General features: G+C 38.7%; 2 protein-coding genes and 2 long non-coding RNA genes across 4 annotated transcripts in view; 1 reads left to right on the top strand and 3 right to left on the bottom strand.

Annotated features, from left to right (window-relative positions):
- Window positions 1–992, top strand: part of LOC140324935 (uncharacterized) — a 2,755-nt gene extending 1,763 nt beyond the window's left edge. Inside the window, exon 2 of the long non-coding RNA XR_011919596.1 lies at window positions 639–992. This is a non-coding gene — a long non-coding RNA (uncharacterized lncRNA). The remainder of the gene's footprint in view (window positions 1–638) is intronic.
- A 7,385-nt stretch (window positions 993–8,377) lies between these two features.
- Window positions 8,378–21,816, bottom strand: LOC140324936 (uncharacterized). The gene is made up of 3 exons (XR_011919597.1): window positions 21,758–21,816; window positions 11,396–11,486; window positions 8,378–8,774 (listed from the first exon to the last, which is right to left on the bottom strand). It is a non-coding gene; the product is annotated as an uncharacterized lncRNA (long non-coding RNA).
- A 23,977-nt stretch (window positions 21,817–45,793) lies between these two features.
- On the bottom strand, window positions 45,794–71,772 carry LOC140322938 (protein KRI1 homolog). Its single transcript, XM_072399601.1, has 17 exons — window positions 71,638–71,772; window positions 70,376–70,446; window positions 68,236–68,341; window positions 68,069–68,159; window positions 67,916–67,970; window positions 66,788–66,837; window positions 66,321–66,414; window positions 66,001–66,078; window positions 65,569–65,684; window positions 64,578–64,704; window positions 63,467–63,562; window positions 63,199–63,369; window positions 62,925–63,000; window positions 62,712–62,827; window positions 61,258–61,408; window positions 47,210–47,340; window positions 45,794–46,158 (listed from the first exon to the last, which is right to left on the bottom strand). The coding sequence occupies exons 1-17, from the start codon at window positions 71,711–71,713 to the stop codon at window positions 46,090–46,092; spliced, it is 1,674 nt and encodes a 557-aa protein (XP_072255702.1). The 5' UTR covers window positions 71,714–71,772; the 3' UTR covers window positions 45,794–46,089.
- LOC140324843 (uncharacterized) lies at window positions 56,823–60,017 on the bottom strand. Its single transcript, XM_072402969.1, has 3 exons — window positions 60,000–60,017; window positions 59,467–59,687; window positions 56,823–58,776 (listed from the first exon to the last, which is right to left on the bottom strand). Exons 1-3 carry the CDS (start codon window positions 60,015–60,017, stop codon window positions 58,044–58,046), a joined length of 972 nt encoding a protein of 323 aa, XP_072259070.1. The 3' UTR covers window positions 56,823–58,043.
- Window positions 71,773–72,089: the final 317 nt, after the last annotated feature.

Genomic DNA, 72,089 nt, shown 5'->3' with positions numbered 1-72,089 from the left:
TTTCCCCCCTCTAACATTCCTCCACACTGAAAGCTTCTAAAACATCACAAAGAATCAGAATGAAACCAGAGAAAGGAGAAAGAATTAACCTCTGACGGGCCAGCCCTGGAATATATAGAAAGGCCTTCTATAGGCATCAATGGCCTTGTGTAGCCATGGACTCTTCTTCTAGTGCGAGTGGTGCACATCTCCGGAAACTGCTGGAATAAAGCACTGCTTAGCTGTCATATATACCTAAATATAACGGAACAAAACAATAAAAAAAAAAAAAATAAAAATATATATATAAAAAAATATATATATATATTCTTAAGGTGTAAGGATGTGCAATTTTTGATTTTGAGTTTTGTTTTTTCTAAAAAATGTTTGCAGGTTTTCCTAAAATTTGTCATAATGCATTGGAGTAAATGGGGAATATAACATGTAACTTTAATATGGTTTTTGGTGAAAATTTCTCACCAGCAAAATTAGTATTTTGGTAAAATTGGTAGTTTTTGTAGGACAAAAATATTCAAAAATACTATCTTTTATATTATTATAAAAATATATAGTTATTATTTATTTGTGAATTTATAACATTTTATTTCTTTATAAAAGCTTTACATTTTTGATTGCTCTTTTTGTATCTTATTCTAAAGGGCCTGTGTTTGCACCATTATGCTTGCTTCCTGTTTAAAATCTATGTGAAGGGAAATCCTGCTTGAAGCAAGTCAACTGCGGGTCAGAAAGAAGGCAGCTGCAAGTCAAATGCATTAGCCAGTGTGTTTTGAATCATCACAAAAGCATCTAAAATAAATTGTAAATTGGAGCTACTGACAGTTAAAAACCCAAAGAAATATACAATATATATGTGTATTATTGCCATTGAAAATATTAGGGTTTCTAAATATTGGTGTTGTAGCACTCAACAACATTGTTCTTTCTAGTTAAAGAGAATCTGTTGTCATTGTTAGCAAAGGCCATTTAAAATAAATATATATAATTAAAACATGGTACTGTTCTCTTTTTTTTTTTTTTAATAGAAACATTGAGAGGATATAATTTCTGCAAGTATGCAAAATTTTATATATGTGTGTGTGTGTCTGTTTAACACATCTCGGCAATGCATGCACATTTCACCTAGCTTTCTGTCATTAAAGACACTGCAAATACAAAAGAATACCAAAAGTTGATTATGCTCCTAACTTCCTTTTGGAGTTGCCAACTTTGTTTCTGCTGCACTGAAATCCCAACCAGCGTTGTCAGCTCTACCTTTGTACTCATCTGATAGACTGCAAAACTCTTCTGTAACATAAGAGGGAAGCTATTTTATGTACAGCGCTGTATATTATGTTAGTGCTAACATGTTAGTGCTATATAAATACTGTTTATTAATAAAAATAATAATAATATTAATAATAATGATAATACTAATAAAGCGTTTGTGGTGTAGAAAATAGAACTTAGTAATGCAAGTCTAGGCTGATGTGGTGACACTCCCTCAATGGCTATATCCATGATGGCCTGGGCTTGCAAAAAGTAGGTTGAATGACACTTAATGGACTGGCGGGTAATGGCGCAGTGGAGAGATGCATGTTTTTTTTTTTTTTTATTTGTCTCTTTACATTTGAATCCAAATTAGAAATCTGCTTTTAACATTTGGTTTAATTGAACTTTAGTCACATACAAAAGCATCATTTATTACAGTCATGTCTCTGACTTAATATTACCCTGCTGGCATTACTTGCACAGAAGTACAGAGACTGGAATAAAGGGGCAAGCCAGACCTTGCAGCATGCAGATACGCAGACAGGGATCATGCTGACAGGAGGAAAATGCAGAGTAAGCAAATATGATGACTTTTAACTCTGTGGTCATTATCCTATCCACAGGTTGCAGGCAGGAAGGTGACACCATTGTCTTCCTGATCTCTAACAAGTAACATGTTGTCACCCCTCCTGCCTGGCAGAGGTTTGTAAATTACATAGGAGTCTAGACAGATTTACATATTATTACAATTATCTATTAAGCTGTTTGGGATTGTTCATCTTTAACATTTACTCTTTTTATAACAATGAAAGTGTTTTAGAAATGTTTACAAAATTACTCTAAGAAACTTTTTTTTCAGTCCATGGGTATCATTAAATATGGGATGGAAGACTTTCCTGCCAGCATTTACAATTACGCATCAGATGTATATCTGTCCCACACCCACTCCGGCTGGCACAGAGCCGCGTCTTTTACTCTCCATCACCCTGACATGTCATGTAAACAGTCTGATGGAAGTGAGCACTCCAGGGTCAGACTAGATATAGCTCTACAGAATGATGTGAGCGTAGGAGAATATTATAATTATTTCATTTTAATACATACTTCTTGTTTGATATCATCTATATGAGGATGGATCATCTCATTTTGCAGCGGGGATGATGGAGCAATGCAGTGAATAGTGTTGTCACTTGTAGCAAGTCTCAGTAGATATAAAAGTCATAAAATGTTGTTGCCATTGAAATGTAGAATTAGAAATAAACAGAAAGGGTTTTTACTTGGTTAAAACTTAATTTATGGAATTATTAGCAATAATTATATATAATATTCGATACTTCTAACGTGTATGTATTATGAGTGGATTTTACCTCCATTTTTGTGTAACAACGGTAATATCACAAATAATTTCTTTTTCATTGAAAGTATGACTGTATATGAAAAAATTCTTCTGATTATGTTGGATATATTGTTTATTTCATTGTATTATATTACAATTATTTATATATGAGAAATTACATGCTAAATTAGACTGATATTTTCCCACTATATAAACACACCAAGACCGCATGCAAAAAAGTACACAGCTACCCCTGAGGAAGCCCACAAAGGCCGAAACGCGTCGGCTATTCAGGCTGTTTGGAACCAAAAAAATCAACTGCTACTACAGATTTTTGCATTGGCCTTGAGCTGTTTTGCCATCTTTTGCTGTTAATAAGCAAGTAGGTAATCTATGTCTAGAATACATTTATAATAATCAAACAATAAGATCATGAAAACTATAGTCCTGTTGTAATAGTTTTGCACACTGAGCATTGTACTATTACACTACTTTGTAATTGTATGAAATATACATAAAAAATGTGCCTAAAAAAACGTTTCTGTTTATTTCTTATTCTAATTTCTCTACAAAATTAAGGTTGGCAAGTATCCTATTTTAGATAAATTTCATGCTCTATACATATACCACTCCACTATCATTCTCCTTATCCTCATTTTAATTGTCATTGCAATATGCAGCATGTAATCAGTTAATAGTAGGGACTTGATAATATATTAGGATTATCAGGGACTTGCCCTGATAATAGCTTCTTGGAGCCCCAGTACGGAAGGCATAAAGTGTGAAGAAATGAACAAATCCAACCAGTACATGTGATGATAGAAAGCCTGCAAATAGGAAGAAAAATGATGCAGAATGTCCTGGACTCAAAGGAAGTGGATTTAATGATACTGGCCATCAGAGTGAGGACATCTAGTGGAAAGAAAATTTATTGCACCAAAAGCTTTTTTTTATGGTCCTAATTTTGCTCCAGTTCTGCTTTAACCATAAGTCCTGTGCACATTAGATTTCTGTTGCTGGAAAGAATCTTTTGTGATCGCTTCCATTGACAGGAGAACAAATGAGCACTATACAGACAGCATTCTTCAGAGAGGGAAGGATGAGTGAAGGGCACCCCACTGTGTCCTCCTCTATAGGAAAGTACAGCAGTCATCTCACGTTTATTGTTCATTGATCCCCCAGGGAGAATTGAAGGATGTTGTACACATGCTAGATTTTTACCCAAGAGAGTCATGATCGTTTGGCCCTAGTGACAATAATCTAGGATCTGTAAGTAGCTTTACTTTATCCAAGAATAAAAAAACTTTGACAATGTCTTTCCTTCCAAATAAAACCCATTAACTTTACATTTGTTCCTGGCCAGCATACCGGTAATGATTATTACAGCCTCTGCCAAATGTTCAGGTTTTACCACGCTTGGACAACCTTGGAGTTTATTCACCATGACCTTACAAACATGACCTGCGCCAATCAAGGGGTTAAGTGACAACTTTTGAATCAAAAGCCCATCCGGAAACTGGGCCCACACACACCTAATCCACTTAATTAAACACGCATGGTCTGTGAACCAGGGAAACAATTTCTCCTGTGTCCTGGGATGGCAGGGATGCTGCAGATGAACCCAACTTTCCCTCCCTGGCTGATCTTACAGATTGCTGTATTGTGCTTGCCTGACTGCTAACTTGAATCCAGTGTCTGCTATTTACGCTTGTTTTGGAAGGAATAATGTTTAGAAAACATTTTTAGGCAGCAAGTTTATTTGGTGCCCTTCAAATTTGCTGAAGTCATCGGACAACTCATAGACATCAGACACGGTCCTGGAGAAACTCTCAATTTTCGTAGCACTTTACAAGTCCATAGTCATACTAATTACTGTCCCTATAAGGGGTTCACAATATTATGTCGCTACCATGCTCCAATAAATAAAATCCTGGTGTTTGTGTGCAAAACACAAAAAAAATGCACTAGGGTGCTAAAGGTCCTCATGTCCTTGACTTCCCCCCAGGGCATAATGCTTTGGACTGGGCACTGGGTCATCTTGACCTACCTGGCCAAAGCCAAGGGGATTCTTTTCTTCTTGGGCTAGCCATGACCAACCCACTGGGTTGGGAGATCCCCTAAAACAATAATGGGGCACAACCAAACTTAAGGCCAGGTAGCTCTCAAAGAACATAAGAGCTGGCCCTGAAGGTACCAACACTCCCAATTCAAATGTGCAAAAACACACTAGTGATAAACAACACACATCATAGTCATAAGTCAATACCTCAATCTAAGGCCAATTTCTGAAAGGGAGCCAATGACCCTAACTGCATGTTTTTGGAATGTGGTAGGAACAACAAAGGGAAAAGCTACAAACTCCATATAGATAGTGTCCTGACTAAGATTCGAAAGTTGGACCCCAGTGCTACAAAGCCACTGAGCCACCGTGCAAGCCAAACATTTGCTTGTACCAACACCCCCAAAAACATGCAGTTAGGTTATTTGCCCCCCCCCCCCCCCCCAAATTGACCTTAGACTGTATTATTGACATATGACTATGATAGGGACATTATATTGTGAGCCCCTTTGGGGGACAGCTAGTGATATGACTGTGGACTTTGTAAAGTGCTGTGTAATATGTCAACACTATTTAAATACAAGATAATAATAACAATAATTATTGATTATAAAAGATTTTTTAATTGATGGACTGAAGGTTGCAACTACTTTTGAGAAGTGCAGCATAAAGCCGTAGCAGGAACACTCCATCGTTCTTGCAGTAAAGTAAAATCAAGTTAGGTACGGCTTTACATTACCTTCCAGACCACCTTCAAACCCCACACAAGCAGCACAACCATTACTAAAGCTCTTTTAGTCTGCACGAGCCAGAAATAATCCACATCCCTAAAGACAGCACCACCCTTGTAGAGTCCATCCAGATCCCATCAGTGACAGGAGTGTGATAAAGAACAGAGCTGTACTCCATCCCAGGCACTCTGCAAATACACAAATTTCAAGCAAGGCTTTATATGGAGCTTTAAAGATTTCATGGACTCACAAGGTGTTGTTCACCCTGTGCAGCACTCCTGAGATTGCTGATAGACACCCAACGTGAGGTCTGCAATGAGCCTGTAGTGGCCTTCATTGCAAGTTTGATTTTTTCCCAGGCCACAGTCGGGAATTGTCATAATTTGCGTGACGGCAGCCTGCTGTCCTCTGTGACCTCTTCTAAAAAGATCTCCAGGGACCGTACGACAACCAGACAGATATCACGTTGTCACCACCTGCTTCTGAATCTAGTACAGTGAAGACTGAGGACAGGATAAAAATATGTTAGAACACCCTTCATATGTCACCTTATGTAGGGAAGGACAGACTGCATGTCACATCGCTCTTCCTGCCTGTATGCCTCCCATCTGTCCCTAATTTAAGGGACCTCTTTTTCAAGCCTAAATCCCGTCGTCCTCCTAAATTGTTCCTCTTTTTGGGTGGATATTTACATTACATCTCTATGACAAACATATCAATAAACTTTTAAAAAATGTTATTTTACATTAAATCTTAATTTAACCTCTAAATGATTTACTCTACCCTAACTTCTAAAATTGGAAGGTTTATGTCTCTGTCATCCTCTGGTAACAGGAAAAGACTCCAAGTCACATTCTCCCTCTTGTCTGTGTCACCCTGTGCTGGAAGGGACTAACTCCATGTAACATAGCTCCTCCTGTTATATCACCCTGTGCTAGGAGGGACTGACTTCATGTAACATAGCTCCTCTTGTCTATATCATCCTGTGCTAGGAGGGACAGACTCCATTTCCCCCACCTCCTAGATTGTAAGCCCTTTGGGGCGGGGTCCTCTACTCCTCCTGTGCCACTATCTGTATTCGTATGTTTTTTGCAACCTCTATTTAATGTACAGCGCTGCGTAATATGTTGGCGCTATATAAATCCTGCTTAATAATATTATTAATAATAAAAATGTAACATAGCTCCTCCTTTCTCTGTTACCCTGTGCTAGTAGGAACAGACTGCATGTAACAAATACCCTCTATATGTGTCACCTTGTGCTAGGAAGGACAGACTCCATGTAATAGCTCCTCTTGTCTGTGTCACCCTGTGCTAGGAAGGACAGACTCCAAGTAACATAGCTCTTCTTGTCTATGTCACCCTGTGCTAGGTGGGACAGACTCCATGTAACATAGCTCTTCTTGTCTATGTCACCCTGTGCTAGGTGGGACAGACTCCATGTAACATAGCTCTTCTTGTCTATGTCACCCTGTGCTAGGAAGGACAGATTCCATGTAACATAGCTCTTCCTGTATATGTTACCCTGTGCTAGGAGGGACAGACTCCATGTAACATAGCTCTTCCTGTATATGTTACCCTGTGCGACTCCATGTAACATAGCTCTTCTTGTTTATGTCACCCTGTGCTAGGATGGACAGACTCCATGTATCATAACTCTTCTTGTCTATGTCACCCTGTTCAAGGAAGGACAGACTCCATGTAACATAGCTCTTCTTGTTTATGTCACCCTGTGCTAGGATGAACAGACTCCATGTAACATAGCTCCTCCTATATGTGCCATCCTGATGTGGAAGGGACAGATTCCATGTTACGTAGCTCCTCCAGCCTTTGTTCATGTTCATAATAAGATCTAATATATCAATAGATTGGGCCTGATTTATCAAAGCTCTCCAAGGCTGGGGAAAATACACTATCATCAGTGAACCAGGGTGATCCAGTAAACCTGGAATAAATCTCATCCAGGATTGAAAACATTTGCTAACAAATAGCAATATATACGGTGATTTTAGAGCTCTCAGGTTGATATTGCTGTATGTGCTCCTTCTGGAAGAATTCATCCTCTTTATTTGTCCTGTGAACCATTTTGACCAGTAAGAGATTTATAGTCTCTACTGTGTATAGCGGTCCCCCAACATCACCCCCCTCCCCTCTCTAAAGCAAAGAACAGCGCTCTGTGTCCAGTGCTCATTTGTTCAACAGGAAAGATTGTTTCCAGTGACAATAATCTGACATCTATCCAATGTCTGTACAGGGATTAAGTTTAAACTTTTTATCATATTCTATTACAGACATGTTTAATTAACTCATCTCAGAATATTATGTTATTTGTGTGATTTTTAATGCACCTAAAACACTTTGGTATTCCTGGTTTTCAGTAAATTGCTTACTACAATTTTGCATATGGAAAATATTAAGTTTTTAAACATGGGTTATCTACATGCCTTAAAGATGAACTCTATATTTTAATCACATATACAGAGTTTCCAGTGCTGAAATTATTGAGTCTCATTTGCCTTCTAATTTCTGGTCTACATGAATCATCAAGCCCTCTCTTCCCAAGCCTCACTGTCCTCAGACCACCCCTATCATCTATTGGAAGTGAGTTATGTAATGCCAGCCTCATGTGTGGATGATATCATGCTTGGTTTTCATTCTAATGTGCTCTTTCCAGGAACCTCCATTCCTCTTCCTTGAAATGCTGCTATAGTTTTGGTGTGACTACCACCGCATCATTTTTATTTGGTAATGTAGGTTCTGGTACAAAGGCATGCAACGCCTGTTCACATCCTTTCACAGACACGCAAAAAGACTATAGTGTAAAGATGTGGTTAAATAAATCGTCATAAAAGAAAGATAATTACTCAGAAATTAAGAATTTACTTTAGCAATTATTATATATATAATAACATATATATTAGAATGGGGATATGGAATTGAGAGGGGGCATGATACCGGGAACTGGAATTCAGCTTTGAATCAATGAGAAAGGAAATCTCTACGATGAGACACAGACTGCAGAAAAAAATGCCAATGGTTTTAACCACTGTCTACCCCATCCAAAAAGAAAAAAACACAAATTTTGGCTTAGGATAAATTCATTAGCATAACAAAGAACATGGCATATTTCCCTTAAGTGAAGTATGACTGTATCATGGTGTTTTCATCTAGTGCATGAATCTCACGCAGTGATTAATCTCTGATAATGGGGACACTCAGTATTTCTGTTTCCTGTGTGATGTGTGTAAATCCCGGCAGATTTGTGATCTGAAATGTGAGGATGCCGGGTCACATTCTCAGGCCTCTCTATTCACCCTCTGCATAGAAAACCAAAACTTCCCATTCGGCATATTTCTGAATCATTCTCTGGCTGTTCAGTTGTTTCAGCGGCTTGAATAGTTCTGTGAATCAACAATGAAATCCTAATTTGTAATACAGACTTTATACAACTGGCCTACATTTATGTATCCCTTAAAACATATTTTGGCAAAGTTCCATTTTTTTTCCATTCCATAGATGAATTAGTACAAATCATGTCTGGGATATATATACACTTGCGGCATGCCCTGAATATAAATGGTGTAGCTCTCTACATGACCTGGTAAGAATGCTTCTCTTGTTGTTTGTTACCAGTGCTCTATTAATGCATGGGCAGGGAAGTAAATATGAAGTAGTGGAGTTTTTAACTTTTGCAAGTGTGAAAAAGTAAGCACTTTATATATTTACATAGGTAAACTGGGTGTTCTTGTGTAATTTTCAGTTTCTGATGATGTTCTACAGAATATCTCCCATCATGTTCTTCCATGTGAGCATGCACTTTGATATATGTGTACACTTGCATACATTTTGGAACATAGCTTATCTTTTAGACTGCTATGTGGGTTTATTGGAAGGATATTCCTGCTGGGCACCTGTTGTCAAATGTAACCTGGTGTCATCTTTTATGTGCCTGCGACTAATCTTGACCTTAAACATGATCTTTAATTTTCTTCTTTCACTCTTTCAGATCAATGTTAAACTTCGGAAAATGGGACCAAACCAAAACATCTCTTTATTCTTCAGGAATGCACATGTAAGGTTGGCAGGTAGGCCAACACTTCTGCCGGCATCATTAAGGTTAAAAGGTGGAACCAGTGAGTGCTGCTGGGTACAAGGAGATCAACCCTCATGAAAATACTGTTTTTCTTTTGACCTTCACATGAAGACCTCTAGTGAATGTAATGAAAGTTAGAAGGTCCAAGCAGTGGAAAGTCAAAGATTCACAATCTACTGTTAAATCTATGTCTATTGATAATATAATCTATTTCAGTGGTTCACTGTTTGCTTAAACTTGTCTTTGCAATGAGAAGGACATGTCTAAGGGAAGGTAAAACTATATGTGGAGCATTCCAGCAAAGAGATCCCTATGGCACATAAAGCCTGCCAGGGATAAGCTGTAGGGAATACAAATGCTCTTATGACATCAATGATGGGCCCCTATTCTTCCCAGCCATCTCCATTGATTAAACTTTGTTCCTTCATCTAAAACCATCAATGGGGCTTCATTTTTCCCACCTACAATAATAATGAAGGTTCATTCATCCATTGATACCAATGATGAGAGACCAATCCTTGATGCAGAGGCATTTATTACATTGACCTGACCTAGGTGGCATTTTTTTTCTCCACCAGCTGCAGTCCTCACAGGTATAGCATCATTGCAAAAAAAAAAAAAAAAAAAAAAAATTATTTTATTCCAAAACCATCCTATAAATCTTTCCCCATATGGAGACCCTGTGGATTCAGCAGTATAGACAACATACACACTAAATATATGTCACATAACAAGTTGTATCCGCTGCTCTTCCCAATATATAAAAGAGAAACTGGGTTTCCTTTATATTGAATCACACAGCCTGCAGACCTCCTGTAGTGTCAGTAGTAAATACCGACCCAATGCACAGGTTCTATGTGTCCTTTGGGACAAACAGCGTGTGACCCCATAGCAGTAGGTCAGGGGGCCGCTGCAGGATCAGCTTGTAAAAGCTGTGCATTAGCTGTTAATTGAATATTCAGAAGTAACAATCATAGATTCCATTTTTTGTGTGTGTAGGAATGTAACCTTACCACTTAGCAAATGGCAAAGCTGTATAATTGTTTTGCAGGCCAGATTAATGCCTCTCTTGCTATTCTAATATATACACATAAAAGCTAAGTTTGGAGTCAAAGTGTCTGCTATGTAAGCTGATGTTAAAGTGTATGTCCAAGCATTACCTACTTTTACCCACCCAAAACAGCTTTTATTACTCCCTTCATCTTCATTAGGCTTGTAAAATTCTTACAAAGCAAGTAGATCTTATTGACTTATTCACACACCCTCCCCAGAACTACATTTCCCAAGAGCTATTTCCCTACACCTGGTATGTGAATAAACTTTGAGAAACAAGACAGCACTGTATGGCTGCTAAAAAAACAATGATGTATATCGAATGAGAAAGAGAAGAGTAGAGGGGATAGGCAAGACAACGCTGACGAACGCTTGTCAGGATGTCAGCACTGTGTTGTCAGCTCAAACAGTAGGTTAGGGGCATAGTATATTTCTAGAAGACTGAAGCCTATTAAAGGGATAAAACATGGGTAAATGTGCACATATTGGAGATAAGTACTAAATATGTATTTGATATTTTGCATTACCATACACATTGACCAACTGTGCAATAAGTGGGTCAGCAGCATAGGGGTTTCAGAATTGTCTTACTTTTGCTTTTGTGCATTTATATTCACAGCAGGATTAAATCAGTCACAGGAGTAAAAATAGAAATAATATTAAAGTAAAGAGAGGGATCAGGGTGAACCCATGTATTGTTTTATGTAATTAGAAGAGAAAACTAAAGCCCATGGCATTGCTGTTGCCTATATTTATTCACAGCTTATGGTGGTGGTAGATTTTACTCTGACTTTTGTAGATTTAGTACATTTCCCGAAGAACATTGGCCACTGGTATTATGAGGAGCTGATCACATTAAAAATATGACCCATTTACCTTTAACATGCTGCAGGGTAGCCATTGTTTGAAGTGGTGATAGTTCACATCTCGTTCACAAGACTGCCAATGCCCCTCTCAACTCCAAAACCTAGAATGAATTTCGGGAAGGTTTGTTCTTTAGCCCAAACTATCATTTGAAAAATACATAATCATCAAAATAACACAGACAAAACTAACAAAAAAGTATTTCAAGTAGGCAACATGAGATAAGTAGGATTTGGCTTGTTTGGATGATAATCTGTGGTTTTATTAATTACGATGATTGTTTATGTTTTCAGTTTAATCTTGCTTTGTTATTATTCTCCTCTTTTTTTTTTAGTGAGCGCATATGTTTCCGTTTATTCATCAAAGTCCAGAATCTGGCCCCAAATCCCAGAGCCCAAGGCAAACTGTCCACAACTTCTACCGACATGCCTAAATTCTTTCTCATGATTTTTTAATCGTGTGTCCTTTCTGTTTCCTTATTATTTGTAAAGCTGTCCACTGAATTGGGTTAATAGGTCGTTCATTACAAACACGCTCTGTTAGTGTTTACAAATAGATTAGAATGCTGAACTTTATCATTAGAATCTGAAATGGTCCCTTAGCCAGGAAGTTTTTGATGTTAGACAATATTTTTATGCTCCAAAGAGCTCTTTATATCTGCCAATTTTTAGGATCACATCCTGCTAGACTTAGCAGTGGCAGCAATACATCAAACCAATTCATCGGGGAGGAGTGTCAGGAGTAGACTGAGGACATTTTAATGCTAGGATCAGGAGAAAGTGGGTGGGAAATTTGTACTTTTTTCTAGGTGTAAAAGTTGAACTTTTCCTTCTACTTTGCAGCATTGTACAGGTTCTTCTCCTATACTAAAATTAGTGACTTTGATTACACTATATGCTATAAGCTCTCACAGTCATAAGAAGCAGCAGCAAGTTAGAAAGCTCCCCTTGTTTCCCGGCTAGAGGACATCTAGCTTCATCTAAGTCTTTTCTCGCCATCCTGATGCTCCCTGACCTGCCTTTTTTATTCATTGGATTTCACTTCTTTCTGGCTACCTGCTTTGAGGATCAGTTTGTTTGATTATTACTTTGGACTGAGGCTAGGTTTAGTCACTTACACCACAGTGCTGGTTCTTAAAGAACCAGCATCTGGAGATTTGATAGCAGGCCACAGGCAGCAGTACTTTACCCCTCATTGTTCCCCTGTTCATTCTCTATGGGGCTCCCACAGGTAGAAGAAATTTGTAGCGTCTTCCCAAGGCAACAATTCACTGGTATGAGGAAGTGATAACTGCACTGCAACCTCAATGTTTCAACGTAGCCATCTCACAAAAAATAAATACAAATAAAAGTCCATATCCTAGGATTCTACCCCACTATATATAATAGCATCCTACCTTATGATTATAGCTGTCTTTTCCTTTTTAAAAGACATGTTGATAGTAGGGTGACATGATTGCACAGATTGCTCAGCACTATTGTCTTTGCAGCACTAGGTCCCAGGTTCAAATCTCAGCCACGCCACTATCTGCATGGAGTTTGCATGTTCTCCCTGTATTTCTGTGGGTTTTCTACCATATTCCAAATACATGCAGTTAAGATGATTTTCTGCCTCTAGTAATTGTCTTTTTACTGTGTTAATGGCATTATAGTAGGGCCATTAGATCGTAAGCCCCTTAGAAGGACAGTAAAGGTGCGTACACACTTCCAATTTTTATCGTTCAAAACGAACGACGAACGATCGATTGGGCAAAAAATCGTTCGTAAAAAAGTAACCAACGACGCCGACGAACGAGGAAAGTAGTTGGAAACGAACGACCGGACCGGCGGATCGGATTGGACGACGATCGTTGAACATCGTTCGTGTGTACGGTCGTTCGTTGATCGTCCATGATCTGAGCATGCGTAATGAACGAATGTTCGTTCACTTTCCTGTCGTGCACATAATTCCTCTATCGCTCAAACGATCGTATCTATTGTGTGTACAATATCTACGAACGATCGTGTCGTTATCTCTATGTGCAGGATCGGTGCTATACGATCGTTCGTAGATATCGTGCAGGATCGTTCGTCATTCGTTTTCCAATGATAATAATTGGAAGTGTGTACATAGCTTTAGTGACATGACTATGGATGGAAATTGCTGCTTAATTTGTTGGTGGTCTTCCATGGCTCACTCCTACCTTCTATTCATTTAAAGGCCTATCTTTTCAAACTTACCTACCTGTCTTCTTTTGTCCCTTAAACCCTCACTACTTACCCATCATTCCTTATCCCCCTTCCTAGTGTGTGGTATTTTCCCCACCTCCTAGATTGTAAGCTCTTCTGGGCAGGATCCCCACCTCTTCTTGTGTCGCTGTCTGTAAATGTCGGTCATTTGAAACCACTATTTAATGTACAGCGCTGCATAATATGTTGGCGCTATATAAATATTGTTTAATAATACTATTCATATTGGTGCTATAAAAATACAGGACAATGAATGGTATTCACTTATCTATGAGTAGGTTATCCCTGTGACGATAGGCAAAATAAAAATGGCTTACCAAGTCAACTCCCCTCCTAACCCCATTGATTGGACAATAAAAGATCAGCAGTGCTGTGATAAAGTCAACTCTGTGTTTTTTTTGTAGGGAAGGTTAATTTTTACTGCTATTTGCTGCTACTCTCTGATTGCTAATGAATGGGTAAGCATGAAAGCAAATATGCAGACAGATTTAGATATCTATACTGGATATTGGAAATGTATACAAAATATCAAACGTTTATATCTTACATGTTAAAATATATTATATATTGAAAATAAATTTGGATTATGTTAGTTTTATTTATAACTAATACAAGTATATGTTTTTAAATATTTCATTGTGCCTCTTTGTATCTAGAATTAGTAGTCCTATATAAGGGTATTTACCCAGCTGATGTACTTATTTGGGTAATAAAAATAGAAGAAAAACATAAATTAATGAACATAAAGGACTTTACTATTAACAAGAGACATTTGGCAACTTTTTTCTGAACATTGCTGAGCTGACACATTCGTCAGATCTCTTCTATCTCCTCTCGCCTCGCGCAAGCCATTCTTGCTAAGGTCAAGAAACGACTTAATGGCACAAGTGATTATAAAAGCAGACATTGGACTAAACAATCCAGGGTACTTCATACAAGAATGGAGACAGTTGTATCTACAAGGACGGATTTAGCCTTTATGGCGCCTTCAACCACCTTCTGAACCTTTCTGAGTTATGTTGTAGAAATTTCTATTGCAGAATCCCTTTAGCCCAATATTTTGAATTTAAAGGTATCTATTCTTTTCACTTTAGGATGTCATATAAAAATATATCAAATCCTATTAAAGTCTCATAAAAGATTTTAACATGTTATCTCAAAACTGTATCTCAATCTTTTTTTAAATATAAAGTTTGGAATAAATAATATCAGACAATCAATGAACGTCTTATGCCATAAAAGTCCTTTATCAGCTGCTTCCTTGTTATGTTATGAAGTTGCAAAAAAAGCAATAACTGTCTCTACTCCAGTAGACAATATTACATCAATCTGTTGGGGGTAGGAAGTCCATTTCCTCAGTCTCCTCTCCTCTAGTAATCAGACTGAAACACTGTAACAAGGTGAGAGGTTGCAGAAGAGACTGATCTGTGCCTGAAATTTGTGAACAATGCCAAGAACTACCCAGAATGTCATAATTGTGTCATCTCTGAGCAGCCCACTTGGTGCCGAAAGCAAATGCTGGAAAGTTGGCTCCAATCTCCAGGAGAGAAAAGCAGAGAAAGGCATTGTCAGGGAAGTAGTATGGTCTCTGTTGAAAGTAATAAATACCTGATCTAACATTTAGGTACATTTTAAGGTAACCAAATAACATTGAAATCTTCTAATAACCATGTTTTGATAAAAAGGTAAGAGTACTGACGGTGAGGTTGTGGTGCAGTTATTGCTTCTGCACATCCCTGAACTCCTTCCTCAGGTGAGACACTACATGTAACCACTCATACATGACAGCCAATTCAAAATCAAGATGGGAAACATTGAACAGTTCACTATTCGGCTTTGCCCACTGTAAAATGTGCAAATGCTGGTAGAGCAGTGTGGCCAACCAAGAGGCTGGCAAGGTGCCAGCTGGTAAGAGCTGCATGGGAGCATGTTCTGGAGCAAATTTAAACATATCCTTAGGTATGCCCTCACATTACATGCAGTAGTTTTGCTAAAACTTAAGGCATTTGTGCAGAGATTGTACACTGTATAGTCAGATGTACATTTTTTTGTACCTGACATTGGTTGCACAATTAGAAATTTCACAAAATGACCTGATTGTAGACATTTCCTGTTTTAGAAGCAACAACATGAATTATTCTTCATGTTTATTTTTTGAAGGGGATTTTAATCTTGTTAACACAGTTTGACTTCAATCTGATTGAAAACAGAGCTTCAGATGTGGACACACTGAATAATTTGTTGGCCTTTTCAGAGAGCCCAGGGGTCACTGACCCCCTTGTCCTGTCCTAATCTGTACATACAAAACCTATCACACATTCATCATGTATCTGAACCACCACAGCTGCGTTGCACTTCACCTGAAAATCAGTCTGTCTGGATATACACAGCCAGATTGATGTCCATGCTCCCTATTTACTTACTCTGACTTTGGTGCCTTTGAACTTTGTGGTGGTAGTGCATTTATTACTTTACATGAAGGAGCCTATGTATAGAAGGATTCAGAATGCTCTTCTCCTGAAACCCTAGGTTTAGGTGTAATGTAGTTTTAGAAGTAGGCATGAAAAGTTAGATTTGTATTGATGAACTTTTGTGTTTTTATAAGCCACTTAGAGACTTAAGTGTAGAGTCCAGTTGAAAAATAAATATCCACATTGTCATCTGCCACAAAGACCTCAGCTTTCGATTGCTACTAAAATTTTTCACTTTGATTGACCACTCATCCTATACCCCAAATGTGGCTTTTAGTATCTTTTACTTATTCCCCACATTGGAACAACACCTACATGAAAAGAGTTTTGATTGTGATACTATATTAATAGTTAAATAGATGAGGTGGAAAAATGGGGCCTGATTTAATATTCTCCAAGACTATACTTCCGCTCAGTTAAGTTGCTATTGTATTGATTTTAGTAAGAACCCATGTATTCTTGTTTGTATCCCCCATTATTCTATTCTTATTTCTTTTTTTACACATATTTTTATATTTGTTAAATAAAAATACAATTTCAAAAAAAGTTCTCCAAGACTGGAGAAGATGGACTAGCATTGGAGAATCCGTTATGGAGGGATTCAGAATGCCCTGACCCCCTTTGAAACATAGTAGGAACATGAGACATTTTCATCAAATATAATTCACATTGATTGACCACTCACTCTTTGCTCCAAACCCGTCCTTCAGTTTCTTCAGTCTACCTATTCCCCAAATTGGAACAACACCTACAGGGCAAGTTTTGATTCTGATTTTATAGTGGTAGATGAGTTGGAGATATGGTTACAGGATTAGTCAGTATGCAATGATACGTTGAATTAACCTACAACTGCAAACAGTTTTGAAGACATACAGAGTGGGGAAAGATTATAAATGTAAAGGCTCATTTTGATTAGCACTGTTTTCCTGTGTTTGACATACATGTGGAATGCTCAAATACAGGCCAGCAAAATCATGTAAACTTGACCTGGTCCGTACATACAGCAGTTTAAAGGCTGTGTTTGACCTGCTTTGTGTTGTGATTATCTGTTTTATTTTTTGAGTCGACCTGCCCTTTTGGGGTGCATTGACCTGCAAGGAAAGAAGGTCAAGTGCAGCCTTTTCTTATCAAACATCATGTTTGCAATTCAAAACTATGCATTTGCATTTGAGTGGCTAACACCACTCTAGAAAATAACACCCATCCACATGAGCCTAAAGGTTTTTATTGTTTATTCGTACACCAACCACATTGTCAACAAGACAAGAAAGTCGGGTGTACGGGATCTTTGCAGGCCATGATCTGTTTGCTTGGGCTGGTCATTGTCACTCAGCATCTTATCTGTTTATAGGTACATTTTAGATTGAGATTTTAGGTTTTTCATTTCCTGTATGCTACTTAACACCCTATAATTTACTAATATATAAACCCCTTAAATTCATGTGGGGGCACTGGGTTTTCCCCTGACAAAGGTTCGTGGCAGGATGTGAGGTATTTACGAGCCACAGTTTCTGTCTTGTTTTTTGCAGAGGTTGATGCATACTCCTCCTCTGTCACCACAGGAAAAGACTGGCACGAGCAGCTGCCCTTAACTCTAATGGTGCAATTATAAAAAAAGGTATCTGATTCTCGCTAAGAATAACAACAACCTCATTGTCTGTGGTCTTATTTCAGAATATTTATTTACTCTCAAGCAACTAACTTCTGTCTTCACATAGGTCTTGATATTGGGGTTGTGACAAAATATCTCCTCTTCACAACATGAACCCAGCTAGAACATCACATGAACAATGACAGATTGTTGAGGGTGGCGATCTGAGGAAGAGGGCAGACTTGTGAGGAGTTGTTTAACAATCACTCCAGAACAGCCTTAAAGTTGTGATTTGTGAATGACATCTAATTTTTAAAAATGTTACACCTGTCTCTACATTTACCTTTTAATTGGCACACCCTAGAAAAAAATCATGGTGCTATGAAGGATAAATTTACATTTGGGGATGCATTTAAAATTATGCCTCCTGGTAGTTCCTGGTATGGCCTAGTTTTCTTCTGTGTGGTTGGTTCTCAAGGGTGTTTGTTTAAACAAGAAAGATTTTCCCAACCATTTTGTGTTGTTTTCTTCTAAAATTTTCAATACCCAAGTGGTCCTTTCACCATAAACCAAATGTGTACATTTGCAAAATGGAAATGTGCATGTTTGTAAAACCATCTACAGTACATCTATCTTTTTCATGTAGTGTTGCTTGAATATGCCTTTGTTTACGAGGGGGTGCTCAGAAGTTCCTGGCTTTGCCCAGAAAGAAGAGAGCCAGAGTTATGAAGTAACACATTTATTCAACATTTTTCCCCCTAAGACTGATGCACTTGGTACAGCGCAGTTGCAGCTTTTTTAGACTTTTCAAATAAAAGTAATTTGGTTGGGCCGCAAACCAGCTCTCAGCAGCATCTTTGACGCCAGAAATGTCCTCAAAACGTTACCCATTCAGGTGTTTCTCCAAATTCCGGAAGAGATAATAGTCCGAAGGGGCCAGGTCAGGTGAGGAGGGGGGATGGTGGACCAATTGGAAACCCAGGGTGTTCAATTTGGCAGCTACAAAGTTGGACGTGTGCACAGGTGCATTGTCCTGCAAAAAAAGGATCCCTTTGGTCAACTTTCCATGGTGTTTCGTCTTAATTGCCTCCTTCAGCTGGTCCAGGAGGTTAGCATAATACTGTCCGGTGATACTAGAGCCCTGAGGTAGGTAGTTCACTGTGATTGTGTCCATGACTGACTATGACGCCGATTTCTGGGTATGGAATATCTTCGGTCGCGAGGACCCGCTGTGGCGCCATTCCTTTGACTGTTCTTTAGTTTCAGGATCATAGATGTGGAGCCAGGTTTCATCTCCAGTCACTAACCTAGCCAAAAAGTACTGTGCAGCTTCAAAATGGGCCAAAACGGCTTTGGATGCTTCAACTCGTTCTTCTGAATACTGTTCTGAAAGGGTGGAGGTGATAACAAACCTAACACGCTCCTATGAGATGTCAAGTATCTGGGGTATCTTTTTGCGGGTATTTGCTGGTCCTGAATAACTAGCTGATGGACAGCATTGCAGGTTGCCGGGTCAGTTGAGGTTGGGGGTGCCCACTGTGGGGCTCATCTTCAAAAGTGAAATGGCCAGTCTTGAAACAAGATATCCGGGTTTTGACAGTGCTGTAGGAAGGACACTTTTCCCCCAGTGTTTGTGACATCTCAGTGTGAATGTCCTTTGTTGACTTTCCCTGGAGAAACAAAAACGTCATGACGGCCCGTAACTCCAACAACGTGAAACTTGCTTGTGCCTCTGCTATCACAGCTTCTCACTAAAAGAAAAAAGAGTTTTAAGAATTGCAAAGACCTGATATTCGCACAGTTACATACTAAGATATTAGGCTGTCATATGCCCCCACACTCATTTTTCTATTTCATCTGGAAGGGGGCAAAGCCAGGAACTTCTCAGCACCCCCTCGTAGTTCAAGCAAAATTTGGCAGAGGTAAACTTTTGGCCTCAGTCGAAGCCAAACTAAATTGTTTGCATTGAAAGCCCTTAAAAATACACAGAAGGTATAGATTAGCAAATGTGCCTTAAAGGTTTTCCCAATAGATTAAGCAGTCCAAAATAAACTTTTTATTTACAAGACTGATTAACCAAAAATACTGGATATAAAGTGTAGTGTCAAAGATTTTTGATTGGTCAGGTCAGAAGTTTTCCCTCAATCATACAAGTATTTAATGGTACAAGTCTGAGATTTTTCCCTACATTTCTGTTTGATTAAAATTTTGAGCACATGTACACAGGCATATGTTTATTAACTGAGAAATAGATCAAGTAAAAATCTTGTGATTTCCATTGATTACAAAAAAATTATGGTAAACACTCTGTTGTGCAAAGGTTGAAGTAAACGTATATCAAACCTCATATTGATCTCAGTTCAGGTTAAGCTAGCTTTAAATCGACACTAAGAAGATGTTATTGTCATCTGTTGTACCGGATGCATGTGAGGTTAACACTTTTCCATCAAGGTGTTATTCAGGACACAATAAGGTTTTTCAATGAACTTACCAACCTTAACTGGAAAATGAAAATGAAGAATGCAAAGTCTAAACTTGACCTGTGACTTTGAGACAACCTTACCTGGGTGATCTTTTGGTTCTTCCAACTTCTTGTGAGGAAGGCATACATATATAAGATTCTTGCTCAATCTCTCCAATAGTGGTGATTGTAGACCATTATTCACTTATGCCTAGAGTAATTTTTAGAAAAAACATGTAAATCCACTTTTCCCAATCCCATGAAAAGTGGGAAAATCCAATGGAAATGAAATCTCATTGTTGCTATTGAGTTCATGTACCAAGTTTACTATGGTGGTCTCCTAAATGACATAGCTCTTAAGTAACAATAATGTTCCTCTAGTAGCAGAAAGTACTCTATGGTAACTATAATGCACAAATGTGTTAGACCAGTTGAAGATGCATTAACTTACATTGATATTTTACAGTTTTCTTTTACATAATAAAAAATTCATACCCTTTCATGCCAATTTAAAGTATGCTTGTCATAAACTGGGCAATTCAAGATAGTTTATGCACATGTGACTGTAACTTTCAGTGAAAACATACATGAAAATTATGTGTAGATGCAGAGTTGAAGGACATTTTACAATTGTATTTTAATATGTAAGAACCAGTAGATTTTTTTAACACTCATCTCCAGCCAAAACATGTTTTTATGGTTAGAATAGACAAGTCCTATGGACAAACTGATAGCATTTTTTTTCTGACCCCACTGAGAAGTTTACCTTCATTTCCTCTCCATTACTTCTACTAATATCATGACTGCTTTGGGTCTTTTATAAACTGCAAATCTAAAAACTTTCAACATCACCTTCTTTTTTGTCTTCGTTTTGTCTGACATAATAGTTGCCTACAATTTCCCGTATGTCCCTCATCCGCAATGTTCTCCTTCTCCCTGTCCCTTTCTTCAACTTTCTCCATTCTGCAATGTTATCATCACAAGTCTTTCTTTCAAAAAGACATGACATGCAATATTCTCCTCAACATTAATTCTAAAAAACTTGATTTTGCTTCATTGACTCTTTGGAACATCTCTTAATTTGTCCATCCACTTGATTTTTCACATCATACCTAAAAATAAAAGAAGTTGTAACACTTCTGGTGTAACCCTTCTCCGTTTTATTTAAAACAGAAAAACATGTGGTTGGCCTTTATATTTTTTGCACACCTAAATCTTTATTGGGTTTAAGTAACAAATGTAACAAGAAAATTCACAGTTGACATACTCAAATTGTCAATAAATATTAACAAAATTGTTAAAAAGAAACACATAAAGTGGACAAACAAAAAGAAAATAAAACAAAACTGAATACATTTGCAGTAGCATGACCAAGTCATCTGCTACACAATACACATACTTCCTGCCATAACAGAATAAGGCTAATATCACACTGGTACACACTGGGGGCTACATGTAGTGTCTCCCTGCGGTGACTCATGGAGAATGAATAGGGGCCACACAGAGAGGTACTAGTACCACTCACTGCTGCCAGCTGTCACATGTGCAGATGCCGGTTCTTTTTGAATAAGTGCTGTTATGCAAGTGTGTAAAGCAGAAGTAAACTGAAAAAAAAAAACTCACTCGGTTGATTCCTCTGGAGGTTCCCTGGTTCAGGTCCAGAGCTTGCACTGATATTACACTGTGCAGGCACATGATCGGGTGACGTAGATGGGGAAAAAAAAAGCATGCCAATCTCACTGCGTGTGTCTGCGTGCCCGGTGACAGGCATGCCCGGTAACAGGCATGCTCAGAAGGTGCAGTCAGAAGCCTCCTGGGATCCATGATGTATGTATCCTGGGAGGCTCTGCATTTCCATTCTGTGGGGGGGCTTTACCCCTTTTCTTTTTCAAAAGAAAAGTTTTTAAACAGCTTCGCCCAAAAAAGAAGGTACTCTTTACCTTATATAAAATGGTTCTCTACCTTTTTATGTGGGTTAAAAATTTAGCTTAGGTCTGCTTTAGGCGCCTGGCAAAGTGCCAGCCATGGGGAGCTGTGGGAAATCAGAGGCAGGTGTGAACCTGCTCTAAACCTTGATAATAGATAAAAAGGAAAATAAAAGGGAAACACAGAAAACTAGCCAGTAAAGTTAACCTGTAAAGCAGATTCCCAGGCCCTCTTAGACCACATACAACCTGTAGAGCGCAGTGACTTATGTCTTTAATATTTATTTTTTCATAAGTAATTCATATCTTTTATATCATTTTTTGATGAAAGAGATTATTATATATTTTTCTTTATTCTATTTTTTTCTAAAGAAAAAGCAATAAAGAAGTTTAAAAAACAAACAATAAAATAGTGAATTGTTATGAAAAAAATCTCCCATCACATCTACAGTGAGCACCTGTGCGACCATTTTGCCACAATACCCAAGACAAGCATCTTTTTATAATCATTGTTTGTATGATTGGAAAGCAAAGAAGGTATTGTACTTGTGCTGAATTCAGTAGCAAGACTGTATTATGCCCGTGAACAATGTATTCTTCTATAACTGTTTTGTATGAAAAGTTTTACCTCCTTCTATTGCTTTGTTGGGTTATGTGTGTTGATTGAGATTTAGGTATAAATATAGCTTTAGGATTGCTTGCTGTATCACCAGACTGTAGCATCCAGGTTAAGGTGAATCTTAGTAAATTCCAACCTTTTCAAAATAAACACTACCTAAGGCCTTGTTCCCATTGTGTGTTCCCAGCCCTTCAAAAAGTTTATCACAAGGACATCAGATATTGCATAGAGAACAATGTCTGAAGTTCCCACAATATTGGTCTGCAGTGCATTTTGTCAATGCACTGCTGCATGCATCTCTGTCCATGTTTGTTTGCTGCTTCATTCAGGCCAAGGGACAGCCATTATACAGTATATTGTTCTGTGTTGCAGTATAACACACGATAAAGCACTTATAGTGGTAACAAACACAAATTTGTGATTATCTTGAGTGATTAGGATCAGTATTCATGTTCAACAATGTTGAACACGTCACCTAAAGTGGAACTGAAGCTGGTTTTCTGCTATCTTCTGCTATAGGGTACATAGCTGCATAATATGTTGGCGCTATATAAATCCAGTTTAATAATAATAATGGGGTAATGTACCATGAACGCCAGAGTTCATTCAGTCCCAGCAGCCCAGCATTTTTTTTTTTAAAGAGGACAGCAGACGGGCAGATTATTATTATACAGTTTTTATATAGTGCCATCATTTTACGCAGCGCTGTACAAAGTTCATAGTCGTGTCACTAAAGCTACGTACACACTTCCAATTATTATCGTTGGTAAACGAACGACGAACGATCCTGCACGATATCTGCGAACGATCGTATAGCACCGATCCTGTACATACAGATAACGACACGATCGTTCGTAGATATTGTACACACAATAGATGCGATCGTTTGAACGATACAGGAAGTTACGTGCACCGCAGGAACGTTCGTTCATCGCGCATGCTCAGACCATGGACGATCAATGAACGATCGTACACACGAACGATGGTCAACGATCGTCGTCCAATCCGATCCGCCGGTCCGGTCATTCATTTCCCACGACTTTCCTCATTCGTCGGCGTCGTTGGTTACTTTTTTTACAAACGATTTTTGCCCAATCGATCGTTCATCGTTCGTTCGTCGTTCATTTTGAACGTTAAAAATTGGAAGTGTGTACGCAGCTTAACTGTCCCTCAAAGGAGCTCACAATCTAATGTCCCTACTATAGTCATCTATAAGTATGTTTTATTGCAGAAGGGATGCCAGATCACTAATTTGCAAAGCAGGTTTGCTGTATAGTTTTATTTCTAATAGAGACTGCTAAGGGACTACTGTAATGCATGCAGTGGGTCATTTGCCACTTGCCTTCCCTTTTCCATTAAATGGAACAGGCTGCTCAGCTGTAGCTGCAAATTTAGATGCCCCACTAACAAAATAAAAACAAATCAGTAGAGCAGGGGTGTCAAACTCAAATACACAGAGGACCAAAACTAAACATTTAGACAAAGTCGCAGGCCAACCTTGAAATGTATTGAAAAAATTGTGGACATTTTTACTTCTCATTAGATATAAAGCCTTTTCATATGGAAACAAAGAGGTTTTGCTTCACATTCAATCTAGAACAAGCTTTAATAGAGAAGGAGGCCTTCTGAGTTAAATTTCAATGGTATCCTTTTTGCACAGGCTAACAATAATAACAACAATATTCTTCTATGAAAAGCCAACCTTTCAGGTCCATGCCTTGGAGTAGCAAGGAAAAGTACAGCGGAGGGGGAGTGCTGGAAATGCCAGACAATGCAGAGCTAAATCTTATGAGTGGCCCGCCGCTGAAACTCCCTCCTTATTGAATTAGTGCCGCTACTAAAATTCCCGGCATTATTTGCGTCTATAAAACAGTGCAATGCTGGGCCACGCATAGTCAGAGAGTCTGCTGGTTTAAAGACACGAGTGATGCCGGGAATTGTAGTAGCAGCGCTATTTCAATGCAGTGGCAGGCCAGCTGCAGTTCATATTTGGGATTCCTTTGGGGGCCAAAAAAAGGATGTTGGGGGCCAGAGTTTGACACCTCTGCAGTGGAGAGTACAGAAAAGGCTTTTCTAAATGTATCAGCAGACATCTTGTGATGTCTACTCTTAAGCTACGTACACACGGCAGATTTTTATCGCCCGATAATCGGCATCGGCCAATTATCGGGCGAAAATCTTCCGTGTGTACAGTCGGTGTCGTCCATCGTCCGGACGACCGACCTGCCGGATCCACGGACGATGGACGACAGCCGATCGTAATGAAAGGGAAGGGGAGAGCGCGCAGCAGGGTGCCGCTCCGTCGCTCTCCCCCCTCCCCTCTCCATAGAGCATGAACGGTGCTGTATGTACAGCATCGTTCATGCATCTTGCAGCACCTTGTCGTTGGAAAGGATCGTGAAAGATCCTTTCCAACGACAAAAATTGCAAGTGTGTACGCAGCTTTAGGCAGCAATTTACTTTTAAACTTTATTATCTAGCAGTCACATCATTGATCTAAAAATCTAATGCCAATGGGACAAAAAATACTGTATACACATACCTGACCATGTGGGCAGCTGTTTTCCTTGTATATATTTAAATGTTTATTTTATTGAAGTATGAAGTAAAATAACATTCTGTGGTCGAAAACTGATTTAAAGTCCCTGCCAGTGTCATAAATGGGACTAATTCCAAGGAGCTGTCCCCTCCTATATTTCTCTTTAAACAAAACTTCAAGCACTTTTGTCAGAGATCATGTTAAAAATATCTTTGGCACGAATGAATTTAGCTCTTTACAGCGCTTTAGAGCTAAAGGTAAAAATTCCTAGTATGAGTTCTTCTTTCTTTCCATTTATGGACTATAATATAATGATTAGTACAAATTAGGTCTAAAATGACCAAATTTGTTCATACTTTATCCATTCATAGCTAGATTCAGTTCTTGGAATCTGAACCCTAAAAATTTACAAGTAGAAACCAACTTAGCCAGCTTCTTGTGGTCTGCATTAGGTTTCCCCTAATTTAAAACCCCTATTTTAAAATATAATTATATGAGGAACTAAAAGTATAACCAAAAATTTGTTCTGGTTTTATTAATCACATTCGTATCAAACATTATCTATAAATATTTGGTATTTGTTTCCAAGCTGTGGAGCTATAGGCTTTATTTCAATGTACAGCCCTGCGTAATATGTTGGCACTATATAAATCCTGTTTATTATTATTGTTATTAATAATAATGATATTAGTAATAATAATATTTCAAAAGTTTTACTGTCTTCCCCTACCTACTATGCTGAAAAGAACACTCAAGTTTAAATCAATATACACACCTGCATAAATCATTACTTTTTTCCTCTTTCTGGCTGACATGTCTAGGTGGCTCCCTACGTAGTTTTGAAAAAGAGAGTCTAAAGGCAAACAGCTCCTGATGAGCTCTCACTTTAAAATTGGTTATGGTTTACCCAGTAAATCTTTATCAGTGTGTACAGGTATATGTAAAATAAGACAAAAAAAACAGGGAAATGTATACATTTAAAAAAAAATGATATATAAGCACTTCAACATTCACCCTATGGCTGCCAGCCACACAGTGGCTTGCAGTAGGTACTCAGTTTTGGCAACTGCAACTTTAAGCACTGCAGATGTAGGGCAGAGTGACTTCTGAATGTGACAGTTCTGTGGTCAGTATAATCATGCATTTGTTACCTTAAGTAAGGCCTCATTTAACATAACCTCAAAAGTGTTTTTCAAAGATGGTGATGAAGTTCACAAGAACATGGGAGCTGGAGAAGGTGACAAAGCCACAGTGCATTTTCTGGTAAAACCAACTTTAATAGGCATGCATATATATAATATATGTCATGTATATGAGAAACAGTGTCATGAATGCACGCAAAGGACATACATGGATAACTACAATTGATGATGGCAACTCCTTTTAAAATAATAAATCTTTCAATTCTTTTTTTTTCCCGTCGTTAGTTTAAAACATTTTTTTTTAAAAAAAGCTTAACTAAAAAGCTTGTTAAGAATAAAGTTTATATTTACCAACCACCCATGCTGCAGGTCAGCACCAAAAAAAAAAACAACAGTGCCTGAAAAATCATCTGCCATTATTCAAGAGAATCAGATGCCTGGTCGTCTGCTGTGCTCTGCGATTCCATGCCATGAACATAAACACATTTTGGACATACGAGCTAGTACATGGAACCACAGGGCAAAGAGGAGGACCAGGCAGAAGTGTCAGGATATTTCTCAGCCATTGTAGCTTTTTCAAGGTTTTTTTCCCTTTTTTTCCCCCTGATATTCATAAATGTAATGATTTTAGTTTATCTAGGTCAAAGTATAGCTAGTAGTAGTTAGTAACCTTTAACCAGACTTTCTTTCATGTTGAACACTCATTTTACTGGTTTCGTCAGGTAAAATCAATTCTGTAAAGACCGTTGAATCAGTGTTGAAACATTTTCAATATTACAGAACAAATCCAGCTGATCTTGACTGTTACCAGCTACATCGTACCAGCTGCATATTTTTACAAAGATTATTTAAAGTGAAACTGTGCTCTGACTATGTAAAAAAAGGAAAAGATTGACTTAAATCTTACCAACCTATGTAACCTGCTGATCATTTTAACTTTTCTCCCTGCCACCCTATTTGCTGCTGTAGACTAAGAGCAATGCCTGGTACTTGTGGGTAACCTGGGACTCTTCTTTCTACCCTGGGCCAGTGCAAATATTTTGTGACTGGCCCAGTTACCCACTACCCAGATCTTCCAAATGAAGGTGCCAAGAAAGTCCTCAACTCTCCAACTTGGATTAATTTGGACATTAGATACATATTTCTTTTTTTTACAGCTGGTAAAGAGCAGTGGGCAAGCAAAGAGAAGATACTGGTGCCCAGCCTGGGCATCTTTGGCACTTTTTGTGCAGCACATGGCGCCCCCACTGACAATAGTGTCTAGTCTTTAGTTTTACTTAACTAGCTGCTTACTCAAGCTAGTAAATAAACGTATTCTTTAGACTGGGCTCTAGGTGAATGGTTTAATTTTATTTAGTGCTGGTAATCCCCTTTCTCTTGTTCTTGACCCAACACTGAGAACATGTAATTTTAAAGGTATAGGGACCACAAATGAGGAAATACCAATTTTTAAATGGTCTGTGGTGGTGATCTCTAGCAGTCTAATGTAATATGTCTATGAGTGTCTCCTGCAATGATTGTCTCCCAAAGCCAGTCCCCAATCTCCAACAACTCCTAAAGCATGTTAACAGTCTCTTACCATCATCTTTAGCATATCTAAAGTCTCTAATCATGCGTCATGCCTTTGGTCATCACCAGTTGCACGTCTTTAGCCCATGTCATGGGTGCATTTGAGCCCTCTTACATCAAGAATGTTGACCAATACCGGAATAAACTGCCGCAGTGGTAATGTAATGTAACTGCCCTATGTAATGATAGTTGTAGCCACTAAAAAATGTTTGGGCTTGCAGCCACACTGAATTGGTTTCCTTTTTTCTACACTCTTCTGGAGAGATAAAGCTTGTATAATATTTTTATGGTCTGGTATTGGCATATTGCATACATATGCATAAAAAGCATAAGGAAGAGTCCACAGTTTGCTAATATGAGATGTCCAAGTGCCTTGTCCTGCCATCCCTGTCAAGTCTTCCTGTGTCTTTTCTCATTTATTGTCCTTTTCCTTCTCTCCTGTGCCTTGTTACAATCTTATCTTTGTTTCCTGTCATGGCATCTTCCTGTGTCCTTGTTCCTGACATCATTTCTTGCCTAATCCTACCGTAGTCACACATCATTCCTTACAGCGTCAGGGTCTTTCAAGTAAACAATGATGCAAAACAGCCTAGGATTTTCTTTACAAGGGCACTTCAATGGCCCACAAATACACGTATCCCATAACCCTCCGTCCTCATTCATCTTCCCTTAGTGAAATTACAGGGTTTGGGGTTGCAGCAGAAATCCAAAGTGTTCTTTGAAACTTCAAAAACTGTTTAGACTTCAAAAAACCACAACATTGTAATAAACCCTTTTCTATACATTCTGGAGCTCATTACTGCATTGTGCCCTTGTCATTGAGATGACTTTAATAAGACAGTTGTAGTGATGCTAAAAGCTGCAAATTTGACACTTGAACATTGTCTCCTTATCACTGAGATTAATTTGCTATTTTCAAAGGGATTTATTACTGTCATTCCTTTTCTGGAAACCCTTGAAAAGCATTTTCTGCATTGTGTGTAACACATTTCATTAAAACCATAATTTGTGTGTTTGGTAAATGACAGTTAACAGCACTATACAAATCCATACATGTGTAAGTTGTTATGGCCACATACCCTACCATTCAATATCCCCCATCCTATTGTGTGTTGCTTCCACTATCTCTTAAATTGTAAGCTCTTCTGGGCAGGGTCCTCTCCTCCTCCTGTGTCACTGTCTGTATCTGTCTGTCATTTGCAACCCCCTATTTATTGTACAGAGCTGCAAAGTATGTTGGCACGATATGAATACTGTTTAATAATAATATTAATACTAATAATAAATATTATTATTATTAATATAATAATGTTAATATTAATAATAATAATACGAAGAATAATTTATGTTCTTATTGTAAGTCAGTGTTTCTCAATGTTTTTACCATGGGGGAACCCTTAAAAACTGTCAGGTTTAAACCTCCTCATGTGACCTAAAGCCTGGGGAACCTAGATCGCATGATCTCCAGCTAACGATCTTCTTCGTAAAGAGACGATTGTTTATAACCAGCACATGAAAGTCTAAAAATAGTATACTATTAATATAATCTAATATAATAATATTAATGTTTTAATAATATTTAATAAAATATAATTGAAAAATATTTTTAACATAAAAATGTTTCTTTTAATGGAACTTATTAACAGAAAATATTAGGAAAAGAAACACATTCTCCCCATTGAACAAATGGCACGTAACTTAAAGTGAATAGAGCAGTTCCTTTACGTGAATGTCAAGACATTGGTTTAACCAGACAGAATACGAGGAAAAATCAGCAGGGAAAATCTTACAGGGGTTCCAGCCTTCTCCCATTACACTAAAAGGAAAATACATTTTGATGATGAAGCACAAGATAGCATAAAACCTCGCAGGGGTTCTTTAATTTATCTAATAGACATTTAGGTTGACTTACACATTTACATACATTTACATGATCTTCACATTTCACATTTAATATATTATTCCTGGCTACAAGAACCAGGGTCATTCTTCATGTTGCTGCCGTGTAAAGTGAAAAGGCAAAAAGAAAGAACTAACTGATACAGCTCTGGATCTGCAGCCCCCCACACCTCAAAGTGCTACTGTCAAGACCTGGTTGGTGGAATAAGGTGAGTATATCTTTTCTCACCAGATAAGGAGGACTTTACAACATGCAATATAGATTAGAGCCAGTTGGTACACAGTTTTGCCTGGAGATAGGCTTTGAAAGATGTGGAGATCCTGACATTGTGGTACTTGCAATCCAGGATACTGGTGCTTTGTGAACTCTACTATACAAAGGAGAAAACAGTATCATTTCGCAAATCAGTGTGTAGGACTCATGGAAGTGGCCTTTTAAACCACTTTAAACATTGCAGTCATTAGATCACTCTGCACATAACGTGTTACCGTGTGTCTCTGCTCCATCATCTACGTCACTGTCATTAGTCTTCAGTCTCATCGTGTTATCGGTAGGGAAGTCAACTGCTTGGACTCTACACAGTCACATCCTACAATTGTTCCATAGCAGGGCTGGGCCATCTTCCTAAACCCAAACACACAAACTTTCAAGGGGAGTAAAAACAGCTGGATTAACCCTATAAATGTATTTAGAGGACTCTCCCAGAGAAAAGGAGTATTGGGTCCCTGAAATACAATGCATTATCAAATTTTGTATAGATTTGTCACTTAATTTTAAATCTCACAGCATAGTACTACTTTCTCACAGTGCTTGAGATCTGGTATTGTTTTGACTGCAGAGTAGGTTTTATTGACTTGAAATACACAATAGGAATTGTATTGGATCCTGGAACCCTGCTGGGTTCACACTCTGCTATGTTACTAGGAGGAACTGATCTGAGATAATTCTCAACTGTAGAAGTGACAATCCAAAGGTTCCATGTGTAGGAGAGAAAGTTTGCTCTCAACATTTAAGGCTGATTGATTTCTGCTTGGACATTGAACAGCCTGGATAGAATTGTTATCTAAGGGCACATCCATATCTGTATTTTCAATGTCATCCAAATCATATGGGAAGTACTCACCCACCTTGTCCTTCACATCTAAAAAATTTGGCTGTCATCGTGGGAGCACAAATGTATTTGTAAATATGTCAGTTTATCAAGGAAAGTCCTGGAAAGCTCAAGATTTGAGAATTTTAAAGCAGATCTGTCTGCCACCTAAGATGCATAAAAAATTACATTATTAATAAATTACACTTAATAATTAAAATAATTAATTAGTAAAATTGTTGAGCTGACCCCTGTGATCTAGTTCAAATCCACACTGGTAGTAATTGTATAAACCACAGTGGCGCCAACTACTGTCTACCTAAAAAGTTAAGATGTAGACAAGAGGTTGTGCTTATTATGGCAGGGGTCATGCAGAGGCATTTTATACCTGTGATGCCGGTAACCTCAATTTGGGTTTGCCTTACCCCTGGCCACCGGAAGCTCAAACTCCTATCTACTTCTTTGGAATGGTTGTGCATGATCTGACCTTGCATATAAAATTTTATCCATGCAGGTACCTGAAATAATCCATATATTAGCTTCTATTCCTGAAGCTAATATATGGACTCAATAGAACTGATAGATGCAACACTTGGTTCCCACCAGGGACTGATGTCTAACACTGTAATTATACTACCAGGAGGGGAAGCACAGGGATAAGTGTAATGCTGGTTGTATTAATAGGCCAGGGATTGTCCTAGACCAATCTTTGATAGTTTTGGTGGCTTGCTGGCTATGTTGTCAGATAAGCCTCTTGGAATCACAACCTGACTGACATCACAAATCTTTTTCTTTATGTCAGGTCAAATTATAGAACTTACACTCTGGCAAAAGCATTTTTTCAGGCGGTGGGTTCAATAGACAAGCAACTGCAAGACACTGCAAGTACCAATAGAGAGATTTACCATGAATAGGATTGAGCGCAAATTGGTTTGCAGGCGGTACAACTTTAAACGCTTGCTAACTATCAGTTTGATCAAGCACTTAAAAATCAGGTTAGAAAACCTGTTCCCATCACTATTGTTCTTAGATGATAAGCTGCCTCCTTCTTCACCTCTTCATCCTCTGGAAGGTGCCTTTTACCTTGGGCGAGGCTTCAAGTATATACATTGCCTTGCAGCACTCTTGTGACAACCTGGCCTGGAGGTGGTCAGGTCCAGAAAATTGACTACTGTCTGATGTCTCTGACAGTTTACCTTATCTTCTATTGTAATTGATAAAATAGTCACCACACCTCTATAAATTAAACAGTTATGGTATACCAACTGAACAAAAGAACCAAGAGAAGTTTCAGCTAAACACAACGGTACTAGAGACAGGTACTGAAGATCAGGCTTTGTCAGGTGTGCTGGTGTTTTATGATTTAGAAATCAGGGGGCACGGCATCATATTGCTTGCTGCATCATAGGAAGCAGCAAAATAGCAATGTTTGTGTTAAGGTTAAGATTTGTAAAGAAGAAGTCAAGATAGAGTATGTAGGAATAGATAAAGGGTTTTCATTTTCAGCACTGAGAAGATCAAATTTATCTGCTGAGGGTTAAATTGATACTGTGTCCTGTAGGTTGGAAGAACCACAGTGCCCAGCATGGGACATGCTAGTCAAAGCACCTGGAAATGTAGAATGGTGGCCCTTTGTATCTCTGATAAGTACGTGAAGACTATGGACTAGCTGCCCACAAGAAAGTTAGGCATTTAACATGTATTACAGCAGACTGCTGGCTGCATTGTATGACTATGGAGATATGGTTACTTTAAGGTTTGCTTTTTTTGGTTTAAAGTTAAAAAAAACATGGTTGAGTGCTATTCAACAAGACAGTTAATACAATTTTTCAATATAAAACCTTATTCATACACAGTAACTTCCTCATTAGGTTCCTGTGATTCTGTTGACAAAGCAGGCAGATCATGGCTGGTAGAAGGGCTGATGGGGCGCCTTAACATTAACATGAGGCTTATGAGTGGAAAAACTAAAATCCAGGTAAGAGCTATGGACAGCTGGGGAGACATATTGGACATAAAGCTGGGAAAGAAAAGTCTAAAGGGTATTGGGTGTACCAGGAAATGAGTTGGATTCTTTCTGACTTTGCTGCAGCTTCTAGTGACCCCTGTGAGAAGCTCAGGACATGCAGTGAAATCAGAGTAAGCTATCTCAATTGAGAGAAAGCAGATGTTCAACTGTGCAAAACTAAAACTCTAGTCAAAAGCTTTACTTTAAATATAGCCTTTATTGCAATTATTTATCATCCACAGTCATTGTTACATTAAAAAGTGAAACATCCTTATAATAATTTTGCTGCAGAAGGAAAGATTTATTTTCCCTATACCCTCTGTAAAATGCAATTTAAGTGGCCCAGTTTTTATTCTCACAATAATTTAAATATGAACGCAGAATACACATGATACAAGGGAAAAATCTCAGCTGCAGAAATAAGCAACAGAGATAATTCACTTTTCTTATTATCTTATCTGGCCTGGCTCTGTGTGAGGGCATCTGGCCCAGTATCACATCCTGCACATGGCAGGTTATCACTTAGTCTGTAAAAGAAACACAAAATATTTTCCCAGACCTGTTCTCATATCACTTCAAAGAGAACCGCACAGGTTTATATGGATCATCTGCGCTCCCTGTGGGTCTAAGTCTGTTCCGAGATCAATGAGAGCAATCAAACGTATTGCTATGGGTGGCAGATCCATGGACAGGATCATTTGGAAAACAGGAACTAGCTGTTTAACTTCAGAGGTGTGCTAGAATGTGCTTATGGATCAGAGCATGTGCAATATACAATAGAAGTTTCCACTTTCCCATATATTCTATTATTAAGGAAGCACTCATTGCATGAACCACCATATTTCAGTTATTTGTTAAATTGCTTGAAGCCTGAATTTTTTTTTGGTCTCTTTTTTTACTTTGCCTGCAGCCTTTTTTTATGATTCACTTGCACCTTCTTCATGTGTTTGATTAATTCTATCTATTCAATATGGATGGCAAGCTTAGGTCTAGGCACTGTCATACCGCCTAACCTTCTAAGAAAGAGGGACAACTTTTATCGCAGAATATTTAGGCAAGTGACATACCCCTGGCACACTCCCTGATTATGCACACCAAGATCACTTGCAATGTTCTGTTGATCTTGATAAAATTGTGCACTACAGGTAATTTCCTGGCACAACCCCCTATCTACTTGCATTTCATAGCCATCTCCTTTAAGGGTTGCCTAATTATCTTTAAAGCCTTTTTCACGCCCTTGATTTTTTTTTACCATTGGTTGGCAGCTAACTTAAACATACTTCACGTTTACATACCAATGGCTGTTAATATAATTGTTGCTCCTACAATAACAGAATATTGTAACAAAAGGATTTGATTTGACAGAATAAGTGGGAGAAATCAGTATTTATTTTTCTTTAATTCTTTGAACAGAAAGTAGGTAGACATGGAATGGAACCAAGGAATTTGCAAACATTCACGTCACTGACCAAATATCGCTGGAGTTGTTCCATGTGCAACACTTGCTTTGTTTTAGAGCTGGACGGCAGATTAAAAAATGCCTGTGTGCAGAAACCCTTAATCTCTGCCATGCCAAAGGAATGTTAGGAAACACATGTCCCTGGAAATTTGAATAGTATTAAAGTGACCTGTCCATAAAGTTCAAAAATAGTTAATTTGCTTTTTATTCATTTTCCCCTACTTTGCCACATGACCTAATAAAAAAGAATTGCACAAAGGGTTGAGATTGCCTTTTTGGACCAGAAAGCCTCCATATTTATAAAGCTATGAAACATAAAACTAGGTGAAACAAGCCACTAGTTTTCTAAGTGCAGTTTTGATTAAGTGACAAGGTGTGCATGTCTGCCTATTGTATGTTGTTTGGGGTGCTTACAGGAATGGGTTAGGAAATGTTACAGCATAGAATCATATGATAAGAATTTGGCGTCCCACCTAGCCAATTACAAAGATTTCGTGGCACAATCCTAAAAAAGTATAGTTAGTATTAAGGCATGGGCTGTAAATTGTTTATGTATTCCTTAGAGTAAAACATCTTTAAAACTCACTGACCTTTCTAGCTGCTTGCACTGTGAATTAATTCATTCTCAAAGATCATCACAATAGCTAGGTGATTTGTAAGAGTTTAGGAACACCTGCTGTGAGTTTACAGAGGGCTGCTAAGACACTGCTGTTCACTGAAATTATTAAGAAAAATTTTTTTTTAAGATTATATAGATTATTATGCTGACTTTGAAGACTAATTTGTCCACAATGGTAAGAGATACAGAGGCGAATATAGGATTGTATTATGTTCTTTTAGTGTTCATTCAAAATATATACTGTATTTATTAATAGCTGCAGGTCCTGAGACAGTTTGTTTCTCAATACATTGTGAGCAAGCCAATGGTGGTCTTCACTTAGAAAAGTGAATTATGTGAGAGTATACATGCAGAAAACTAAGTCCCATGTAACATGGTAATTATTCTACCAAAAGAACCAGATCAATGAAATGTGTAACTGCTACAAAATTACTTGTGCAAAATGGTCCTTAAACCTACCATACCACAAGGTAACAAACTGACTGTACAACATTTTTACAATCTCAGCTGCATTTACCAAAGCTACATAATATGATGACTTACCTAAACCATGCACTGAAATATAAAACTGACAGCATCCCATATGAAATCTCTGGTTTTGGAGATAAGTAGTTCCCACTCAACCCAAAACGAATAAAACCTTTGGCCTTAGATAGACTTTAAATGGAGGTAGAGGGCAGCAGCCTGGGATATGAATGTCACCATTGCAGAATAAAACACTTTTAAGCATCCCAAATGATTTAGAGGATCCTCTAAATTCCGAAGAGCATTTCTTTCATCTTTTCTCCATATAGCAACGTAAACTGATCTGTAAAGGGAAGAATGCAGAACCTGATGATCAGAGGCAGCTGGGGATGTGCGCGAGGATCAAGGGGCGTCAGTTGGGGACAGTGATAGGATCAATAAAAGAAAGTGAAGGATAAAGAACACATATTTTTCAGTCACTGGCTGTAAAAAATCGACTATGAAACTGATTAATTCTATGAGCTATATATCATTACTGACTGTTTTTCTTTATTCTGTTTAATTTTGTTGTCTTCATATCCAATTGGATTTTATATAGTGTCTAATGAAAGTTCACTATTAATTAGAGCAAAGTGTCTGTGCAAAGTCTACACCCCATCTCACAGTGAATTGCCTCTCCAGTAGTCACATAATGCTTCTTCCTTTGTTGCAATCACCAAGGGACTCTCCTTGACATTTTATTGTTACCAAAATTTGCTTGAGGAGGGAAGAGACATGGAGCCCTGTAGAAGAGTTCTGAATCTTTAGCATGCACACTATAACATGTGTGGTCAATGAACACTCTAAAAAGTCAACTTGTTGCCAAAATTTCTTTTAGGTCAATGGTTCTGTGTTAAACATCACATGTCTTTATTACAATGTGCGATTGTAGTTCGGGGGAGGAGTTCCACTTTGACAGTATCTTTTTTTAGCTTGACTAAGTACCTGAGTTCTATCTGTTTTTAGCCTTCCTGTTGTCTCTTACACAGGGCTTGGACTGGGAGAAGAAAAGTTTTTAATCTGAGATGGCCATGGCGTTTTTGCCTTGTATGGTGCTATAGAAGAGAAGAGCATAACGATAACATAATTAGTTCTATGTTGTATCTTCTTTGTCTAATCAGCAGCCTGGGGGTTATGTTTTTAAAGGCTAGAGGCCAGCTTTAAATTAAAACTAGAGGTTAAAGAGGTCCTTTTCTTCTTCTTATGGCTTTTCAAGCTGGCCCAATCCAGGCTTTATATGACTTGATGTCATGTAGATTAATGTGGTTGTTGTTTTACACACACACATATATATATATATATATATATATATATATATATATATATATATATGTAGACAGTAAGCAGCATTGGATCTGGTTGTATATAAAAGTATAGAGCAGGATCATTATGGTCTGTGTTGAAAGGCTTTCAGCTTGTGCTACCAGTTTACACATCAGTTGAAGACCCTTTGGGATGAATTAGAATTTATAGAAGTACATCATTGACTTGCAGTTGACCTCCTAATTAGACCTGCTTCACATGGGCTTTGCATTTTTATGGACTTATGGGAACGAAAAACTGTAAAGTGGCCAAAAGCTCATTGACACAGGTCCATACATCAACATGATACCTGAAAAAAAACCTCCCAGCACTCTACATAACTTCCGCTAGACTTCCTCTACAAAGCAGTCCAGTTAGAAACCTTCTCCTAAAAATAGTGACCCCTTCAAGATCATTGTTAAAGTAGTTAAAAAAACTAAGCTAAATATCTCAAATAATCACCTAAAACAATGGTCAGATGATGTACAGGGCCCCCCATCATCTCTGAACTGGACTGCAAAATGGAAAAGTCTTTATTCAGCACTCCACATTGCTTCCTAACTACATGAACACTCCTCATTGGCTGTCCATTCATTGGGTCCTGAAGACTCCAGCATTGACCGAATTATGAGCAGCACGAACAAAGACTATTTGGAGGTGGGTCAGGACTAATGTAATGAATTGTATTTTATTTGCCGAATAGTCATATAATTATGCATTCAGGTAAGCATTTAGAAAAACCTTGTAAAAGGATAAGATGGTGCTGGGCAGAATTGATGAGAAGAGTTGTAGAAGGGCCAAATTCGATCAGAGATGGGATTAAGGAAAATATTCTCTTTCAAAGCTCCTAAATCTAGGCTGTACTTACAGGAATTTCTATTGTAAGAGCAAGTTTTAATTCCAGTTCTGGTGGGCATGCTGTATAAATAAATAAGGAAAGGTGAAATAACATTCTGTAGCAGCTGCGGAGCTTGTGATCCAGCTCAAATGGTTATTTTTCTAACCGTCACACCCCACTACAGACATCCACAACAAGGCCAGCACAGAGAGCTGTGGTGAAAAGGAAGCCACATGCTTTGTCTGCCCTATCATCCTTTGTGGTCAAGTGTGACTGTTGAAAGATGGGGCCACTCCACATGAAACCTGCAGCTTTTTCCCTTCAGGGAGGAGGGAAGGGGACCACATATGGTGTTGCTTGGTCTGTATACCTATTATTCCACACAACTGTCCCATTCATTAAAAGGCTTGGACAAGAAGACAGAGTTGTGAAGAGCCATGTACAGTAACATCTATCAACCAACCAGAGATCATTTTTTTATTATTATAACTGCTCTGAACTGATGAAAGGTCACGTCTGAATAGTTATGGGTTACAGCCCATCATTGTTTGTAGGCCTTTTGCATACAAGTCCATATGTCAGACTTTCTTTTATTGTTCCAGTACATTAAATATAATGTAGCTAAAATGCATTAAAAAAAAAACAAAACAAAAAAACACCAAAAATCAACGGAATTCTGTTTTGCAGGATGGGAGACTTTATTTGTATCAGTTGTACCTCTATGACATTTACTGGTCATTTTTTTTTCATTTCTTGTTTTTTTCAACCTGTGACTGGACAGTGAAGGGAATCCGCCAACCACAGTCACTCTGATCTCTTCCTTATCAGCATACTCCTTGTTAACACATGGGCATTGCAGCACAACTAATGTGCTTTAACCTTCTGGGCGGTTCATTTCTGTCTGGATTTATATGTCTAAAAGCAGTACATTGTTTTTCATGAAAATTTATTTTACAATATAATAGTTTAGTATGAGTATAATAAAGTCTGAAACACAGAATCATAAATTAAAAAAAAATTAATAATAAACTTTGACATGATTTTGTGTTTCAAATTTGATATAATTATACTATTATATTATACTGTAAAAATACATTTTCACCAAAGACAATGTACTGCTCTTAGATATATAAATGCATTCCATACAGTGTATTGCATTCCATACAGTTATTTTGTATTGAATGCAATACAAAATAATTGGAAATTCCCACCGCACCCCTAGCCACGGCCGCTTGCACTGACGTTACTGGGAACTACCGAGGAAACTTGCCTTGCTTGTCTCAGGTTAAAATCTTACATGTGATCCCCCAATATTGTTAATCAATCCACCATGATAAATTGATGAATGACCAATTAGGAATAAATACTGTGCACTCCTATGGAGGGGATCAGGTATCACTTGTATCATTTTCTCCCCCCTTTGCATTCCTTTTCCTGTTACTGGTAACATTCACTAAAGTTTATTTCCAACAACAATCATTTGGCATCTGTACAGGGAATTATATTAGAATCTATCTGCCTATGTAGAGATCTTTTCTCATCCTTAATTGGGGACACAACAAAAAGAGCATTCATATTTTCCAATGTTGAAGTTTATTTCAGGTAAAAAAAAATATGTTATAATCATGCAGTTTCATTAGTACAAACTCTTTATACAAGCTTTCAACATAACACTACCACCTAGTGGCATAAATAGTAATAATTGTATAACAAATGAGAGGTTATTGCACCTATGTTAGCATTAACAGCATTCTAACAATTATACCCAATAACTACTTTTCATTTCATTTCAATCTTCCTTAGTATTTCAAATGCATTTCTTTATTAACATTGATAACCACTTCACTGCATTTTAACTGATATAGTTCAGTTACAATTATTTTAGTTAGTATAGCTGACACAGGTACTTTAGTTAGTGCGTTGCTTCTATTAGTGTTATGACCTCTAAATGTCACAACATGTTCTTTTTTTGTTGACAGGGATGGTTTCTGGACTCTGGGAAGACACAGAGGCCTAAATGCATAGCATACCAGCTTAATGCACCATTCTGTCATTTGGGCCCCAGTAGAAGGGGGTAACCTTGGAATTTGCTATTGCTGCTCGCAGAAGTCTGGAGATGCAGAGCAGCAGCTCCAGCTTTGGGGTGAGGAGGACGGGACATCCCCACTCGCATCACCCAGGAGGATGTGTCATCTTCCGGGTGATGCGAGTGGTGATGTATTGGAGGGTGTGTCCGGGCGGGAAATTTAAAAGCCGATTACAATCGGCTTTAAAATGTTTTTTACAGTACAAAAACACCACACAACATGAAATAAAAATAAAAGTACATTTTTAATTTTATATTTTATTTTAGAATTACATTGTTGTCTATTATTTCATTATTTTTTAAAATTATTATTTATAATTATGTATTATATTATAATTTATGATTATAATATAATAAATAAATATATTTATCATATCCGGGAATTAATCCTAAGAATCACAGGCCCACAATATAAACAAAAACTTCTATGCAAAAAAAATAGGATCATTTTTTGCATCAAAAAACTGAATTAGAACGCTAGGGGGGTTGGGGCTGGTGGGAGGCGTTCCCATTTGCTAATGTTTTTTAAGGTTGGGAACTGTTGGGATACTCTTTGAGTTGTACATCTACATGGGGCTGAAACAGAAGAGAACGAACCAGTTTTGAACATGGTGATGTATGAGAGAACAGGGGGTAAAAAGATTCCTATATAATATAATATTTTGCAAGACTACATGGAAGGGTACATGTGTATTTTATATATGTCTTATTTAACATTTGCTCTCTTAGGGTTTGAATATTTAAAAAAAATATAATTTTTATGAAATTTATTCTTTAACTGCAGGAAAGAAAAACTGTTTTTAGATGTTTTTTAGACTTTTTTGTGCTATGTGGTAGGTAAACTTAACAGTGAGCCCCTGTACAAAGCTGACTTGCCCTCCTGACAAACTTACTTGGGGCCCCAGTTCACTGAGAAGAGCCCGGGCCCTCCTGCAGTGTTACAATGGTTAGACTGTGCAAACCGCAGCAGTAGATGGATAGAAGAAGAAATTTTTTGACAGATAAAACGGCTGTTATATATGCATTTTAACAATGTATTTAAAGGTTTGTCTGGAATTCAGCTTAAATTTCAATTTATCTTGGTATAATATCCATTTAATTATACAATAAATAGGATTATGTTGTATGAACTGACATTTTCATTCCCAAGAGACCAGCCACAGTTTTCTGCAATTCATGCCTGGTGTAGCCCTAAATCATGTATATGATGGGTGAGGAAGATACTCCCAGAATTCAATAGGCTTTCCAATGAATTCCCAGCTGTGCCTGTCAGCTGTGCACCTCTCATTCTTTGAGCCTCCGAACATTTATAATTGGGTCTAGTGAAGCCACTGAATCCCCCTTACACCAGCAGCTGGACTCGGCTTCCCTTTCAGGAAAAAATGGTTTTAAGAAGCTGGCATGAGATGAATCAGGACAGAAGAGCTTGTGTTCCAGATAGGAATTTAATGTATGGGACAGGCTTTATATGTGCAGGGATGGGCCGGTTTAGGACTAAAAATTATCTTTATGATATAGGCTTTGCATCTGATACAATTACAGAAACCTAAAAAGATGACTGTCTTTGCAAATTCCTATTATATAGCAAATAATTTTCAGGCCAACGCAACTGTTATTTAGGATTTACAATAAATTAGACCCAATATGTTTCCTTGCCAATGGAAACGATGGATAGAAACGAAGCAACATGCATGAAACAACATGTATATCTCCTGAAAACACAAAATCCTTTTTAATTTAGACCTTTATATCTATGTCTACCTATAACAGAGCTAAATGAGAGAACCATAAGTAATTCATTACATTTAATCACAGTTCTTCTCTTTGCTCCATCCTTTTGGCCAGGATTACTGCAGGAACTGGCAACAATTCAAAAAGGATAATGTGATAAAACATTGTAAATGCTACCACCATACAATGGTTCAGATCACCAAAGGTATTGTTTTTATTAGTCATAATGCAAAAAAATAACATAAAAATAACAAATATGACAAAATACATGTAAAAAAATAACATGTATAAAAATACAAATATGACAAAATAACATGAACATTACTAAGCAAAAATGTTAAATATACTGCCATGTAGATAAAATTATTAAACATTAAAAAAGAATTTGTAAAAGAAATATATTAGCATTTTTTTGTTTAGATGAATGAAGGCTTTGCTCAAACAGGGCAAAGGACATCAGTCATACTAGCTAGAATCTTCATTAGATCAGGCAAAATATCATCACGGTTATGGTTATCCTTGATGCTGAACTCCAAGCAAGAACCCAAATACTCTACTGACACAGCTGTTCCACCAGTTTCTGAGGTTTGCACAGCCCTGCCAAAGCTGACAGCCAGTATGATGACCTGAAAATTTCCTATTCTCACCATAATTCCAGATGTGTTCAGTTAAGTCAAATAATGTTTTTTTCTCCTATTTCAGCATTTTGCAGTAGCTTCTTTATGGTCCTACAGAGAACAGTGAAATGTCAACACTGTTCTATACAGCATCTCGTTGAAGTCAGGGGATATGTAAAAGATAGAGATGGCTGCCTTTGATGCTTCAGCAAGAGGTGGTACATATAAGGGACAGGGGCTGCAACTTTTGTTAGAGTAGTTCAGAGTTCATGCTAGGGTTGTCACTGAAATCCTTGGTTCACAAAAATTGGTAGTTGGATGACCACTATTTTGGTGGTGGTTGGCCTTGCAGGAACCAAGAGATTAGGACAGAAAACTGGTTCATAAGAGGAAGCCAAAAAGCTAACAAAAGAATAAAATTTCCTATGTAGAATTTTTAAAAATAATAATGGAAAACATAATGGAGATGGGTTAAAAAAAACCCATTAGATCAAACAACCACACAATTATGTATATCTGTGTGGGCATTTAACAAAAATTTTTGCAGGAATATGAGAGTAAACTAAAGGGGTTGTGATTTGAAAAAAAAAATTAAATCTCAAACACTTCCAGGAATCTAATCCACAGAGGTGGACACTACCCAAACTTTGTGATGTAACCGTGGTTTTTGTCTGGTGGGTTTTGGACCGCCCTGGTTTCCGTGTCATTACAGCTTATAAGGAAAAGCACTCAGCCCTGGTAACTGAAAAAAAATGAAATTTTCAGATGCTTTGCGGTAAATACAGTGCTGATAGATAATGTTCACATCCAAATGTAAACATTCTATTAATCTAAAACCAGATATAACATTGTTGAAAGGGACTTTTCAGCTTGTGCCCTATGATGTTTAAGAATCCTTGTTTAGGGATATAGGTTGAAACCTTGAAACTGTTCCCCTCCATTCTGATTGGTGGGAAGTACTATCAGGCATGATAAACTGAAATGAAACAAAATTTTGTTAAGTAAGTGGTAAACCAAAAATGTTTCTTTTTTTTTTTATTTTAATCTTTGGTACCTTTCAAAACTAAGAAAACATTTTTGTCAGTGAAAAGCACTTGTGAGATGTTTTTTATGCATAATAAAGGGCAGAATTTCCAAATGGTATAACTGAACTTCTGACACTATGTTTATGCAACATGCAGGGAGCTTACAGATACTGTTATGCATTATTATTACGCAGTATTTATATAGCTCCAACTTATTATGCAGCACTTTCCAAAGTCTTTAGTCATATAACTAACTGTCCCTCAATAGGGCTCACAATCTAATGTCCCTACCATAGCCATGTGTCATTAGCACAGTCTAAGGTAATTTTTGAGGGGAAGCCAATTAACCTAACTGCATGTTTTTGGAATGTGGGAGGAAACCCCCACAAACACGGGGAGAACCTGAAAATGCCATGCAGATAGCATCCTAGCCAAGATTTGAGCCTGGGACTCAGCGCTGCAAAGGCCAAGGTGTTAACCTTTGAACCACCGGGCTGCTTTATACCATGGAAAGCAATTTCCTGGCCCCCGCCCCCCACCCCCAATTAGATATGTGAATCTCAGACGAAACAGAGGGTGTATTTCAGGGAACTAAATCCTTAGGAAAGTTACATTATAGGCTTGTTCACATGGTTACTGCTTTCCAGGTGTTCCAATTCAGCTACCGAGCATTTAATGGCATTTGCTCTTAGTTGTTCAAACCAGATTTTATGAAATCCCTAAAAACGCTATTGCATCTAATGTTGTGTTTTCTTTTATTATTATTATTATTACACAGTATTTATTTAGTACTAACATATCACGCAGCACTTTACAAAGTCCATAGGCATGTCACTAACTGTCCCTCAAAGTTGCTCACAATCTAATGTCCCAACCATAGTCATATGTCATTGTTGTAGTCTAAGGTCAACTTTGGGGGGAAGCCAATTCACCTAACTGCATGTTTTTGGAATGTGGGAGAAAACCAGAGTACCCAGAGGAAACCCAAAGAAACGTGGGGAGTAAATGCCAGAGTGCTAGCCACCATGATTGCACAAAAATTGGAGGAGTACAAGAAGTGGGAAAGTCATTTAATTGAACTTCTTCCTCAGTAATAACTCCAAAACATTTTTCAACCACCTAAAGGTGGTTGCAAAGTACATCTTCACATCTGCAGGACTTCTGCTCTGCTTCTGGGTTGTATGTATTGTGGAGGACCCAGAGGTTATAGTTCACAGGAAGGGGTTTGATGACACTGGTAATCACTGAAACCTAACTTTGAAACTGATAAAAAAAATTGCAACCAGGTCTTTTATTGCAGAGGCAATGCCCCTTCTCCAATTTAAAAATCCTAACAGTCTAATCACATTTTTTAATCACCTGCTGTTGTTGCAGCATGGGTACTGCCATGTTTCTCAAATCTTTTTTCGGGTTCCTGGTCATCATCTCAATGAAGATCCCCTGTCCCTTCCAAAATAAAAATCCTGTCTGATTGTAATTTTTATTTGCGGATCCATAGTTCCACTTTAAGTAATTTTTAGATGAAACAGAGATTCTGGGAATGCCAATGCCAAAAAGAAAGTGAGTACTAAAACAAAAACCTCATTTTTTACAGCAGATGTTAGTGGTAACTAATTAATAGGAAGCTGGAGTTGAGATTTCACATTGCATAATTCAATGTGGAAAGGTCACAACTTTTGTGTTGTTTATATTCAGCAAGTCAGATTTTAATAAATGGTCATGATAATAACAATAATACCACAAATGATTATATTTTTTAATACTTATCTCCATATATTTTAATCTACCACGATGCTGCACAATGTCTTTCAAGGATCCAGGACTAGTGAAGCCTATATTTAAGTCAATGCTGTGGCTAAACAGAAGAATTTCTGGGCTGAATACCCCATAATTTCAAACATGACCTCAGCCTCTTACAAATGTTTAGTTCCGAGGGTATTTCTTTCCATAGAAAAGAGCTGACACAGCTTTAGATGGAACATACCCGATGGATAAGATGCTTCAATGCAAAGTTTAACCTTGATGGTATTAGATATACTAGAAAAACAACATCTGACACATTGCACATATAAACCTCCCTACTGTCCCTGATTTCAAGGGAATATCCCTCTTCAAGATTCAAATCACTCTGTCCCTCTTTCCGTCACAGGTGTCTTTCTTTTCAGGTACATAGAAAAACCTCTTTAAAAATGCAATATAAACCCAAAAAGTGTTATTTAGCAATAAACCTTTATCCAGCCTCTAAAATATTAATTTAAAAATTTAAAAGTGTGTCTAAATTCATAGTAATAAGCCCTAATTTAGTAGCAATAGTGTTTAGTGACTTGGACCACACAGATCCATGTGCATAATAAAGAAAAATCTCTCTCTCTATCTTACTCTTTTCAATGCTTAGCTTTACAGTACATATCTCTAAAATGCAGATTGAGGCTTATACTGTACCGTAGTGTTAACCACCATTTTCTTCTGAAAAACTGTATTAGGAATATCAGTAGGTTAAAAAATCCACTAAAATGTTAACTAAAAGAAAAATCAGGCAAAACAAAATATACATGAGCTTTTTTATCAACAAATACACCACTTGGCCCGTCTAAGATCCAGTTACCTTTTTTTTTTTTTTTTTTTTGTATCTATTGTGTGTACAATATCTACGAACGATCGTGTCGTTAACTCTATGTGCAGGATCGGTGCTATACGATCGTTCATATATATCGTGCATGAACGTTCGTCGTTCGTTTTCCAACGATAATAATTGGAAGTGTGTATGTAGCTTTAGCCCACTACGTCTTCTGATTCTGTGTGGCATGAATATTCAGGTGTCAGGTCTATGAGCACTCTAATCAACATGTTTTTTCTAACCAACTGCATGCATCTACTGAATGGACCAATCAGCATTTCCTAAAAAAAAAAGGATGCATTTTACCTGCCTTGCCTGCCGTTCAAATGTAATTTAATGGTTCAGCTAACATGGGGGGATTACTCTCACCTGTACATACAAGTTTTCCTTAGTGAACACCATCTGTTGAGTTCTTTGTCATCGGCAGTCAGGATCTGAAAGATTAAATTTGGAAAGTGAATACTAAATTCCACTATAGTTATACATAAACTCAAAATTAGCAATCTACACTATGCCACAGACATGAGGAAGGCAGACAAAGCCTGCAACTCACAATTCCAACAGACATTTCCAAAGACACACTAGATCATTTAAATCAGTAAACCATGTTTATAAACAGAATTGACAAAACTGACATTTCACATTTAAAAAAAAATCTGTGTTTTATTAGGTAGCTTTTCTGTTTCATACACAGCAGGAAGTTTCTCTAAGCCAGTGTTTCCCAGCTGGGGTTCCTCCAGAGGTTGCCAGGGATTTTTTGAGCAATGAGAAATTTGTGCAAACAATGATCTTTTTAACTATCTGTAAGGGTGACATTCTTCCGAATAGCAGACAATGTAAAAGGCATTGTTCTCACTGACAACCACACTAATGTACTGTGAATATAGTAATTATGGCAGGTGTTCCCTGAACACATGAAAGTTATATTAACTGCTTGTTTTGAAGTTGGAATTTTGTTAGCTTTCTACTACAACACATTCTCCCCACCTATACTTTATTCTAACTTTCTGAAGTTAAATATCACATTTTTCTATCACCTTTGTGTCATGCCCCAACTTTCCAGTGCTCCTGTACCTTGACCCAACATTTCAGTAACAACCTGAAAACAGCCGGGAGGTAATTGAAAAGTGCCGGGTGGTGCACCCAGCTAAAAGAGGCTGGGGAGAACACTGTAATTAAATCTTACTGTTCTTAAGTTCCTGTGAAAAAATGTTTTTAAATTTCAATCACTTTAATGATATTCCATGCTTTTGGGCAGTTCAGTATGGGTTCCAAAGTGGTAGCACACAGAAAAGACCATCCAGACTATAGTTATAGACTCCTACTTTTTAATAACTCTCTGTTGAACAGGCTAAGTTACAGTGCATGTTGGTAAGTTAACCACTTATCCTTTCAACAGCAATGTTTTGAATCTGCTTTGATGGTGAACTAAATTTAAAGTATTTAAAAGCTTGGTTAGTTAAACGTAGCTCAACGCATCCTCACCTCCTCAGTGCTAAGTCCAAAGTCACAAGGAACCACCTGACGATACTTGAACCGACAAGGAAGATCATCCACAATATCCTCGTAGTCCATCTTATAATACTCTTCCACATATTCCTGGAATGTTTTATCATCTGTTTACAAAAAACAAAAATGATGTCTAATGAATGTAAATGAGGTGATATAATTACATTCAAAAAGGTATCCTTAAAAAGGAGTTGCACTGAAATAAATATGTAGTCAGATAAATCAATAGGAAGTAAGAATCTTTGAGAAAACTTTCCTACATTAGTTACTTTAAAAGCTTTGCAACAAATCCCACGCCAACCCTGGTGAACAATCAATCAATCAACTGCCATCCCTCTTTGTTTATCAACCAGGGTATGTGTATTCATTTACCCTACAGTTTGCAATTGGAATATTATAAAACATGGGGAGATCATATTGTTTAGGTACTAAAGCATTGGCAATCACATAACAAGAATATTAAGAATATTCAGAGCCATTGGATAATGCCGCCAAAAATTTTAGAAGGCATATATCCTTTAGAAGTTTATATTTAGAAGTCTCTATATCCTTGAAGCACATGTTAACGTTACACTAAACAGCATCTGTCTAGGGCAGGGGTCTGCAACCTTTGGAGTCGGAAGAGCCAAAAATTACAATTTACAAAATTTCGAAGTTTTTAAAGAGCCGCAAAAATTTTTCTTTGGTGGAAGAAGACGCTAGAGCCATAAGGATTAGGAGGCCGAGTGACTGAAAGGAGAAGTTGCTTGCCCAGGCTGACCGCTCGCCCTCCCCCGTCCATTGTTCTGGGACAGATTGGAGACAGATACAAAGGTTATGTAGAAGATAACTCTCATGAAGACTTGGATGGAGAGCGTCTCGGCATTCGTGAACCCTTGCTCGATGACCATCTTCCATCCAAAGACCTCCGCTGTCATGTCCGGGATTTGGCCGTTCAGCGCCTTCAGTTGCAGGACGACCGTCTGCTTCATGTCTGGCGTCTTCCACTGGCCTCTGCAGATGCAGCTGGGGCTGGTCTTGCTGGGGCGGAGGTGGACGGTCTCTCATCATCTTCTCGCACATTGCTGGCTTGGGCCTGTCCAATGTGCTTCTTTTTCTCGGTTGATATCCTTGGAGCCATTTTCAGCAGTCTTCATCTCAGGCACCTCGGGCTTCGTCTTTGGCTTGGGCTGTGGCTTCTGGTGTCGGCTTCCTCTGTGTCTTCCTGTCGATAATCCGCTTCTTTAGCTCTTTTGCCTTTGAAAAGGCAGTTCAGTGTCTACTACCAAGGTAGTGACACAAAAGTGATGGAAAGGGGTTATCGCAAACTTGTTCCTGGCAAAGGCTAAGCCTCTAACCCAATAGCAGCAAGTAGGTGAAGCCGAATTTAATCGACGATCCTACCAGGCCAAGGGTACCTCACCAGGACCTATTGGCTTGGATAGAACAACAGAGTTTCACCGTCTCCACTTTGACACCCCTAAGGGCAAAGGTAGATACTACACTTGATCTTAGCCAAAAGACCAAGAGCTGGAATGGGCCTACTAGCCTGTCTAACCGAAATCCGACAGGTTCGGTTCTCTATGGGACGGCATAAGCCATCCCAACAGATATTAGGCTGGGAGCTCTCCCGAAGAAGAGTAAGGGAGAGTACCTGACCATAAGGCCAAAGCACTCCTCAAGACTTCAGGGCTAGCTCATAAGGGAATAGCACCCTCCATCAAAAAGTGGCAAACAAATAATTCTGCAGGGAACTCTTTGTCACGTTTCTTCCTCCTCTTGTGGAGGAGCCTGGAATAGGACAAGTGGGACACCCCTTGGTTTTACTTGTACACCTTCAAGTTCATTAAGAGCTGCACGGCTTTAGGCTGGACCTGTGGAAACTGAAGACCGCCTACAAGGCTACCCGTAGAAACAACTCAATGGAACCAGTCCTGGGCCACAATGTAAGCACATGCAAAGAGGTCTTGACAAACATCAGATCCAAGACATTTTACCAACAGGCACAGGAACTTGGCCTGGATGGCTGTTCAAGGAAGACTGCTCCTTAGGACTTTCAAGCACACTGGGAACTTATGTAGGTACAGGAACTGCCCTTTGTTTTTGCATCATCAAAGAGGAGACTGCCTTGCACGTGTTATGGCAGTGACTCTAGGCCCAATCCTTGTTGGGGGTCCCTGGGACAGGATCTAAACTGATACGTGTCAAGAACATCCATCACATACTGCACTGTGCTGTGTGGTCTGTTCCACGGCATATACACGGTAGAGATTATCAAAGGAGCTTGGAGGATCATAAATTGTTTTAAGGACGCTATCTGGTGTGCCAGGCAGCACTTTATCCATAGGAGGGAGAGGATGTTCATTGAGGACAGTTGCATACTGGTCCTCAGTCAGCTCAGGGACTCTACCTTGATGAATTTTTTGGAAGTGGACAACTGAAAGGGAGCTTGTTAGGAATGTATTAGATGTAAAAGATGTTGCATGCAATCCGCTGGGGTATGGCAAAGTCATGCAGGATGTGTATGTATTTGCATGTGTGTTGGGGGGGGATTGTAATGTGTTTTTGCACATTTTGTCAAAATTCCTTGGGTGAATGTACCCTACCTGTATTGTTAGTGTTGTCATGCTCAAAAAAGCTTATTTTTCAATCAAAAAAATCTGGCTTCAGTAACTGCTCAATTTGGCAGGCCCTGTTCTCGGTCAGGAGCCTTACTTCCTAGATCGTTCAGGCAAAGAGACCCTATTCAATTTTGGACTGGAACCATGTAAGTCACCTGGTGTAAGTTGTTGTGAGCTCCATTTGTGTGCTTCACTTTTTTGTTGCATGGGTTTTATTTACTAAAGATGGGCTTGCGCAGTGTAGATTACACCACACAATGTCAGGTGTTTTTGTAAATCTGTTGTCCTTTTTATTTAATTTTAAGACTGGTTAAGAATGAGATGAACTTTCCTCATGTTCTGATGCAAATTACCTTGCAATTGAAGCCTTAGTTCCTTTTGCTGTTATTGAAGCATGTGATTGCCAACTCTCATTTGTACAGGAAGCTGTCAATGCACCATAGATTAAAAAGTAGCATGTATTTTTTTTTTACTTGCTTTCCACTTTAAGAAGAGGTTCAAAGACATATTGCAAGGGAAAATAAAGACCAAACAGTACAAATAAGCATTTCAAATACATAGCCTCCAAAAGTAGCTGAGGAATTTTGCTGATTCTTGAAGTTAATTATTTTTGTACTTTTGTTATGTGTTGTAGATGATTGAATTATGTTGAAAGTAGTTGTACTCTTCTTATCAGTAAACTAGCAACTAGGTCTGGGATCAATAGGAAATCGCCTTAACAGTTTGGTGTCAGAAGTGGGATATCCACCTTAAAAAGACCAGGATCGGGTAAGTAGAAATTTCCTTTTCTACCTCTGCCCTTCCCTGGGTCCCTGTAGATATCTTACGAACCTAAGCACTGTGACAGTGTAGACTCCCTCTTAGAAGGACTGGGTCCTTGGTTAGGAAGAATTGGGAAATCTTTTATTAAATATGTTCTCACTCGTGGCCTCTGTTTTAATGTATAGAGTATAAGAATTTTGTTGCATGATATAGAAGTGTAAGAAATATTGTATATAAGATAAGTTTGTGTTCTAATCTGGTTGCCAAGGTGAGGTGGGGTCAATCCTCACTGCTGTGGTTGCCTCGGGCAAGCAGTAACGTGACCTAAACTGCGTTTTGGTAAGCGGTCCTGGGAACAAGACGTCAGCGAGCAATGCAGCTACCAACTAAACTAACTGAACTAACTAAATTAACAATTACTGTGTATAAACGTCTGATATTTATACTGTAATTTATACTGCAACTATGGGAAATTCCCAAGGTAAGGGGAATAACCCAGAGGAACCTAAATATCCCTATAAGAAACATGTAAAAAAAAAAAAAAACATATAAAAGTGTGCTAGAAACCTGACAACAGGGATGCCCCCTATAATATTACCTGTAGTGCAGAAGGTTACATTACACCTGAAAAATGGAACGGAGAACATAAAATGTCCCGATCCATCCCAACTCCTGCACAAACAAATGTAAATAATTATCCCTTTATAACTGATGCACACTATAAAACGTTATGAGAAGAGTTACACACTGAGTTTGTAAGATTACACAGAGATAGGAAATCCATGGCTATTGCATTAGCATGCAAGCAAAAGCCAGGAGAAATTGTAAGTGATTATGCTAGAAGGTTTATGAAAGTGTGGAGGGAAGAAGCAGGTTTAGGATTAGGAGGAGATTTGAGTATAGTATTATTCACTGATTAATGGAATGATTCCTGAACATGGGCTCACTGCCAAAATGATTATTGCCAACTGGAGCACTTTAGATGCCCCAAACATTTTTGCCCAGTTATTATCAAAGGATGCTGCAGGATGTTTGGATCTGCCTAAGTCATCCCAACCCCATGTACAGGGACTCCACCACCACTTGATCTCTGACCAGGCTGATGAAAACCCAATAAACACATTAGAAGTAGGACAATTCCTGACAGACTTCTTAGTAGACATAGGAGCGACTTTTTCTGTCCTCCGATTCTGGTCAGGTCCATCTACATCTGGTGGGCCCTCTGTGGGAATAAACGCCATCACCCCTACACGACACACACCTCATATTCCCATATGTACAGTACATGGAGAATACATTACACATCACTCATTCAAGGTATTCCCTAGTTGTCCAGTTAACCTGTTAGGAAGAGACCTGATGGGATCTCTGGGAATGTCATTGGCTGTTGACCCAAAGGGAGCGAATTATGTCAGTACAACCTTGAAAGGGCCCCTATTGGATTTTCCAGTTCCTGACAGCACATGGTCCACTGGACCATTTGACGTGGGATTCCTGGACTGCACCCCATATACAGCACTTACAAAACCACATACACCAATATACCTATAGCAGTACCCTCTAACTAAAGACAAGGAAGATTCCTTAGCACCCATGATTCAATTATGATTCAATCTTTCTGCCAGCAAGGCATACTTAAGAGACCCTGCTCTCCCTACAATACTCCAGTAAATCCTGTCAAAAAGCCAGATGGCTCATACCGTTACACAGGATCTCAGAGCCATCAATGAGCTGATCACACCCCTAACACCGGTCATGTCAGATCTTAGTACCATCCTTACTGCAGTACCGCCCGAGACCCAATTTTACAATGTTATTGATTTTGCATTTTTCTCCATACCATTCTCACTCAAGACTCAGCCCCTTATGGCTTTTTTTTCAAGGGACAACAATATACCTGGTGCCGCTTGCCCCAGGGCTTTGTTGACTACCCGGCAGTCTTCTCAATTGCCCTCCAGCAGGTGGTTGCCAACTGGCAGCCGCAGCATGGTTCCTCTTTATTGTTATGTACAGTAGCCCCTCGCAGGAGGCATGTCAGAGGTGTCATTGTTGTGTTTTCTGGAAAAGGGGAGACAAAGGGTGTCGCAGAAAAGATTCAGTTCTGTCTGCAACAGGTCACATTCCTGGGAATGCTTTTAACCCCAGGATCCTGGCTGCTAGCCCCCAGCCATGTACATGCCATTACCAGTCTGCCTTGCCCACAAAGAAACAGCTGCTCAGCTTTCTTGGCATGATTACCGTATTTTTTGCCGTATAAGATGCACTTTTTCTTCCCCAAAACTGGGGGGGAAAAGTTGGTGCGTCCTATATGACAAATGTGTTATAAAATAATTAAAATATGATACTCACCAGATACCCGATCCTGTGTTTGTCTCTTCTCCTCGCTGGCTGCATGCAGCGTGTGTCTCTTCTCCTCTCTGCAGCAGCGTGTCTCCTCCTAACTGCAGTGAAAGAAGCCGGCACAGCGCCCCCTGCTGTTCCCTGTCCTAACTGCCGTACAGTGGAAAAAAGCACAGAGTGATCGGAAGGGGAATTTGAATGGCACAGAGTGATCAGAAGGGGATTTTGAATGACACAGAGTGATCAGAAAGGAAATTTGAAAGGCACAGAGTGATCAGAAAGGGAATTTGAATGGCACATGAGTGATCAGAAGGGGAATACCGGTATGAATGGCACATGAGTGATCAGAAGGGGAATGATGAAATGACTAAAGCATATTTGATGATAAAAGAATCCCTGACCTCTGCCCCTGCATTGGGAATGCCGAATTTCAATGTACCATTTGTATTATATGCAAGAGAGTATTGTAAAACCAGGGCTGCTGTGCTTGCTCAGATGCATGGAGGTAAATTGAGGCCTGTGGCATATGTCTCTAAGACACTGCCTGTTACTGTGCAAGGCATGCCAGCCTGTCTGCGTGTGCTGGCAGTGTGTGCAATGGCTGTAGAAAGTGTCTCATTTCTAACTTTGGGTCACGAGACGATACTTTACACATCCCATGCTGTACTACACTTGCTTTAGATTTAACCACTCAATATATAACAGCACAAAGGTTGTCTGGTTATGAAGTTATCCTAACATCCACTGCGGGATTAGGTGTAAAATATGCTTCTGCTAACAGAGGTCCTGTTGCTGTGCTCAATGCCCTCTTAGGTCTTAAAGGGCCTGAGGATGAAGTACTGGAGTCACACTCACTGAAATACAGAACACATCAACACCACGTTCAGACTTATCCACAACACCCATTTCTCTATCAGAAAATGTTTTTGTAGATGGGTCTTGTTTGCGACCCTCTGACAAAACTTATTTAGCTAGATATGACATGGTACATCTCCCAGACACAGTCCTTAAAGCAGCCCCACTCTCCCTGTTAACTCTTCCCAAGCCACAGAATTGATAGCACTCACGAGAGCCTGTGAAATTATAGAAGGAAAAGCTGTAAAAAAAATATTCACTGACTCCCGCTATGCTTTTGGAGTCGTACATGATTTTGAAGCCATTTTGGCATCGAAGAGGTTTTACCACAGCGGATGGAAAACCTATTCAGCACTCCACAATAATTTCAAAACTTTTACATTCACCTCCCCAATCAAATAGCCATTGTCAAATGTCAAGCACACACTTCTGATACACTTCTGCTCGCCTTCCCAGCTTCCACTGAAACCAACACACTTCTAACACAATTACAGTCCTTCGCCACCCCACAGGACATTGAATTCTGGGAAAAGGAAAGATTGGCCTTAGATTCTTTTGGAATCTGGTCAAAAGGAGGGATAGTAGGGCTGCCCCGAAAAGCAGTACCCGTCATTGTTTTTCAAAGTCACAGTATAGGACACAAAAGCATTAAGACCACAACACAAGAAATAAACAAGCGATTTTGTGCCCAGAATTTAAAGGAACAAACACAAGCCATACTTTCACGTTGTTTAACATGTGCTAGAAATACCATGCAAGGAAAGAAAGCAGGACAACATGAACATTTGTTACCACCACAGGGTCCATTTCAGGAGTTACAAATTGACTTCACACACATGCCAAAGGCCAATGGATGTCAGATAATGTTAGTGATTACAAATAGATTCAGCAGATGGGTAGATTTTGTAGTCAGGAAAATGCAAGGACAGTAGCCAAGATACTATGCAAGGAGATCATCAATAGATTTGGATGCCCAGTGAGAATAGGCTCAAAGGCACTCCAGTCACACAGGAGATTTCAAAAATGATGAACATAGAATGGAAGTTCCACATCCCATATCACCCCCAGAGGGCTGGAGTAGTAGAAAGAATGAATAGGACATTGAAAGACTTAGGAAAGCAACTGGAGGGACATTCTATAAGTGGGACTAATACCTACCAGCCGTGCTAGCAGAAATAAGAATGACACCCAATCCAGTTAATAAGCTATCACCCTTTGAAATTTTATTGGGACATCCATTCCCCAACCCTTGGGCCAAAGAATCCCTTATCTTACTACCGGGGGACTTAAAACAAATTCAGGATCAATATGTAGCTACGTTAACTGAAAAACTAAACAGCAACTACAGAGACATCTATCTTTTCCTCTCCCTACAGATCAACCAACGCACCCATTCAAGCCCGGAGATGTAGTGTTGGTCAATGCTATGCACAAGCACAAAACCTTGGTAACATATGGGAACGTCTTGCAGAAAAATATATTATAGCTCTAGTTTTTGCTTATCTGATATGCATAGTACTCAAGATATGTTAACTTCTTGTTTGATTGCTGTCTCCACTCCAATCAGCATACTGCTTAGAGTCTTTAGCAATATCTACAATGACACTGATGTTACTGAAAGTGAAAGTTTACTTCATAACCCGTATAACTTTTGCAACAACTGTAAAACCTATGATCGCCAGAAAAATGTATGATTTTTACACATACTATAAATATTACACAGGAAGATGTATGTTACCGTATGACTTGTAACCCCTCTGAAATACCCCACTGTAGGATGACAGTACTACAGAAAATCAATCACCTCCCTCAAGTTATGTATGCCCAAGTACCTGAAGCTGTCTATTTGTATGTAAAGGAACAGAGGTATGAGGTCAAGCAGTTATCCTTTGTTGAAGGATAAAAAGAGGGAATTGAAGGTAGCTGAGGAATTTTGCTGATTCTTAGTTGTTTTTGTAATTTAAGTTAGTTAATAAGTTAGTTATTTTTGTAATTTTGTAGAAGATTGAATTATGTTGAAAGTAGTTGTACTCATCAGTAAACTAGCATCCGCTTCCCCCCTTTTTACCTTAAAACTCTTCCTTTCCTCCCTACGGCCATATATCTGTTACTTTGACAAAAATATATTGTTCTAAGAGAACCACAAGGACATCTGTCATGTCTGCTAATTGTCTGTAGTCATGTGATCATGCACTTATCATGCCTTTGAACTGTTATATAAACTGTGTGCAAACAAAGTTTTGAGAGTGATCTAACACACATTAAATTGCATGTGTTACATACTCTTCCAGCGCTGTAAACAGAAGTGATCAGAAAGAGGGAAAATTGATCTGGGATCAATAGGAGATTGCCCTATCAGCCTCTATGTGGTTTTACTTGCATTTATTTTTTAAGTGGGTGTCAAGGGGTCTATGTTCCCTGACTGCCAAAAAGTTCCCTATTTTCTGTTTGCTCATCAACTACTGAGAAGTTCCTCTAAGACGAAGTATAATTGTCACCTGGCATCTGTATGCATTTTGTCCATTCGGGAGACAATGCAATTTTTGTCAGCAGGTGGATAACTTGTATTACTCCTGCCCCTCTAGGAAGAAAGAGATCTGCAAGAGAAGCAGTTTAAATTAGGAACCAGGAAGTGAGGCCTTCAAAGCCTTGGAGAAGCTATTGGAGCAGGAGAGTGACTCAAGACTCAGAAACTCAGAGTCCAGACAGAAAAAGATCGAGCAGCTAAAACTATCGGAACCTAACTTGGAGGAGCCTGGAGAGTTCAAATCTTCTGGTTCACAGGATTTAGAAATACAAAGTCAAAAGACCAAGATTGGGTTGAGTTAGTAATACCTTGCTGACCACTTTGAAGTTTTATGCTCTAGAATCAGATATTTAGATATTTGTTGTTCCACGATGGATGGCAAATTTGAGATTGAATTTGAGATTTTTTTTCTCGAAGAAGTCCCATGGAGACTTAAAAAGTATTATTTAAGAAAATGGAGTCTTTAGAAAATCCTCTACAAAATGACTTTTCTCAACACAGATGGTTGCATTTTTTGTCTTTATTTTTAAAAGATTATTATAAAGGTAGAAAACACCTAGACATTTTGGCTTACCTGATCATCTATGGTTTAAACTTTCTAAATTAAAAAAATTTATATATTTAAAAAAAAAAATCTGTATGCATTTTGAATTTAATAAACCTAAAAAGTAGAATGCTCTACTAGAGTAGAAATTTGACCAGCTGTGTTATGCACACCAGCAATATACATGTATACACCATGTATTATTGCTGAAACCGTACATCTGGATGATAGGTGGAAGATTAGTTCAGGCCATTATCCTGCTGCTGCAGGATTTCTTCCATTCTTTACTAGTGCGCTCCTGTCTAATACATGGCACCGGCCAGGCAATATCAACATCTCTATCTAAATCATCACACTGCGAGACTAGGTTGCCATGATGAAAACCTAAAAGAAATTCTTCTGCAATGACACACACACACACACACACACACACACACACACACACACACACACACACACACACACACACCCTCAATCTCTCCTCTCTTCCTCGCTCTTTACACACGCACACCCCTCAATCTCTCTCCCCTTTCCCTCTCTTTCTTTACACACACACCTCAATTTCTCTCCCCTTCCCCTCCTTTTTTTACATATACAACTCAACTTCTCTCCCTTTACCCTCTAATTACACAACTCTCTCCCATCCCCTTCTTTTTCTCTACACACAAGCCCTTGCTCTAAAAGGATGATATTAGGTAACTTCCAATAGTTACAGAGCTTGCAATAAAATACATTTATTGATGTTTTAATGATTACAAAGCTGCATTTTTTTGTTCCCTACCCTAATGTAGATAGGCCTTTGTGTGAGATTTACTTTTTTCTCAAACACTAAAATTTGTCTGGAAGTCTGCTTGTCAATGCACAGTGGCAGTGCCTTCTCTCTTAACAGTTATTAGTAAAAAAAAAAAAAATCTCTCAAATTAAATTTTCAGCACCTTTGCAAAGATATTTGTTATATACTGTCAAACAAGTGTCCGGGGCCTAAGGTCTGATTGTTGAGTGCAGGCATTCTCACAGCTTAAAATAAATTTTTACATGAAAATACAGTGAAGACATATTTGTGTTCGCCAAGATTTTAAACTAATGTGTTAAATCTGTACATTGTAAAAAACTGCTTTATTGTTCTGAAGAAAAGCTGCTTATATTGTGTTATCTGACAAAGTATGTGTATAGTACCAATTCTTAGTTCTCTTTAGAAGTTTGTTTCTGCTGTTTTTCCTTCATCTTCCGCTTTTCTCTTCCCAGTTGCCTATACCGCAACCTCTTGGGGTTCAAGCCATATGCCCGCAGTCTCTGCCCACTAAATTCCCTCCCACCCATTCGCAGTGTGGAACCGAGAAGACGTCCAGCCTTTCGTTTGACTTTCTTTTTCTTTTCTTTCAAACATAAGTCATTCACGGCTTCCTCCAGCAATTTAGCCTTGGCAGAGTCTTTCTTCCTTCCTGGTATGTTGTTGGCATTTGGTTTGTCCTCAGAGCTTTCATTCACTGTTGCTTTTGGTAGTTCAGCTTTGGCAGAGCCTTTTCTTTCTGTTGGTTCACTGCTGGGATTTGGCTTGTCCTTGGAGCTTTCTTTTACTGTTACCTTCAATACATCAGGCTTTGCAAAGTCTTTCTTCCCCGCTGGTAAACTGTTGGCTTTTGGCTTTTCCTCCTTACTTTCTTTGCCATGAGCTCTCTTGGATAAAGATTGTTTTATCAGTGCTTTTTGAACAGAGGCCAATTCTTTGTTCCCCCCCTGCTCTGAAGAATCTTCAATATATGGAGATTTTTTACTAGGGTCTGGTAAAGGAGTTAGTTCTGTTTTAGCAGATTCAAATGCCAGCTGCCTCTCCTCTGTCTGGTTCTTCAGTTTGTCTCTACGTTTCTTGCCTACTTTTGTCTTTGAGGTTGTTGTTGATTCTGAGTTTTCAGCACTTACAGAGGATAAAAAAAAAAAATTTTATTCAGCAAAATATTATTTTAACTTTTTATTCCAAAAATTAAAAACATGATTTCTACTTCTTGAATCCCCTGGAATATTTTAGCATAAGTCAAATGATCAAGGGGAAGCAAGATTCTACATCAAAATATATTTAGTAAGCACACAACACTACTTTTTAACTGCTTAGAATTTATTATGTCCACATTCACATTCAATGTGCATGTCAGGACAAAAAAAGAATTCAGTACATCCCTGCATTACTAGAGATGTCCATGGTTTCTCCTTTATTAAAGATGCTGAAGATTGACACAAACATGTTCAGTATGAAATCAGCCCAAAAACTTCTGTGGGGGGTTCAAAGAGTTAAATTCAAACCCTCTGTCAAGTGTTCATTGCTGTCTGTCCTTTGCTGACAAGTGGCTTTAACTTTCAGTCCAGGTGACACCACAAGAAATTTGAGGGGGTGAGCATCACCGAGGTGGAAAGTAAGAATAGAATGAAAACCTGACAACTGTCCCAACCCTTCCCCACTCTTAAATAAATGGCCCTGTCTTGCCACCCCCTATGTTTCTGCTCTCCTGCATTCATGTCACTGCTCATGGTAATGACCCTCGTTAATTTGCCCACCCTCAGCTAAATTCTTGCTGTTACTCAGCGTTTATTGTCATATTGGAAAACCTACCTCTCGATTATAGACTTCAAGATTTGCTGTTTCTTCCAAGTATTCTGTGCTTTCTGATTGAATATATTTTGGTCAAAAAGGTCTTCTTTTTCAGTTCTGTAAAATACATCAAAATCCTGTTTAAAGTTTATGTTTGCTTGGCATGGACTTGTGCTTCTAAGAGATTTATAGGTTAATCTCAGTCTATCCCCTCCATAGAAAGACACCTTTGTCAAAATCAACTAGTTTCCAAAGATCTTTGGGGAAGGAAGAAATACAACTTCCAATAAAAAAAATATGTGCAGTAATGTTTAATTTTAAGGGCATGTGATTTTACAGTTTCTTCCGGTACCTCTGCAATGTCCCACATATATAATTTGCGCTCATCAGTAAAATCTGCCTAATACAGCTTTCTGTGATCATGTAGGAATGATGATTCACTTAAGCTGAAATCAGACTAAAGTTGTCATTTCCATGTAGGCTGTGCCTGCTTTAAGTACAGTGGGATGGGGAAGGAGGGTGGATGGCCTTTAGTACCGCCACCAGATACAAACCTGTAGCTTGTAGGACATCTCTTGCCTATACCTAACACTGATTTTTGGATACCTAACACTGATTTTTGGATTGACAGATTCACAGCACTGCCTTTGGTGCCAAAACCCTTCCACTGTTAGCTACAGGGTCTAGTAGGGTCGAGAATTCAAGACACAAGTGGAGGATTTATCTCAGGTAAGGTAAGTCAGGAATTAAAGTTTTTTTTTTTTTTTTTTACTTTATAAAACATGTGTTTCACCCTGGTAGCTGGATTTGGAACTTGTTCATACAGAAAAGTTTAGCTGCACTTTAACAGTGAATAGCTTAGATTCTATTGCGTGTTTTCACCGTTTTGTGACAAGGAGTCACAGAGATGGATTACCTTTGTCTATTAGATTATCCTCTCTATTCCTCATGCTGCATCTGTGAACCAGCAGTTTGCCTTGGTTTGCACTGTTGACTGTGGAATATGTAGGGCTGTTTTCCTACATGGTTCATAATACAGATCATTTAATCTCTTATGTTTTACCATAATCAAAAGATATGGAACAATTTTTAATTGAAAGTTGAACTGCAGGCAGACATACTCAATGCACACAAACGATGCTTTCACATCTTTTAAATGTTTTTTTAATACAAGCAATACCAAATTTTGACTGGCATTAGCTTTTTGTGGTGCCTGTAAGGCAGAATCAGCAGACATAACCAACCAGTTGTGCTGTAGTGCAAGGGGTATGCTAATTGGATAAGATAGCAAGGTAACAGATCAGTTCCTTAAGGTGCGTACACACTTCCAATTTTTATCGTTCCAATCGAACGACGAACGATCGATTGGGCAAAAAATCGTTCGTAAAACCCCAGTTTTGGGGAAGAAAAAGTGTGTCTTATACGGCAAAAAATACGGTAGTTTCACATAGGATGAGAGAAAGAGCCGCAGCTTCCCATCCAAAGAGCCGCATGCGGCTCGGGAGCCGCAGGTTGCCGACCCCCGGTCTAGGGTAAAGCTTGGATTCAGCATTGGCAGCCTAACTAGTTCAAAGGAGTGTGTGTGTATGTGCCTCTCAGTGTTAGATTTTATTGGCCTTTATTTAAACTAACAAAATACAGCTAATAACTGTTTTGACAGGTTTAGGCTGCTTGCTCAAAAAAACAGTCCTCCACCAACATAGGCCTGGAATGGGTACAACTGTATGGTAGATTTAAAGTCACAATGCACAAAATTTGGCTTAAGCAGAACACTACAGACATTAGGTAATCAACCTCACTTGCCCAACAGACCTGGATTAAAGACAGGCTTCTCTTTGCTCACAACTTCTGCAAAAAGGGACTTCTTCCTTTTTTTGGCGTTTTTCTCTCTCTCTAGTCGCATCCTTTTTCTTTCCTTACGTGATGGGGCAGGAGCAGCCTGAGGGTCGTAGTCTGCATCCATCTGAAGTAAACAAGAAATGGGCACACCAATATAACCAATGCAGTCACTACACAAATGTTGGTGCCTTCTTACTAATCATCACAGCTGAATATGACAGGGATATAAGAATCTCATGTGTTTTACACCTCTGTCAAAATTGGGGTCCTTTCTGGACAAACAAGGCCTGGTACCACAAAAAGTAAAAAAAAAAAAAAAAATTACACTACAGCCATTGTGCGATAATCCAATTTATACTACAGATCCTTAATTGCTCAAGATTTAGTAAGCTCAGATAAAGTAAGCCATACATCAGCTGTGGAATCTGGTGAACCTGAAAAGGTTTAACCAAAATATTGTAGTTTTGGATACATGGAAAAAAAAACATTAATATGATAATCCCATAAAAGGCTGTGAAGTGTCTTTCCATTTTTTGGACTGCATTTTTGGAACTATACACAGGTTGGCACACTGTGCACCAAATGGGATGTCACTACATACAAAATATTACCAATGTTAGCTGACCAATTATGTTAATTTTGCACAGTTCTCTATTTTAAATTACTTTTCCATGCTGCAGTGAAAACCCACAAAAATGTTAAAGCTAAAAACCAGGTGTAATAACAATGTGTTCCAAATGCCCCCACAACTCAAGATATTGCATTGTAAAAGTATCAGTGACATCAGAGCAGTCTTATGTTTGATTCACTCATAGAAAGATGTCTCTAGAAATGTAAAGGAGGGTGGAAGGTCAGATACAAAACCAGTCACAAACAGAAATAGAAGCAGTGACTAGTAAAGCGTTATAAGTCACATGTCCAGTCATGAAAATCAGAAACAGAAGTGACCTGCAGTTTGCAGGACACAGGCTGAGCCACCCTGCACTAGGAGAATAGAGAATAGCAACTAACCTTTTCTACAGGATAAAAGACCAGTTACAATTTACAAGAAAAGTGAGCAGAAGTGACCTGTTTGTATTGCAGAAAGCTGCACAGAGGCAAAGTGTTAAGGAGTTACTTCACAGAACAAATACACAAAAGACATCAAGATTCAAGAAATCATGCATAAGCCTCTTGTTTTAGACAATACTTTTAAATGCAGATTTTAGTTTTAATAGATCAAAGGGAGCAAAAAAAGAGCATATGCCAAACATAGTTTGGTAAAGTGGAACTGCAGCTACAAGGCAAAGATCCCTGGGAGGACAGAAAGAAACTTATCTGCCATAACACAAACTTCCACCAAGATCAGAGTACTGCATATTAAGTAAACAGTACAATAGGTAATAGATTTACTTCCAGATGCAAAAAAAAAGAAATGACAAAAATACCACAAAGTTTGGGTCATCACAGTAGATTTGGGAGTCTTCCACTTGCTCATTATTCTCGTCCTCTTCATCTTTCCTCTCCTCTTCTGCTCCAGTCCAGTTATCCCAATTCCATTCCCCTATAAGAAAGGAGACAGGAAGGAAAGTAAACCAAAATCTAAAAATAAAATTGTTTACCTAGATTCACAATAATAAAAGGGGGTATCAAAAACTCACCATCCAGCTCCTCTTCATCATCAAATTGTGGCTTCTGGTCCTCCTCTACACCATAATAATCATCCCCAAAGCATTTCTACAAGAATAAAAATAAACAGATACATAGAAGTTTAATGGATAAGAATGCAAGAAAAGTTATGCAACCATAGATCAGGTTAGAACAGACTGCACAGAAAGGTGGTTTCTAACTGGTTGCTGCAGGTGCAGCTGCTCCTATTCCTTTGCCATGACATCACCCACACTGCCAGCAGCAGAGGGTAAAAAAAGTGTGTACCTGCATAATTTCATCATGCTTTTCAGGGTCAAAATCTTCCATAAGGTCCTCTTCAGTAACTCCTAAATTTTGCTCTCCTGTCAGCTCCCGCAGCTTCTGCAACTTGTCCTGCAGCTCCTTCCTCTTTAGGTTTTTCAGCTGCTTCAGCTCTTCTTCCTTTTTTTCTTTTTCCTGAAGAGGACACAAAACAAAATGACCACTACAATGTTGACAGCCATATGTACCACTCATCTGTTTCCCTTCCTACAGAAAAAAAATCTAACCTTACCTTCCTTTTCCTCTCCTTTATCTCCTCTCGTTTTAGCTTCCTTCGGTCATCTTTTCTTCTCACAGACTGAGCGATGGTTCTGGGAAAAGTCTTAACCTGCAAACAAAGAAGGGCAGATTATACTACAGAATGCATACACATACATACTATGAACAGACATACAGATACATATTACACCATAACACATCAGTCATTTATTGGCCTATTACTGAGTACCGATGTGTAAATAACAATATTCACATAATATTACTTGTATAGAATACAGTACACAAAAAACTCCTCCCCTGCTCAAAAAACATTTCTGTTCAGCTGCACAATATACTGAGTTTACGGGTGTCTAATAATTTTGTCTAAGGTATATTAAAGTTTCCATCATGCTAAACATATGGCATGCCCCATTTGTGAAATTTCTTGGCTCTATATTGTGTAAATTTTTAAATATATTTTAAAGATTATGGTTGAATGATTCAAATCTCATAATAAAATGTATTTTTTTTTATATCATGTTATTCTTTTTTTTTTTTCTTGAAGCTTTAAAAATCCCTCTTGGATTGTTGACTTCTGAGAACTGTGTAAAGATTGTGCTTAATGCTGGGATTAGCATTATTCAACCATATATTGTATACATTATAGATTGTCTATCAACATGATACACACATTTCTGTATTGGAATGACTCCTTTTTTCCAACAGGGGAAATGCACTAAGAATGACAAAACTTGGATACCTTCTGTCAATAGCTGCTGCTTAGGAGCTACATCACACTTGCGATATAGATACCTTGTCATCAGTAGAATCTTAAGAAACCCTTCTAGCATGGGCTTCACTCCATCACTGGATGAAATGCTGCAGAATCTCACACACAAGCAAAGAAGTGAAGGAACAACTTATCACTATTTCGTCCAACAAATGAGACCTACCATAATGGAAGGTAACTGCTAACCTGCTGTTCGTGTGTCTCTATTAGTGTGACACAACCCTTATGCTTTTTCAAATCTGCCTAAGATTAGTTCCTTTCTGAACTCACACTTTTTCCAGCTGTCTTCCCGAAGTATTATACTGGTCACAAACTGCACTTTGCACACACTCATCCCATGCACTGGTAAACATACCAAATCAGAATCAGGCTCCTCAAATCGGAAGTTATACTTTCGTTCAAAATCTTCTTGTTTCTTCAGGAAAAGTTCCCCTTCATCCTCCGAATCAGATACGTGCGGTGCTTCCTCCAGTGCTGGGGGGCTGAAAAACAAACACACGGCATATAAACACAAAGCATATAAGGAATAAAGCAGAAATGGAGACAATAAAATTCAGGTGAAACTAATATTGCTCAAAAAATCCAGTAACATGGCAATGTCAGTTTATACATTCTGCAAATTGAATCAAGTTATCATTACGCAAATTTCAATAAATATTTGTGGATTGTTCCATAAATAGCAATTTACAGCGAATATTTTTTAGGACAGAAAACTTGAACTATTACAGAGGCTGTCATTGCTTGATCTTTTACTAAAAATACTCAATTACCTGTCTGTCTCTGGCTTCTATACTGACTTACTATTCTAAGGACATGATAACCAGGCATTCTTACAGAAAATAGAAGCATCTATAACTCCTCAATGAAAGTTTTTCCTACAACATGAGCAGGAGCTCTGTGGAGCTGCCAAATTAAACAGAAAGGACTATGATGGATTGCAATGCGTAATATTGGGATACATAAAGTATTTTCTGCTTGTGCCCATCTGTATACTCACAGCAATCAGACCAGCAGATCAGAAATGCAACAGACCATTACACTATAAATTCAAAAAGGCAGTGTCTTTGAGATATAAATCTGGGGTTTTTAAAGTGCTGGAGTTCATTGCAGCAAAATTTTACTGAAATGAAAGATGCACACTAATAGCCATGTACTAATAACGAGGATCATTTATGTAAATCTGAAGATAAACTGAATTAATGTATTTGTTGAGTTGATAAAACAGTTGGGACTCAAAATAAAAACAAGAAAGAAAAAAAAGGAATTACCAGTACTCTAATAAAGTTCACAGGCTATTATTCACAAGTCTTATCAAATGATAGATAACTCAGCTAAATATATCTCACCATTCCTCCTCTTCATCCGATTCAGACTCCACGTACTCTTTGTTTAGAATATAATCTCTCAAAAACTTCTCTCCCTCGTCTAAGGAAGGGTCAGTCCAGTATTGCTTAAGATAACTCTGTATGAACAAAACATAATTTGGTCTGCAACCAGTGCTATTCACCCACAAAATGATAGAGTAATTACCTTTTGTCATGATTTTACCAGGTCAGGTCATTTTAACAGGTACTCCTACCAGCTCTTCCATTCGTTAAAAAGAATTAGGCTTCACATAATATTGAGTATTACATCAACTAAAGATAAGAGGTTTGCAAAGTACATAACTTTGTTTTAGAAACTGGACAGTATTTTTATTCTAAATTGTTTGTAAAGGAGCAGTAGAGACACCATTAGACCCCACCTCTGCTTCTTTATGTGTGTGCAGCTGTACCTACCATTTCCTTCAGATCTTCTTTTTCTTCGATTTCTTTCTGCCCTTTCAGCCACGCAACGTATTTCTCTTCCTCTGCCTCCTACAGGAAAGTCATGGGACATATATAAACATAAAGAAACTTTACCTTGCATATATAAGGAAAGCTCTATTCTACACTGCAACAGTTCCAGAAAAATTTAGGAATTTTTTCCCCTTTGAATACTGGCGTGTCAGACAGTTACTGTTGCAAATAGCAACCATTTAGCTTCCAACAGCCACTTGTTAAAAAATCATTTCCGATTGCTTGCTATAGGCATTGGAATGTCTGGAGATGTTGCTTACCTGCTCTTTTTTGGTTTTCACTCGTTTGGTTAGCAAATTAGCTGTGGTCCCTTCATCCTCTTCGCTGTCACTGTCCCGGACAAACTTTTGAAAACTAAGATAAACAAAACAAAAACAAAAAAATGAAAGAAGCATTTATTGAATGTCATCGAATATTAAAAGAACAGGAACCATGTAAAATAGCTACTCCTCTGTCAGCCTGTGGAGGGGGTACAGAATCTACATTACTTCACAGCACCTTCTATCTGTGTCACCTTCGGGTAGGAGGGACAGAATTCATGTCACATACCTCTATGTCACATGCGTCAGGTGGGACAAACTCCAATTTGTAAAAAATACACATATGATGGACAAAACTTTTACAATGGTAGAAATCCGTCACTGCAAAGTCCTCCATTCTCTCCTGCTAGTCATAATAGCACAGAATAAAATTCACAATTGGGACAACTGATAGGTAGCTCACCCACCTTTCTTTGATCTGTCTCTGTTCCTCTAGGTATGTTGGAGATCGAGACCTCTGCAAAAACAAAATGAAAATAATGTTTATTAATTTCTTTGCTCACAAGCAATACTAGTTAATCATGAATACAGTACACCTGCCTAAATGAATGATACACATTCACACGCAACAAATAACGTCTGGATTTCATCTGTCACCTTTCTACTGAAGAAGAAAAAATGAAAGATGACATCTGGATGTGATCACCACATACAATAACCCTGAGCAATATTTACTCATTTGGGATCTAGAAATCCAATCAACAAAATAGTTGCAGCCTAAAGTCAGCCTCATAATGGACACACTATGACAACAGCCATTATGAGTGAGAGATGTCACACAGTTTTGGAAAAGACAGATAATACTGTACCAGAACATTTTACCTTCCAGTGGAAGATAAAAAATAAAAACTGTGCTAAATGTCACTTTCAATAAACCTACTGGAACATAACTCCACAGCCACAGACCCCTTCCTTGACTCCAGTGATCTGAAGGGGTTAAGCCCTGTTCATATCTGTATTTGTAAGTGCACTGTAAGTTCTACATGCATTACCACAGTAATGTGTTATGTTTTGTTTGCTATAAAGCAGAGGTCAGCAAACTTTTTTGGCCAATAGGACATTTTAGGGGTAGGCAGGAGTACACTAAGCCGGACTCTCTCTCGAGTCCCGCCCTAATAGCCCCGCCCCAAAGCGGAACACCCCTTGAAGGGAAATTCCTCTCCTCCGCAATTCATACGGAAGAGAGGGAATGTTCCCTATTTTACCAGGTGGCGGAAGTGTTAACGACAGCTACGGTAAATAGGGAAGGGAGCCACAAAACGGAGGCTCAAGGCCGCATGCAGCTCTGGCTGCTCCGGTTGTTTGTCTGGCTCCGGTTGTCGGCCAGGATTAGGCCGGATCAGCCAGGGGGCGTTAGGCCAGAACAAACTACCGGCTAGGCGGTATCTGGCCTAAAGGCTGGAGTTTGCCGACCTCTGCTATCAAGTATACCAAAAAGTGCAAAGGCCTCCCCGCTACATAGAACCAACACCAGAATGAACAGAGGGTAGCAATGATTGCTCAGCCAAAGCTTCAATATCCTCACAAGCTCCTACCTGATCTTGAAATATGCCATCCTCTCCATCAGAGCTTTCTTCATCCTCATATTTTCTACAAAGACAGAGGAATGCTATTATTATGAGGCTCATTAAGAAGTAAAACATTTAGAGTTAAAATTAATGTATTGTCACAGCGTGTAGCCACCTCACCCTTCCTTCTCCAAAATCACTTTCCGCTCATAATCTTTAAGGTACATGGGCTTTTCCTTGGTGGATTTACTCTGCTTTGAAGAAGTTTCATCTAAAGGGAAAACAAGTTTATTTTTTCAGCTAAAAAAAAAGCGAGAGTCAAGGCACTGTAGTGTATTTGTAGATACCTGTTTCCCTGTAAAAAGTGGTATCCTCTTGATATATCCTAGGATCTTTCTTTTTGAGCAATGACAAGGTTCGATAAAAGTCCTTGTCCAGTTCTGGATCAATCTCCTAGAGAAGAGAAATTAGATTATGAGCTCCATTAGGGGGAAAAGATGACACATGCAACACAATAGAAATAATTATATAATTGGGGACACATTTGCAACATACACCCTTAAAAAAAAAAAAAAGCAGTAAAGTGGAGGACATTACTAGTGTATCCCTGCAGCAGTCCCCAACATAGCATATGCTGGGAGGAACCACATCAGGGATCCACAGACATTGAACACACTTAGAAATGTGGGGTGTTAAAGAGCCCAACAGTGGTTAGAGTTCTGCTAGAGTGATAGCCACACTGGTAAGTATGTTACATAAATTTACTATGCTTTGAATGTTTTTGCTCACTTGTACTTTTAGCAAACCCTGACTGTCATTTGGCTAGTGCTTTTTAGCATGTGTAGTGTGTTTTTTTTGGCATTACAGATGTCCCTGTCTTTCTTATTCTCCAGTCACCTTGCCACCATGTCCCCCTGCATTTATGCTGCCTGGACTGTCTCTGCCCCACTATCCATTAGCGTTGCCTCTCATACTGCTTCCCAGTGCTCCTACCTCACTGATGAACATCTGGCCTGCTAGATTCTCCAACTTACAACAATCCTTAGGCTAAGTACACACATGCAATAATTGTCATTGGAATGGATCTTTCATGATTCTTTCCAAAGACAAAAGACTGAAAGATGCATGAACAACAGAGCGGCACCCCGTGCATCAATCTACCAGGATGTATGATAGCACTGTACACATGCAGGATTCTTGTCCGATATCGGCCCGGAGCCCATTATCAGACAAGAATTATTGCACGTGTGTACGTAGCCTAAGCTCCCACTGTTGTGTGTTTACCTGGTGATGGAGCACTAGTAGGTGGTATTTGAAGAATTCTGTCCAGGGCACCATTGTAGTATGAACTGGACTCATAGGAAACAATAGGCTTCCTTTTCATTCCTGATCCCCGTAAGACAGAATCCCTAACACTGTGCAATAAATAAGAACACCCAGGTAAAATTTTGAAAAAAATCTGGCTGGCTCATACAGGCAAACACTCAAAATGCTCCCAGTTATTTTTTGGGGTTACATGTAACAGGAAGAATTCAAATAAATGTCCATTGGAGCTTTAATATCATCCTTTAAAATAAATGTTGGGATTTGATAGGGAGCTATGGGCAACACTTACTCTACTCTTACTTTATTCCTTCACACCAGGGTTGTCAAAATCTGGCCCGTGGACCCTCAATGTCATTTTTTGCCCCCCCCCCCAAATAATTTAGAAAATTACCTACATCTTGCCCGCCTACCCACGTTACCACCTCACATCACCATTTTGAAAACATGGAATACATAGACAATATTCCTGTACACCCATCATGTGACACAAAGCCTAAGCAATGATCACATGGTGCCTGACTACCAGGGGCATTGCGTTTGTTTCAATCCATTAGAGCAAGGGTCGGCCAGATACGGCCTAGCCGGTAGTTCGTTTCGGCCTAACGCCGGCGGATTGGCCAAGGGGCGTTAGGAACTACTTGAGCCGGAGCCGCCCCCTTGCAGTTGTTTCCCTATTTACCACGTTGATACGCCAACGGTAAATAGGGAAACCTCCCTGAAGGTAAATCCCTCTCCTCCGCAATGCATATGGAGGAGAGGGATTTCACTTCAGAGGGCGTTCCCTGGTGGTGGGCAGAGCCATTAAGGCAGGTCCGGCCTACTGTGCTCCCACCTACCCCATAAATGGCCTATTGGCCAAAAAACTTCGCTGACCCCTGCCCTAGAGACTGCATAGTGTAATATTTAGTGTCAGACAAACTTGTGATGTGAGAGGATGAACAACACACATGCTGCATAGATAGATAGAAATTAGTCTTTTCAACCCTAAAGTGTGTGTAGGGGGGTTTGTTTTTGTTAGGTATGGATGCAGTAGTAAACTTCCTAAATTTTTTCAATAAATTTCAAGTTTGGCCCCCGACTTGGTCTAAGTTTTAAATTTCGGCCCTCTGTGCATTTGAGTTTGACACCTCTGCTTTACACGTTGCAAAATTCATTACTCACCGGCTCATCCTCAGATTCCGAGCTGGAAGACTCACTGTTTTCCTCAGCTTTGTCACCATATCGATCCTTTACTACAAAAAAAAAAAAAAAAAAACACATTAACAGCTGTGAGCATACACATCCAAGGGAATATTATTATTGGGGCACTCTACTTAAGGCAGACTTATCATTATATTTTCAGCATTCTATAAAAGGGTGCCTGTCCCTTTTATACAATGAAAGAAATGTGTTTTATTTCACTTTTTAAGCAGGCCCCCTCACCATCTGTCCATACCGTCATTGCAAATCTAGGAATGGATTTCATTAAAATAATTTGCTATTAGCTGGAAAATGTTTTCAATCCTGGATTACAACCTTTCAAAAATTGCAGGATCACCCAGGTTCATCCATGATGGCTTATCTTCTCCAATCTTGGCCAGCTTTCATAATTGGGGCCCAGTGTGTCAAAAACAAAGCCTTTTGCAGACCACGGCAGCCCATTGTACTGATGCCAGATGTGATCACTTAAAGAGCATGCACTAACTTGACATGCCTGTGTAATTGTGAGCACGATCATTAATTGTCTTAGGACATCTGTACACACATTAAAAGATGACAACAGCCAAAATGAATCTGCGCGGACAGATTGTACCCTTCCGCACCTGAAACCAATTGGGTATAAAAATGTTTTGATGTTATGGAGCATTTTTTGTTTCAATGATTTGTCAGTGATCACATGTTTAGATTGGCAATTATCTAGCACAAAGTAAAGAAGCACGCCAATGAAATGCTGGACGATATGATGGCAGGGAACTTTACAACAGCTTGTGATCTCCAGTGTTGTACTGCGTTATGGAACTCCAGTGTTGTACTGTGATGCTGCCTGATGCAATGAAGTACAGAAATTTGAATATTATTATTATTATTATTATTATTATTATTATTATTAATAATAAACAGGATTTATATAGCGCCAACATATTACACAGCGCTGTACAATAAATAGGGGTTCCAAATGACAGATGAATACAGACAGTAACACAGGAGGAGAGGACCCTGCCCCAAAGAGCTTACAATCTAGGGGGTGAGGGAAGTACAATAGTACAAAATGAACCTCAGCTGCTCCCATGGAAGAACCACAAATCTCAGCATGCCCACCAGCAGTCTGCACACACAGGCTGCACCTTGTGTCACTGCTACTAGGCCCTAAGGCCAGCCTGGGTCTGCAAAGGTGGGGTATGCCTGGTGGGGTTTGGGAACCACTCAAGTAACCGAACACTTACGCCGCTGCAGCTCCTCCTTCTCCCGGTACCGCTCGTAGCGCTCAGCGAACCCCCGATTGATCTTCAGCTCAGCCATGCTTGCGCCTGGACCGGAAGCACGTTGCACTACAGGGCACGCCCCCTGTCCTGTGTCATGCGTTCCAGGAAAATCACGTCTACAAATCAGAGCCAAGCTAATGCGTTCCAGCACGATCTCAGCCAATCGCCTCAGAGATAGGTGTGGTTACATTGTAGACTTTTACATTTATTTATAGTAGATATGCAGGATATTTGTGCAGCCAAATACTTTATTCACATTGCATAATACTTTAAATAATTGTTTAAAGCCAGAAGTTTTACTTTGGGGTATGAAATGAAAGAGATTTTAAATTATTATCCAGTATTTTTATAGCACCAACATATTGCGCAGCATTGTAAAAGGTCCATAGTAATGTCACTAGCTCACAATCTAA

This window comes from Pyxicephalus adspersus, chromosome 2 (assembly GCF_032062135.1).
Source record: "Pyxicephalus adspersus chromosome 2, UCB_Pads_2.0, whole genome shotgun sequence".
Classification (NCBI taxonomy): Eukaryota; Metazoa; Chordata; class Amphibia; order Anura; family Pyxicephalidae; genus Pyxicephalus; species Pyxicephalus adspersus.
The sequence above is the reverse complement of the archived record's forward strand: the minus strand, read 5'-3'. Positions and strand labels throughout refer to the sequence as shown.

Coding starts and splice junctions, on each gene's coding strand:
- LOC140322938 (XM_072399601.1), bottom strand. CDS start 71,713: ATGGCTGAGCTGAAGATCAATCGGGGGTTCGCTGAGCGCTACGAGCGG. Junction 68,160..68,235: donor CACTTTTTACAGGGAAACAG/GTATCTACAAAT, acceptor TTTTCCCTTTAG/ATGAAACTTCTTCAAAGCAG. Junction 66,079..66,320: donor TGAAAACCAAAAAAGAGCAG/GTAAGCAACATC, acceptor ACTTTCCTGTAG/GAGGCAGAGGAAGAGAAATA.
- LOC140324843 (XM_072402969.1), bottom strand. Junction 58,777..59,466: donor TTGAAGTCTATAATCGAGAG/GTAGGTTTTCCA, acceptor ATCCTCTGTAAG/TGCTGAAAACTCAGAATCAA.